Source organism: Cibotium barometz, chromosome 14 (genome assembly GCF_041138505.1).
Source record: "Cibotium barometz isolate CiBa-2024 chromosome 14, ASM4113850v1, whole genome shotgun sequence".
NCBI lineage: Eukaryota > Viridiplantae > Streptophyta > Polypodiopsida > Cyatheales > Cibotiaceae > Cibotium > Cibotium barometz.
Window position 1 is genome coordinate 1,543,291 of NC_141059.1, and position 72,089 is coordinate 1,615,379.

General features: G+C 44.5%; 2 protein-coding genes across 2 annotated transcripts; one reads left to right on the forward strand and one right to left on the reverse strand.

The window, feature by feature from the left end:
- Window positions 1–8,998: 8,998 nt before the first annotated feature.
- APX6 (ascorbate peroxidase 6) lies at window positions 8,999–50,025 on the reverse strand. Its single transcript, XM_086808053.1, has 10 exons — window positions 49,789–50,025; window positions 32,627–32,759; window positions 31,671–31,798; window positions 31,515–31,585; window positions 10,456–10,497; window positions 10,267–10,367; window positions 10,091–10,174; window positions 9,862–9,983; window positions 9,703–9,772; window positions 8,999–9,452 (listed from the first exon to the last, which is right to left on the reverse strand). Exons 1-10 carry the CDS (start codon window positions 49,922–49,924, stop codon window positions 9,344–9,346), a joined length of 996 nt encoding a protein of 331 aa, XP_086664179.1. The 5' UTR covers window positions 49,925–50,025; the 3' UTR covers window positions 8,999–9,343.
- Window positions 10,572–13,590, forward strand: LOC147631541 (uncharacterized). The gene has a single exon (XM_086808054.1). The coding sequence runs from the start codon at window positions 12,503–12,505 to the stop codon at window positions 13,295–13,297; it is 795 nt and encodes a 264-aa protein (XP_086664180.1). The 5' UTR covers window positions 10,572–12,502; the 3' UTR covers window positions 13,298–13,590.
- Window positions 50,026–72,089: the final 22,064 nt, after the last annotated feature.

The window sequence follows — 72,089 nt, forward strand, 5'->3', positions numbered from 1 at the left end:
TCAGTAGTAGTCATTAAGGTACTAGGGTGTGCAGTACCTAAGACTCTCACTTGCTTGGACTTTGATTCCAGCTACTCTTGTGTTTCGTTTTTTGTCTAAATCACTAAATTCTTGGACTTTCTCCTGAAGGTCAAGATAAGAGCCAAGTTTCATCATGTGTAATTTAATTTCAAGAATTACTTGTTCCCGTGGGGTCTCCTTTCTCGTGCTCTTGGTTCTAAGTGGTATCTCCCTACCAAATTTAGAATCAGTCCTTGTATCCAAGGATTCTAATTCCTCCTCCAAGTCCCTAATGATTACTGGCTCTTGAGGTGTTCCTAGATTTGTCTTTTTGGTCTCCTTCATTTTCCTATTCTTAATCAACTTTTTTCTCCTATGACTCTTCTTCTCAGACTCTGCTATCGAGGCCATAGATCGTTGTTCGAGAACATGTTGATTCTGAGCTTGTAGCCAAGTGATAGCATTCAAAGGTGTGGGATCTAGATTCTTTCAGATCTGCCTTTGGGTTTGATTACTTACCCAATCATGTTTAGGGGTGTGATGATGGGTCCCAGCTATATACTTGTCACCACAATCTTGTTAGGGCACTCCTTAATCCAATGGTCTATGCCACAACGATTACAAGTAGCTGGTGGCATGTTTGAGGGCACAACTTGGTTGAGTTGAGAAAACTTTATACCACATTTAGAAACTCGATGGTGGGGACCTTGACAGTGGTAACATTGAAGAGGCATCCTCCTTCCCAATGCATTAATGTCCTAGCCCCTTCCCATCGACAAGTTGGTAAACTGACTTGACTCTCCCTCTCCGATCCACTACATAATAGTCAAGATGAAGCTCTGTGGGGTCCTCAAAGAGGTTTGGAATGTGTTTGATTATCCACCTCATATTCATGGTAGTAAGTAGGCTCCTCGAAGCTTACTTGATTAAGAGGTGTCACCCTTGGTGAAGGTGGTTGCGGTCCTAAGACTGGTGGAGGTAATGGCACATTGGGTGCATTGTGCATGCCCTTTCATATAGGAGTTGTTGCGTGGGATGCTCAACCATTGCTTGATTTGTTACAAGGCCTAGGGCTAGTGTTTTTTGCGATGCTGGCAAGGTTAGTTGTGGTCTCGTTATGTTGGCAATAGCTTGTAGGCATGTTCGGCAATCTTGGGCTTATAGCACCTACAAAAGCTATAGTTACCCTTGTAACATGCTCTTAAAATTGGACATTTGCGTGGTACGTCCTTGACGAAAAATGGAACACCAATGAAGCTCTCTCCTTGAGTACATGTGTCTGGAGGTTTGCTAGTCTTCATTTCCTCTTGGAGAGCTTTTGAGGAGTCAGTCCAAGTTAGTTCCACTAAGGTATTGTTGGAAGGTTGGCGATTTTGAGCGTGTGATCTATGGCTAGAAGGTACCTTGGATTATTCCTTAAGTGGAAGCATGGGAAGTTGAAGAGCCATATATAGGCTAGAGTGGCACCTTGTCATAATCATCGCCTCCGACCGGTGTTTTGGGAGGCAGCTCACCGGAGATGGGAGCCCGGTGGAGGGATGCTGCAGTGCCCGTTGGGGGTGTTCGTGGTGCTCGATGGTGATGCGACTCCTATGTGCGTTAGTCTTCCGCTGCGCATTCTGACATGGTATTAAGAGCCCGAGCGTGCGTGGTCCTGGGCGGCTCAGGCGTGTGTGGTCCTGGGCGGGCGACCCCCTCACGCCTCGGTGGCTTGCAGAGCCTCGAATTGAGGGAGGGTGTTGGAAGGTTGGCGATTTCGAGCGTGTGATCTATGTCTAGAAGGTGCCTTGGATTATCCCATAAGTGGAAGCATGGGAAGTTGAAGAGCCATATATAGGCTAGAGTGGCACCTTGTCATAATCATCTCCTCCGGCCGGTGTTTTGGGAGGCAGCTCACCGAGAGATGGGAGCCCGGTGGAGGGATGCTGCAATGCCTGTTGGAGGTGTTCGTGGTGCTCGATGGTGATGCATCTCCTACGTGCGTTAGTCTTCCGCTGTGCATTCTGACAGGTATTACCTTTAGCTATAGGTTTCGCACTGGTGGTGCTATGATCACTAGTTGCTAATGCAATAGACTTAGAATCTGAAGCTCTGACTCCCCTTATCATCAAGTTATCCTAAAGTTGGATAGCATTAGCTATGACGTCCTCCCATGTGGTGATAACTCTAATGACCAAACCATTATGGGTATCTTTATGTTGAAGCTTGTCGATAAATCGATCAAGCAATTGATTGTTAGAGAAGCACTCATGTAGAGCACAACAAGAGTTCAAATGCTTGAGATAACTAATAAAATATCATAATATGTGCTATGATTTACACATAATACATATAGCATGAATATTTGCTTCATTGCATGTAACCTTTATGGTGTAGATGTGCCTAGTGTCATCATGGAAGAGACGGATGCCTCCACCACTTGTAGTTTGGTCCCTCATTAGTTTAGGAGACAAGTATCATTTGGAAACCTTGAGCCCATCTCAGAGATGAATTTTCCACTCTCACCGATGTCTTTTTATGAAAAGGACTCATGCGTTTGCTACCACTAAACATCCCCAAATTGATGGACTTTATGGCCTCACAAACAAGTACAATGATAATCCCCCGATTGAGTGGAGATCCTGAATTGTTTGAAGTGATAAGAGCTCTCCTTAATGGAGAACCCAATGTAGGATTACTACCATTTGCTTAGACATGCATAAGGCGTGTCCCCACTATACAATGGAGACACCTCGAGTTGTGCCTCAATCAACAATCCTAGTGGAATAAGAAAATACCAAATCTATGGATCACAGTAATGGGAGTCTTAGATGGTGGTGCGGGAGTGAGCGCATAATCACCAAGAAACGATGGTGAAAGATGGCCAAGCCACATCTGGAAGTCTCAAACATCACTGTCAAGATGGCTAACAGGACCATCACCAAAAACCTTTGCGATGTTACGAGATTTAAAGATCAAGGTTCTTAAACATACCTTCATTGTTATGGACATTTCTAAACAACTTGAATCACATGAAATGATCTTAGGATGCCCCTACATGAGAGAGGCAAAGATAGTGCATGACTGGTCTAAGAACCATGTCTACCTCCAATTTGATGATTTCATCATCAAATTAAAGTTGATCTTGTGACTGGCCGTGTATATCCTATGGGTAGTGGAGGAGTCATTCAGACACCACCACTCATTTAGCCCCGTTGCAATACTTCTATACTTGTAGAGAAGAGACCGATGTAGGGAAGGACCCACCCTACAAGGATGCGAACAAACAAGCTATTGATCCTGAAGATGATTTAAACTGGATACATATGCTAGCTACAATCGATAGTTGGGAAACCAGAGGATCTACATAGGTTACACCTTATGGTAAGGAGCTCCCCAAGGTTGTGCCATTACAAATGATTTGTGTTCTACCTTCTCATACCGGATTGGTTATAGTGAACTTGAGTCCACATGGGATGACTCTGACACAAGTAGTATGACACAAGTAGTAATAGTGGTGAGGAGTTTGAAACAGAGACCGAAAGTGACACCAACTCCTCAGTTACTACTCTGAGAAAAACAAAACTGACAACATCAAGAGAAACAATGGGAAGTGAAATAAAAACAGCAAGGAGTAGCTCTAAATCTGATACTCAGTCCCAATTTGAAGAAATGGATGAAGCCTCTTAAAACAACAAGGAGCATCTAAGGCAGCTACAATATGTTGGTGCATTTGATGCGCGTCCCAAGTTTCTTGACAACTGGGCAGAGGAATTACAAAAAGTTATGTATTCAACCCTCCCACTCAATTGATAGCCAAAATCAATGTCGGGATAGATGAACCAAAGCTTAATCATTCCGCAAGGCTAAGGAAGAACAAAGACTTGGCCCAAAAAGAGAAAGAAGTGGAAGCTGCAGCTAAGGCAGCTGAAAAAAATTAGGATCTAACACCTAACTTGCACCCTACTCCATAGCACTATAAATCTTTTACAATTGGGGACCAAAAGCTAGTGTTTGATAATGTCTCATGAAAACCAACAAATGAGGTAAAAGGAGTCTATGATGGTCACGCCGAAGTAAAAGCAGAAAACTTGGCTAAACCTGGAAAAGACCCTAAGCCAATCTTCACAGCAAAAGACCTCACTCCGAATTAGGAAGCTGAACTCATTGATCTCCTAAAGGAATACAAGGATTACTTCGCATGGACTTACCATGATATAAAGATAGTACCTGCTAAGGTTATGCAGCACACAATTCCCATGGTATCAAATGCTAAACGTGTCCATCAGCAACCTTATCCAATGAATCCAAAGTATGCTAAAATTGTTAAAGAAGAGATAGACAAGATCATCGAATGTGGATTCATCTATGAGATTGAACATTCGCAATGGGTGAAAGAATGAAAAATTGTGAGTATGTGTCGATCTAAAAGGTTAACATAGTAATAACCAGACGAGATCATTAACCCTTGCCGTATTCAGAACATATACTCGGACGAGTGGTTGGCAAGGAAGCATACAGCTTCTTAGATGCGTATTCGAGATATAACCAAATTTCCATTGCTTTAGAGGATTAAGTTAAAACTTCTTTTGTTAACACAACACGGAGGTTACGCTTAGAGAGTTATACCATAGCAAATGTACCAGCCACATTCCAACGACTTATGAACACGGCCTTTAGAGATTTTCTAAGGAATTTTCTTGAAGCTTTCTTATATGATTTGTGCATTCATTCGTCATGGAAGGAGCATTTATCCTGCTTATGAAAGGTATTTGAACGATGCAAACTTTATTGCCTATCTCTAAACCCATTCAAATGCCAATTATAGGTTAAACATGAAGTTATCTTAGGATATATAGTGTCCAAAAATGAGATTTCCACATATGAGAGTAAACTCAAAATTATCTTGGAATTACTCCCACAAACAAACTACAAGGGATTCCAAAGGTTTATAGGACATGTAGGCTCATGTGAGTCATCCTCTTCTATGCCGAGATTGCACATCCCTTGTACAAGCTTCTCATCATATTTGAGTGGACAGAAGAATGCCAACACGACTATGATACGTTAAAGCAGGCTTTGGCTAGCGCTCCCATATTATGAGTGCCAAACTGGGATGTTATCTTCCATGTACATATTGATGCTTCTAACCTTGCAATTGGATGCGTCCTAGCCCAGCCAGGTGAACATAAACTTGACTATCCCATAAGTTTTGCCAGTTGGCAGTTAAGCGAGGATAAGATATATTATACCACTATGGAGCATGAAGGTTTAGAAATGGTATTGGTATATGCCGTGAAGAAATTCTGGCATTACCTTTTAGCTAATAAATTTATTTTCTATGTTGATCATCAAGCCTTGTTGTACCTTATCAATAAACCTTGTTCCACATGGAGAATCACTAGTAGGTAGTTGTTAATTCTTCTCGAGTTTGATTTTACAGTGGTTGTAAGACCTAGCAAGAAACATGTCATGGCTAATCATCTATCTCATGTACCTAATCTTGTGTGATGCACCACTCCTAACTTGACATAAGCAACATTCTAGATGGCATATAACAATGCCCCATATCTCTATGCATAAGGCTATGCATACCCTTATGCATAGCCTATGCATATCTTATGCATAAGCCCTATGCATAGCCTATGCATTGCTATTGATAGTGTATGCATAGCCTTATGCATACCCTATGAATGGCCTATGCATGGCCTACGCATGACGTATGCATGGCCTATGCATAGGGGCCATAGGCTCTTGACCTAAACCTAATCCCTGACACCCAAGGGTGCAAAAACACAAAGAGAAGAAGCATAAACAAAGAGGTCTTACCTCTTCTAGCCGAATCCGTATGAATCGCTACGTGGCTCTGCTGGAACCCTTGATGGTTGTTCACTTGAATAGACCTACAAAAAATGATCATAATAAATCAAGATGAACATTATAGCTTTAACATGTGGAATGGACATTAACTCTTTGACTAGAAGAGCCCCATTCCATTGTCTTGCTATGTGTGATAGAGCTCATATTAAGACCGAGTGTCCTAATACAATTTATAATTGGATGCCCATGTGGCTACAAACCCTGTTCCTATGGACACATGGTGCAGTAGATGTGGTTTCAAGCATTTGCTCAAAGATTGTCCCTACCATTCTACTCCATCGGTAAGCAGTGGTTTGGGACCAACAATGTCTTTGAACATGTTGAGTGTCTTGTAAGGATAAAAGATTGATTCTATTCTTATACTTGTCAACGTGGTGTTGACATGAACACAAGCTAAGTTGGCTAAAGGGAAGAGGGATAAAACCATTGATGATTTGAAAGTTAAGTTGACACACACACAAGCTAAGTTGGCTAAAGGGAAGAGGGGTAAAACCACTGATGACCTAGAAGCTAGCACTTCCAAAAGTGCAAAAAGAAGAAGAGTGCAAAAAGAAGGGCCAAGCAGAAGAGTATCCAAATAGGGAAAGGGGATGACAAAGTCAAAATCTTGGATGGAATGGATTCCTCTTTTTGGTTTTCTTCCCGATGATGAAACTTTGCGCTACACAAAGAAAGCAATTGAAGGAAGCCTTGAGGTAAACTCTCAAACTCTTCACAAAAAGTAAGCACAATATCCCAACCCTATTGAGGAAAACAAGCACCTTTTGGCAGCTCAAGAGTTGGTTAGGCAAACACAACATGACATTGAGGGGGTGCTAGAACCATTAAAGATCCCTCAACCCTATCCGTGCCAGCAACTCTATCTACCATACCAAAGTCCGACAACGAAGCATTGATTCTACCTGACTCTTAGACTGGATATGTTAGTAAGAGAGAAGATAAAAATAGAAGCTTTGTTGGAAAGGAAGCGTTTCTTGATAATCTGTCTCATAAAACCAAAGAAACATCTCCTCCTACGAAGCGTGAATCTCTTTCCTCTGATTTCTTATCCAAACTCGAAAAACCTTTGGCAACATAATACTCCTCGATCTCCACCGAGGTCTAAACTTCCATCAATCATCGACGCTACTTCACTTTCAGGATCTTTTACAAATGGATTTGACCTAGATTCCTTGATGGGGTCTCTGAAACTCTTCCTCGATATCTTGAAAGTGAAGGTGAGAAAATCAACAGACTCGAAAACCTTGGACCTTTTATAACAAGATCTATACGGTTCTCCAATGAAGCCTTAGCACAAGGAAGAGGTGAGTCACCTAGGGATGTAGAGGAGTTGTAGACGATCTTGTCTACTCCAATCACCATTCCCTTGGGAAAACTTGCTATGTGGAACGGTGTACGAGATTGGTTAAGAGGAAGGATAAAAGCCAAATGTGAAGAGTTGGATGATGGAGGAGGAGATTTTGAAATTGATAGTGATGAGTGTATTCAAGAAGTTCTAATTAACAAGCTTGGAGACTACCAATATTATGAAGGTAGAGGATATGAATGCAACCATTCCCATTTCTTAAAAGGGATATCAAATTTCAGCCATCCTTGATGATGGAGTGGGAGTGACTATTGCAAATAAAGTTTGTTGGTTGAAGTGGAGAAAACCTGCCCTTGAACCCACACGAGTATCTGTCAAGATGGCTGATGGAACACTAGAAAGACCATTTGAAAAAGTCAACAAAATACGCATGGAAATATGTGGAATTACCTTTGAACACACCTTTGTTATTATGGATTTCCATATGCCTACAAACTATGATGTTATCCTAGGTAAGCCATTCATTCATGAGACAGTTGATGATCCGTGATTGCGGAACCAACAACATTTACTTGAGAAAGAATGAGCAAATGATGAAGGTCAGAGATGACTCACATGCAGAAAATAAAGAAGAGCAAACAGCAAAGATGATGAGGAACAGGAAACAGTAGAAGCAAACCTCACGAACAGCAAACTTTTATCCTCAATACCTCCTTCACGAACTTGTTGGCAAACAAGAAGCGTCTTACAAAGAACTTGAATTTCTCCAAAAAAAGAGAGAAAAAAAGGAGTTTTGAGTTTCTTGTATATTGTTTATTCTTGCGCTATGATGAGGTTTTACTAGGGATCTTCTCAAACAATGGACGTGATGAATATGATGCAGAGGCGGTCAACCCCCCCACATCCCCCATGGAAGCGAACCACAAACTAAAAAAATGAAACAAGGCTTCTTACAAGTCAGATTCCATGGGATCTTTTCAGTGATGAACTTTAAGGCTTTCACAGATCAGCCTGCCAATACAATCAAGAACTCTTATACTAAGGAAATTTGATGTAAAAGCAAGCCCAAAACCCCAGCTACTAAGTGCATAGTTGTTTCTCGTATCGATACGAATGGGTTCGTCCCGTACGATTCGTACGGTACGATACTGTACGATATATTGTACAGTACTAGGTTTTTTTTTTTTTGGGTCCCCCCCCCCAATTTTTTTTTCCTTGAAAAAAAAAATTCCAAATGCTTAAAAAAAATATAGAAACCCTGCTTATTAACGAAGATCCCAAATGCTCGCAATACTTCGCAACTTTCGTGTCCACTCAATATTCCATATGGGGTTGTTGAGAGACCTAAAAAATCTGGCGAGGTAGACTGGTAGTGTACACTTGATTGGTAGGATGAGAGAATCTTGCTACGTCACTTGGAGATCCCTCGTATAGGTAGGCTAGACAATTAGATTCTCAAGTTATGTACGAGGGAGAAGATTTGGACATGGCCATTTTGATCTAGAGGGGAGTCCCTAAACTTATCACCCTAGATGCACTGCTCATATTTGTGCAAGGACGGTCCCTTAGTCATAAACGCTACAGTGGGAGACCTTTGGTATTGCATTATCCATCCAGGTTCTTTTTTGGAGACAATCGGGAGATCCAACTGGGAGAGACACATATCCATGTTATGGTTCCTCAAGCACTGTAGACTCCTCCCCCCTCAACCTTCCCTCACATTCAAGCATGAAGCTCCATAGGTTGTAAGTGTAAAAAATAAACACCGTATTTTATCGTACGGTATCCGAAAATTTCCCATACGATATCGTATCGTACGGTATTGTATTTTCGTACCGTGACAACCATGACTAAGTGCAACCAAATTTTATCTAATACGCTCAAGTAAACATGCTGATGGAGAGAGTCCGAAGCACAAGCCCACTCACATGCTTATACATGGGCGAGCACATGTGTATCATTTTTTGTATAGATACTTATGCTGTATGCCACCCGATAAGGAAGGCAAAGTAGAAGCACACAATGCATGCTTGAGAATGAGTTCTAATCAACTCTATAATTCCGTGAACTTTGTTAAAAATGCATGGCGACAACTAGTCAGACAAATCAATAATAATTCAGCTATTGAGCATGAGATATGGTGAAGTACATGGGGCTTTACACATGTAGTATCTTGCTTCAAACAGCTTCTGCTCTCCACTTGGCACCAGAATTTACGAGCTTTACATAGGCTGCACTAAAGTCTTCAAAGAACTTTGATTGATCATTGGCATAATAATTTACCCACCTGTAAACAAAACAAAGGCAATAAGTCAAACAAGAAAGTTGGGCAGCACTGAGCTACACAGTCAGATAATGAGGAGGCACAAGGACATCAACCACGGCATGCCTTGGATGCTCTATGAATCTCCTATCAATGGTTTTATACATCCTTATTGTTGGTCTGCTAGGCCATTTCCGCCTCTTGCAGATGCACATTATAAATTAAAGTGCCTAAAAAGCCAAGGCAGTTGAACATAACGGCAGGAAAATCAAACCTCAAGCATTCCTCGTCATCCACTAATGTCCGGTCAGAGGGAAGTCCAGTCATTGAGCCCACTTCATTACCTGCAAAAAAGCAGCAGCAGGTTTAACTCATGACATGGTTGAGAGTTTTCTCCAAAACACCTGCCCACTTTACAATACAAGTTACGCACCCATCTGAGTCCACGGCTTCTGTAAGAGAACTTTAAAATACGAGTTGTCAAAGACCAAGGGGTTTCCAAAACCCTTGCTCCCAAGAGTGTGAGCTCCAGACAACACAACCAACTCGCTAGTCCTGTCAATTTTCCCGATTCCACTTTTTCATTCTTGAACGCATCATAATGAGAACAAAATAAACTCATTACTTTTCACACTTCATACACCAAAGTCCTCTTGTATTACGTGAATCCTTTTCTCAAGAAGCTGCTCTTCAGGCTGGAAGCATTCAAAGTCTCTGCAGGGAGCTCTCCCTCAGGATCAGGAGTGCTGTCAGACAAAAAGAGCCACAACATCAAAAAAACAGCTCAAATTGATATCACAATGGGTTTGGCACATTGCGAAAACATCTCCGATCTTACACAGCATCCAACCGGCCCAACTTGATAGGAATATTCGGCCCACCACATATTGCTACAGCTTCAACCCCAGCCACTGCTATAAGATCTGCCCACGAAACTGCCTAGACCAACAAATCAACACCATTACAGATTAAATTTTGAGTTGTAGAAACATTTCTTTGAAACACATTGTTGGTTGCTAGTGCAGACCTGCAGTGACGAATCCAATGAAGTCTTCACTGTATCCAGAATCTGTAGACAAACTATACAATAAATTACAATGTAGGGCACGCCAGGCAACACAAACCTCTCTCTCTCTCTCTCTCTCTCTCTCTCTCTCTCTCTCTCTCTCTCTACCACTTACTAGAGTTGGGAGCTAGGCATCGTCTCGTTATTTATAACGGGATGCTACAGTGGCCGGGATCAGGAGGGCTGACATGCTTCCCACATGGGGGTCATACACGGACCGGAGGCACGGTGGTGGACTACATTATGGGATCTTTGGAGGCATCACAGCTTGTCACCTCATTCTCCATCCCACCTCGTCCTATTGGGGCAGATCATACATACTTGGCATTTTCACTAGCCGGATCACCAGTATCACCAGCCCCCCACATACCGACGCCACACACTACCATCTACTTCACACATGACATGGCAAACATATACACTGGCAGAGTAGAGGATGGGCTCCTACTCATGGATCCCCTGGCACCTATGGATACTATTACAGCCCAGCTGGCATCACTCCTACACACGGCTGCATTACAGAGCTTCCCACATCGTGTCCACTCAGGAGAGCCTGCGAGATCTAGGACTATGCCACCCAGAATAGATGGTATGATGACGAGTGCAGAGCCCTATACTCACGGCTCCGCATACAGCGAGCCTTGGGAGCCATCACAGAGCAGGAGTCGAGGAGAGAGATGAGGAGACTTACTCGCCGCAAAAGGCGGGCCTTTGCAGAGATACAGGAGCTAGAGATCTTTCATTTCTTCATGAGTAGAGATAGCCCTATCTCATGGCGGCACTTCAGAGAGCCCCGGACACCGACACCCATTGCAGACCCACAGACATGGCACACATATGCAGAGGGCCTATACCACGCCCCATAGCAGCCATCTATACCTCAGCCACAGGAGCCTCGACCTACCACAGCTAGCTTCTTTACCCACTCGATGGTAAAGGAAGCTATCCGCCGCCTACAGCATGGACGGGCCGCCGACCATATGGGCCTACAGGGTGAGCATCTCATATATGCACTTGCACACCTGTTTAACAGGGCACTAGCAGAGGGTTTGCCTGCGGAGTGGACAATGCACACCATTGTGCCGATCCACAAAATAGGGGATATGCTCGATCCGAGCAACTACAGGATGGTTATGGTTGGCCACGTGTTGGCCAAACTCTATGGTGCAGTGTTGGAGCAAGAGCTTAGCTTATACGCTGAGCGAGCAGGTTTACGCTCATCAGGGCAGGCAGGCTTCAGGAGAGCTTTCTCTACCACTGACCATGTATTCACTTTGAGATGTATGATTGATCAGGCCAGAGTGAGGAAGAGAAAGCTCTATTGCTGCTTTGTGGATTTCCGCAAGGCATTTGACACAGTACTACGAGAGAGGCTCTTTCAGCGCTTGCAGTCTCTTGGCATACCAGCAGATATGACATGGGGCATCTATGCATTATATGAGTAGGTTTTTGGGCGAGTCAGATGCCCAGGAGGTATGTCCGAGACTATTGCTAGCACCATTGGTGTGAAGCAAGGATACCCACTTTCCCCCACGCTATTTGGGTTATACATTGATGAGGTGGCTGACTTCATTACACGGGGAGGCGGAGATGGAGTTGATCTAGCAGGTACCTCAGTACATATTATGCTTTATGCTGATGATATTGTATTAGTGTCTGAGTCTCCAGGAGGTCTACAGCAGCATCTACATGCACTCGATGATTTCTCCACACAGAGGGGTCTTACTGTGAATCTTGGGAAAACCAAGGTTATGATCTTTCATACATCGAGACAGGGCAGGAGTCAACTGACATTCACTCTCGCAGGACGCCAGGTGGAGGTGGTGACATCATACGTGTACCTAGGGGTTACCTTCTCTGCAGCAGCCAGAGCCAAATTGACACGGGGATATGCAGCATTGGCTATGCTAGAGAGACAGTGCCACCAGGCACATTTTCAGGAACCCCGGACGAAAGGGTGGCTTTTTTACACATTAGTCACACTGGCACTGATGTATGGAGCAGCGGTATGGGCGCTAGGACTTGCTACCCATTGGTGGACACAGATAGAGTTTTTGACAAAGTCAAGAAGCTTGAAGCGCGGATAGCAGCCCAAGATGCAGAGATCGCAAATCTCAAGAAGGAGATAGAAGAAGCACGTGCTCAACATAAGCTCGAGGAAGGTGAAATTCAGCCCGTCATGATGGAGGAGCTGAACACCATCAAGGCCCAAGTGAGAACACTTCAAGAGGGGGAAGAAAAGAAGGCCCGGGAGACCTCCTCGTGGGTGGAGGTGCTCACGAAGACGCAAAAGCAAGTAGATGAAGCGGAGAAATGGATAGAAGTGGTCAAGAAAGGTAAGAACAAGGAGGCCGAAAGCACATCTACCTCGAAGATTATCAACCTAACCATTGAGGAGGAACAAAGAAGAAAGACAAGGGAACTTCATGTGCGGATCACGGCGGGTCTTAAGGACGGTGACAATGTAGAGGAGGAAGCCAAAGATTTATACACACGCATGGGCATTTCGAGGCCTACACACCCGGGGGCTTGGAGAGTGGGCAAGAAAGACAAGAATGGAGGAGAGAGCTCGAAGGAGAGAGCTCTCATTTTACGCTTTCCCACCTTGGAGGCCAAGAAGGATTTCTTGGCCAAGCGCTCCGCCCTTAAGAAAACGGGCATCTTTTTAGGAGATGACCTCACCTTGGCACAGCTAGCACATATGAGGGAGTGCATGCCGGAGATTAGGGCAGCCAGAGAAAAAGGGAAGCTAGCATTTTACAGAGGAGGCAGAGTGGTGATACTAGAGAGACGCACCACTTGACGGTGTGAGACCTATGGGACCAGTCTGAGACTTGCAGTATGGAACTGCAACGGAGCATTGAGACTCGAATGTGGGGGCCTTTGAGGACAGCTTCAGAGATAGGGACATCATCTTCTACTCGGAGACACATCAGGCCCCAGGCAGCACATTACCGAGAGTGTCGGGATACAGATGGGAGACGACTTGTAGACAGGAGGCCCGTTCGAAGCATGGTGGTCGCGGATCTGGAGGAGTTGCAGTTCTTTTTAGAGAGGAGCTTCAGCCACTCATCCATGTTATGTGCCGTGATGAGAGTGCGAGGTACATGTGGGTCAGAGTGAGGGCAGATGAGGGTAGACCCCTATACATTGTTATATGTTACTTTCCACCCTGCACATCTCATTATGCAATGCCCAAGGGGCAATCTCCATATATGATTCTAGATGAGGACATATGGGAGTTCTCCAGGGAGGGAGATGTTATCATACTTGGGGACTTTAATGCTCGAACGGCTCAGTAAAACAGACCTCCTTCTTTGACACTTCCGAGGAGATGTTGAGAGAGATAGATGTGGAGGAGATGTGTTTGACCCGGAGATCACAGGATGAGGTGGAGTGTACTGAGTATGGGAGATACCTCTTGGAGATGGGGACTGCACATGGGCTGGCCATTTTAAATGGCCTAGAGAGGTATCCACTTGCCAGTGGCTTTACTTGCTTTCCACACAGACATGGGGCCAGCACAGTGGATTATGTTTTAGCCTCGCCAACCTTCATCCCGAGTATCCAGGATTTTGCGATTGGCCCCAAGCCCATCGGAGTTACGGTGGATCATGCACTTCTCTCCTTTACGGTGGATTTCCACCACAGTACATGCCAGGTTGGGCAGTCCTCCTATCACCCGAGATATACCTTTTGTAGAGAGACTGACGGAGTATACACTGCAGAGATCTACAGCTTGTTGAGTGCAAAGGATCCACAGAGGCCATTAGCAGAGCTCACACAGATCCTGACTGAGAATTTACATTCAACTGCAGCGACGGCCTTCCCACACACGCAGCCCACAGTACGACCACATCTTGGGAGCATGCCCCAGAATAGTTGGTATGATGATGACTGTAGGGGGCTCAGAGCCCGGCTACAGAGAGAGGTGGCCACAGGTGTTACTACATATAGACAGTCACGCATCATCTTCCTATGCCTCATTCAACGGAAGAAGAAAGCATTCTTAGCTCGGCTGGAGAGAGACATGTATCAGCTGTTTTTGAGTCAGGATTCTGGGGAGGCCTGGAGATTGCTTAGAGAGCACCCCCCGCCTCCGGCCATTATGCCTCCAGATACATGGGGCGAGTATGCACCCTCCCTCTACACAGTACCAGAGCAGCCACCACTACCGAACCCTCTAGAGCCTTGTCCACCCACTTCTACCTTCTTCACAGCAGAGATGGTGAGGAGGGCCATCAACAGATTGCATACAGGGAGGACACAGGATCATGAGGGCCTTGTAGCCGAGCATTTCATACATGCTAGAGATATGACTGCAGACTTGCTAGCTCTCATGTTTAATAGAGCCATGTAAGAGGGGTTTCCTGAGACTTGGAGTACTTCCATGATTGTGCCGATACTCAACAAGTCAGGAGATCCGAGCCTGCCGACTAACTACCGCACCATTATGATTGGTCACTCAAGCTATATGCCTCTATTCTTGAGCAGGAGTTGAGCAGATGGGCAGAGAGACAAGGGGTCCGAGCTCAAGGACAGGCCGGTTTCAGGAGGAGATTCTCTACTTTGGATCATATCTTTACCCTCAGGGCTATCATTGAGGAGGGCAGAGCACATGGGAGGAGGATCTATTGTGGCTTTGTGGATTTCCGCAAGGCCTTTGACACAGTGCCCAGAGCTAGACTGATGCGCAGGCTGCAAGACTTGGGGATTCCATGTGAGCTCATTTGGGGTATTATGGCACTTTATGAGACAGTAGTTGGTGTCACAAACCCCTATATTCTAGGGACATGCGGATGCGTGTCAGGCCTAGAAACATGCGGATGCATGTATGTATTATACCTGGGCATGTGTATGGATCATATGAGTGGATGCATATGAGTCCAAGGACATGGCAGGACATTTGTGGACTTTCGGGCGGTGCCCGTGTGGATTCCGGCCATGCACACATGGTGTGTTATGATGGCAGGCGGAATATTTTTAAGTACAAGAATGATGATAGGTGGTTCTCCAAGTTTACATGTGCACAATGCATAAATGATGCATGCCATAATTTTATTTTACTTTGTGTGACATTGTCTTGCTGCCTAGACAATGCTTGTTATTTTGGCTTGTGAAGCCCGAGGGACCGGGGACGCCCGGGCACCTTGTGGACACGTGTGTGCACTCCTGTTTGGGCCTAAAACTGTGGGCTTATGGGTTTTGCAGGTGGTAAGTGCGTCCACACTCAATTTACAGCTTATTTCATTTACTACTAAAGTTTATTGGTTTGCAGGTCCACACTCATTAATAAGTGGCCGGACAACTTATAATGCGTTCGCATTTGGTTGGACCAAAATTAATGAAGTCCGGACAGCTTATGGCCATTTCCCATTTGGTTGGACCTAAACTTATACAAATAGGACAAATGGAGCAATATGGGCTGGACACCTACCTGGACACCTGGGGACACATGTCAGCCAGTATGTGTACCCACCAGGCCCCTTTGGTGGCACTGGAAAAAGGCGCCTCCCTCAAGAGGCCTTTTGGGCTGTTTTATTTATTATTCAACACATTGGAGAGCTGGTTGGAGCTTTGGGAGTTGCTACAGGGCTGGTTGCTTGCTTCCCGGATTCACACAAGCTTGGACAACGATCCCCACACTCTTCTAAAGGGCTGGTTGGTAAATTTCAGACCTGCAATTTCTGGTTATTGCGAGTTTTGGGCTGGTTACAGGTGTCCAAAGTCAACTTGGACAGTACAGGACAGCTCTAGGGACCTCCACAGGGCTATAGGACCCCTTACAGGTGGATTTCTCGCGATAGAAAGTTGCTGTTTTGGACTGGTTATTGCACAAAACAGGCCGGACAGCAATGGAATATGTGAGCATGGATGTGTCTCAAGGATTCCTGGTATAACAGGTGCTTAGGGCAAGCATTGGGGACACTTGCTCGCAGAGAACACAGGTTTCTGGATCAGTTTCTCGCGTGGAAACAGGGCCTAAAGATCCATTTACATCTTGTGCAGGGCGGAGTACCTGTGAGGATTGTGATACTCTTGTGCAGGGCGGATGTACCTGTGAAGAGGCTTGTGCAGGGCGGATGTACCTGTGTGTAGGGCGGATGTACCTACAGATTCTCTTGTTTGAAATGTATTCATTCATGATGTATTTGGAAGAATCAGGTGCAGGCTGGTGGTGAATCCCCAGGCACCCGTAAACTTGTACTTTGCAGACTCTTTTGGTAATATAACCTAAAGGGGGGGGGTCAGCCTATCATCGGCCCCTTTATGTGGTGTACTGTCATTTTCAGCTTTGTGGTTGTAATGCTCAAGTGTTAAGTGCTCGAAATCTTGTTCACATCTATATGATTCCAATACACGCGTCCGCCTCCCGTTACAGTTGGGTAGGTGCGGACTTAAGAGGGTCTCTCCCATCCAGTACACTATAGGGGTGAAACAGGGCTGCCCGCTCTCTCCGACTCTATTTGGACTATGCATTGATGAGATCTCTGATTATATTGGGACACGAGGGGACAGAGGAGGCCAGTTGGCTGGCACTTGGATACCTCTGCTCTTATATGCTGATGATATTGTACTCATAGCAGACTCACCAGAGGGTATGCAGAGGCACTTGGATACTTTACATGCTTATGCACAGGACAGTGGGCTCTCAGTTTACCTTGGTAAGACCAAGGTTATGGTGTTTAATACTACAGCTCAGTGGGTCTGGAGATCAGCGCCTATTTTCACATATGGACAGGAGACAGTGGAGTATGTTGACTCATACACATATCTTGGAGTGGTGTTCACTGGGCCCACATTTTCCATGAGGGGGGCAGCAGAGGCCAGATTGACTAGAGAATATGCAGCACTAGGAGGTCTAGAGAGAATGTGCTCACAGGTACAGTTTCAGGAGCCATGCACTAAGCTGTGGCTTTTTGACACGCTGGTCACATCGGCTATGCTATATGGAGTACAGATCTAGGGGCCTAGCCTAGATCGTCACAGTCGATCAGGACGCACATACGATGGATGGAGATTGATGGAGAGACCACTTGTGTCCATGATCTTCAGGATGATTTGGGCCAAGGCCTCGATACCCCATGAGATTATCAGAGCCGAGATGGGAGCACCACCGATCGTAGTTGAGGCTCTTGCCAGATCAGTGTCCTTCGTTCATAACACCTGGGAGCTTCCCCGACACCGGTATGCACGACTTGCTTTAGAGTCCTCTCATCAGCTAGTCATGGAGGGAGACACTTCATGTTGGTATGCGCAGATAGCATCCTGGTTTGAGCTCCATGGGTTCAGTTTAGACAGACTTCCACCCTTCCAGTACTCTTTGGAGGCACCCTCTCTCACCTTGACACATTCTGAGATTAGTAGTCATCAGACAGGACCTCATTCAGTTGGACACTAGGAGGACATGGCTAGAGCCCTCACAGGAGTTGGGGACAAACATGGATTTCTATAGAGACCATCTTCTCCGCACCACTGAGGATGGCTTTATACTTAGACCGAGCTACATGGATACCCATCTGTCTCATGGATTGAGGTGCGCCATTGGGTGGGCAGATCCGCACCTCTTCACATCAGCTAGAGATAGAGACAGGCAGATTTAGAGGCATACCTCCAGGGGACAAGATTTGTCAGATTTGTTGGATAGAGCCACAGACGAAGGAGCACTACATCTGTCGCTGCACAGCATATTATGAGATTCGAGGGCGCTACCATTGCCTTTTTAGAGAGGGATTTGGACCACTGGCTAGAGTCATGGACTATTGTGATCAGCGATGCTTGGGTTTTTATCTCCTGGAGATCCGCATGCTCAAAGAGTCCATTATCAAGAGCAGACGCCCGACGTGCACGAAGTCCACACAGAGACAGATTACTGACTTCTTTAGAGGGACTACCCGGGAGGACATAGCCGACAGCCCAGCAGTGGGCACCCCGTGGGACTCTAGTTGAGAGAGCTATCCAGTTGGGCAGATCCAGACGCCCCAGGGTTTGCGGTTCCTCACATTGGAGACGGTGCCTACACCGGAGGATTCAGAGCATCATTGCGAGGCATCGGGCTCGTCCGACCAGGCATCTCACTATGGCAGATATCCAGGCCATCCGGCAAAGACCCATGCTAGAGCTCCTAGGATGATTACCACTCCAGCCATATACTGTTGTACTCACTGTCACTTTTGTACTCCCCCATATTCATGTATCCATGTACTCATGTACCCCATTTTGACTAGTAGCATTAGCTTCCCACTCTCCCTAGTTGCTGCTTCCGGATGCTCCCTACTGATGTAATGTAGGGCTAGTCACTTACCTTCAGTTCTTTTTTTTCTTTTCCAGACAGTGTATCAGATGTCACATGGTTGTAACTTTGGTCTCATAGGTCACTTTGGCCTTTTGAAGACGTTAATATAACATTTCATTTCATTTCATCTCTCTCTCTCTCTATGAATGTAATACCTGCTGAGCACATATCAAATGATGCTAACACCACATTTGAAAATGATTTTTGTATCATGAATCAATACGTAGGACTAATGGCCACCTTCAACACTGAAGGTGTTTTGGTCCACTAGGTGCCTTCTTCTGTCCAGGGATCCATGCCCAAACAACCCAATGTGTCCGGCCAAACTTTAATGATGTCTGAACATAGACTTATAAACCTTATAAGTCACATAAATGACTTGAATCCCATGACACACATGCTTTGTGACCATCTTTCAGGCCAATCCTTGCATGTGAATGCTTCAGCTTCCTTCTCTGGAAAATCCCCGTTCTCGCCTTGGTTCCGTTCTGAGTGTGGGCTTACCCAAAACACTGATCAAGGCTAGTGAGGGGACCAAATGGTGACAATCTCTCTCTTCTCTCTACGGTCTATATATTACTATTGCATTACTGTTCCTCATCAATAGGCTTCGGGCTGGATCAAGTACATCAAGGCTTCCGCACATACAACATTGGTATTAGAGCATTCAAGCTCCGCCATCTAAGCACTAAGCTGTCCCAAGAAAGGTGCGCAAATCTGTGGAAGAATGCAACCATGATAGAATTTATGAGGTGGTTAGGAGTAGGCAAAGCCAAAGGAAAGCATTCTCTGGGAGTTATGTGCTCAAAGGAGCATACCTTTGGCTCTCAGAAGTGGAACAAAGGCAGACTCGGAGTGGAATTAGAGGAATGACAAGGTTTTCAGTCAAAGTGTCCGTCAAACCATCATCAAGTTTAGCAAGACTGGCCATGTCCACGTGCACACAAGTGGACATGGCCAGTCCTAGCTAATCCCTGAATACGCAGCAGTTTTAGGGTAGATTTAGGGCACAAGCAGGCTCAGGCAAGGAAGAAGCAGCAAGTCCACAAGCATCAGGCTTCAAGAAGCTGGCCAGCAGGTGCTCAGATATGGGTATCATTAGGGCTGGCCGACATGAGCATTCAGGGTCTTTTAGCATTTTATACTAGTCATGGACAAAGTGGAACTGGCCAACAGCAATCGGCCAGGTTACAGGGCATTAGTGGAGCCTATATAAGGCTAGGCCAGCATAAGACATAAATAATCCATCTGCTCCCCACCATGGGGCAGGTCAAAGTCAGTCCTAGATAGTCTTTTGTTCTAGAATTCGGTCCTCTTTTGGAAGGCCAAAGGCCATGGAAGTTGTACAGCAGTACACATCTTTTTGTATCATAGTAATATACTGAAAATACAGTTCATCTCTCTCCTCTCTCTGCGGTCTATTCGTTACTATTGCATTAGTGTTCCTAATCAGTAGGCTTAGGGTTGGATTAAGCACAACAAGGCTTCCATCATGCATGCAACATGTCATATATCTACCTCACAGTTACCTTCATTGGTCCCATCTTTTCTATGCCACCAACAGCCCAAGCCCGCTTGATGAGAGGTTATGCAGCCTTGGCTGTCCAAAGGTGCTTCCAAGCTCACTTCCAAGAATCCAATACTAAACGCTGGCTCTTTGACACATTGGTTCGCCATGTATAACTCTGTCCACACTGGGCTGCTCATGGGGTGCCTAACCAATATTACAAATATCTGGCACAATAGCCCTTAGTCATAGCAAGCAACAAGTCATGCGAAAATAGTTCTAGGCATGCAAACATGCGTGCCCGTGCAATTTGTCACAGCCAAACTTCTTGTTCACATAATATGCACAACATAGGTGTTCCTGGGAACGGAGGTGTTCCCTCGCATCTGGAGAGAGGGTATCCACAGGTTGCAAGGCCCGGATGGATCCATTGTTATAGACCCCCCTCATGCCAGAGCCATCGCCCCACAGATTCCTTCAGAGTCTTCTCACTGGTGCCCCCATTTCCTCAAAGGTGCTGTATGCGCGTGAGCGGGTGTTGCAGTATATGAAATAGGTGGTCCCTCACGCTCTCAGGACTTTCCTCCTGACCCCCTACACACTTGACGAGTTGGCAGAAGTTCGCAGAGGCTATGACCGCATTACCTAGGGGCAAATGCCCGGGAGAGGATGGACATCCAACGTCCCTATTTCTTCGTCACTGGGATCTCATGGAAAGCGGCCTCAGGGCTTCCTTCAATGAGATAATACTTATAGCCTACAGGAGCCACGTCGGAGAGGTTGTCTAACGGTTTGATCCACTTGATTCCTAAGGAGGGTGGTGATAGACTAGAGATTCGGCATTGGAGACCCATCACCCTCCTAGGGAGGGCCTACAAAATTATGGCCAAGGCCATCAACAACAGACTACAAACCTTTCTCCCTGACTTGATTCATGGTACACAGACCGATTTCGTTCAGGATCAAAGTATTTTGGACAACATCTTCACCTTTGGGAGGCGACTACATCGACTAGGATGTGTTAGCAGGATCGGATTGTGCTCCTTGATTTCAAGAAAGCCTATGATAGAGTAGCTTGCGGATTTTTGGAGGGGACAATGTGTAGGATGGGTTTCCCGGAGGAGTGGGTCTGAGGTGTATCAGGACTCTACTCGGCTTCACACAGCCACATTCTTATTCAGGGAGCTAGAGGTGACAAATATCAGTCAAAGTTAAGTCAGTTAAAGTAGCAAGTCAATGTCAGTAGTCCAGGGAGGAAGGATGAGAGAGTGTCCACACAGTCATCAAGTTTGGCAGAAGGGAATGTCACATGCACGCCCGTGCCATGGTTAATCTTCGGCATGAACACCATTAATCCCTGGTTAAGTCAACATCTAGCATCAGAATCATCATCAGTAGCATCAGTAGCGGCAGTAAATTCAGCAGTAGCAGCAGTCCATAATCATCACCATCATCATTAGGAGGGCTTGGAACCTTGTCGGCAGCCAGCAGGAGTTCCAACAGCAGGCAGCCAAGAGCCAGAAGGAAAATGCACATTGTGTGGGCAACATGGCAGTAAGTGCATAATTTTAAGGGGATTTTTCCTATTATTCAGGTCCATAGCAGGCCGACAGCCTCTATAGTTGGCCGACCTGGTCCTCAACATCATATATAAGCATCAGTCATTATTCAATTCATTCAAGTCATTTTTCATCATTCATCTAGCATATAAGTTAGTAGATATTATGTGAAGGGGTCAGAGGTCAACCCCTTTGGTCAGCAAGGGCCTGACCAAGGGCCTGATCATGTACATTCATTAAGCCACCCTTTTGTACCATATGAAATACAAGAAAAAACCCTAACACCAATCTCTCTCCTTGTTTAATCATGTTTATTCAGCATCTTGTTCTTAAGCAGGCTTAGGGTTGTGGATCAATACAGCAAGGCTTCCACACATGCCTTCCACGCATGCAACACCATTGCTAGGACTTCTTGTGCTGGTATTTCCCCTTCCTCCGTAAGGAGTTCTATGTCTTCTTTGCATTTAGTCATGCATTCCTCTTTGAAGCATTCCATTTCTTGACACATTTGGGCATGTAATTCTGCCTTGAATGCCTCTAGGTCCTGCATTTCCTCCTTCCACAGGGCGCCTTGATTCTTGAGGTTTGTTAGCTGCTTCTCGTGCTAGTTAAGGATTCTGTCCATGTTCTTGTTCTGGTCAGCCAGGAGGCTCTTCGAGCTCGTGTCCACCTTGTTTATCTCATCCGACATCTGTCCGCCATGTTTGAGGCACGTGTGTGGGACCTGCAACCTGGGCCAACAATAGTATCCATGTAATCGCATCATGGTACAAAAGAGAACAAAGACTAGAGCTGCACGGTAGGAATGTCAAATCCAAGCCATATGATACAAAAGGAGAGAGAAAGAGAGAGAAAGAAAAATGGATATATTGCGCGTCTACTAAAGACCCAATGGGCGTAAAATGGATATATTGCGCGTCTACTAAAGACCCAATGGGCGTATGAGACCAAAGTGATATAAAACTGTCCATCAAATCTCATCATGGAATACCAAGAGCATGGAACATGAGAGGAGCATCAGCCCCCAATAGATGGTATACCACTCTCCAAAATATCAAGCATGGAGCTAATGAGTATGGCCGAGAGGTCTCCCTCAGCTACGTCACGTGGAAAGGTAGCTCGATGGCGGTGGAGCATGTCTTGCATCTAGAGCTGATGAGGGGATCATAGCATGTCGGGGGGCGGTGCAAGGACGTCGGGCTGCTGGAATGCGGAGGCCCGGTCCAGGTAACTCCTCTCACGCGAGGTGGGTCTGGAGCAGCCCGATGTGTATCCACAAGATCCACTATATTCGTGTCCTCTAGCTCCTGGGTTTGGAAGAAGCTGGTGATGGTTGGCTCGCAACTTGCAAGGGAGGGGTCGGGTGGCTGGGGCGTCAAGAAAGTGTCCCTATGTCTGCGGAGCTCAAGCACGAAAAGCCCTAGGCAACGCTTGTCTGAGAAGTCAATGATCCTTAATTATTAATAGGTGTGGGAGGGCACTCTAGATGCCCAGTGAATATGAGATACAAGGAATGTTTCATTTCCTCTCCAAGGAGAAATTTGGCCCTCTGTGGCTCATTGATTTCCAAGCCCAGCAATGCCTCGGGTTTTGGACTGCCCGGTGTTTTCTTCTTCCGTCGCTTTTTCTTTGCTGCCCGTCGCCTTCGCGCTTAGCTGCTGCCCATCGCCTCTTTCTCTTGCGCTGAGTGCGTGTGCCTGCTTACATGGCAACGCTTGCCTGCATCAGCTGACTCACCTGCAACCAGCCACACGTGCGCCTGTGCCTGCCACGTCAGCGCTTGTGTCTGCAGCCAGCCATACGTCAGCTCCAGCAGCCACATCAGCTGCAGTCCAACCTGTGCAGCCAGCCGTACCACGTGTCGGCTGCCACGTCACCTGTGCCACGTCACTTGTTGGCTGCTGCTGACTGGTTGTGCTTGCAGGGGTGACCCACAAGTAGCCTTGAGAGAGAAGGAAACTGCTACACCTGCAACAAGGTAAGAGAAAATCACATATACATGCACATGAGCATGCACACACATGTACACACACACACACACCAAAGATATATTTGCATCCACACACGTGTACAATCTTACACATGCTCATACAGAATAAAACATGATCAGTGAATGTTAGACATGCTTACACATAATCACAGTGCTTAAGAAAAGAGGTAAAATACTTAGTCCTGTAACATACCCCCCCTCTTAAAACAAAGCAATCGTCCTTGATTGTTCATTCAAAGGATCTGCCAACTGAAACAGAACCTAAGAGACCAACGAGAAAGCTATGTCCTGCCAACTGAAACAGAACATCTGAATAACATAAATCAAGAGCATCCACCTCGTGAATAGTCATGCCCCCTAGATGCTTTACCTGCTCTGCTCATGGCCATCCCATAGGACCCACTATCAGCAGTACATCATGAACATGAGCAAACACTGATGCATATCAAACGAAAGTCTAGAATAGGGGTCCCCATTCTCTGAAGAGATTCGTATATCCATGAATCAAACCATGTGACTAGTACACATATATCATAGAAATCCCATAGGCAGATATACTGTTAGTTCAGTATCTCGGATGTGCTGATAAGAACACCAAGCGACTTCCAGATCTCATCCAAGTCAACTCTGTGACAAAGCGGAGTCACCCCCTCTTGAGTAACAGGTAGTACCCAGAATCCACAGTTGAACCTGTTGAAGCACTTTCTAAGGTAGGTTGCTGCCCGGCGCCCATTGAGCTTCGCTGCTGCCCGGCGCCCACACTTGCTGCACGGCTTCGCTTCTTTCTCTTGCGCTTGGCTGCACTGCAGCGCTTGCTACGTGGCAGCCGGCTGCCTGCCCTGTCATCGCCTGCAGCCAACCACACGACAGCCCCACGTGTCAGCGCATGTGCCATGTCAGTTGCACCTGCATCAAGGTAAGAGAAAGACCAAAAACATGCACATGTACATACAAATGGGCATGCACAAACATGTACTCACACACACACTAAACATGTATCTGTATCCTCACACATGTGTACAAACTTACATATGCATATACAGATCAAAACATGATTAGTGAATGTTAAACATGCTTAAAACATGATTACAATGCTTTAAGAACAAGAGGTAAAATACTCAGTCTTGTAACATACCCCCTCTTAAAACAAAGCAATCATCCTCGATTGTTCATTCAAAGGATCTGCCAACTGAAACAGAACCTAAGAGACCAACGAGAAAGCTATGTCCTGCCAACTGAAACAGAACATCTGAATAACATAAATCAAGAGCATCCACCTCGTGAATAGTCATGTCCCCCTAGATGCTTTACCTGCTCTACTCATGGCCATCCCATAGGACCCACTATCAGCAGTACATCATGAACATGAGCAAACATTGATGCATATCAAACGAAAGTCTAGAATAGGCGTCCCCATTCTCTGAAGAGATTCGTATATCCATGAATCAAACCATGTGACTAGTACACATATATCATAGAAATCCCATAGGTAGATATACTGTCAGTTCAGTATCTCGGGTGTGCTGATAAGAACACCAAGCGACTTCCAGATCTTCTTGAGCTTTAAAGCCCTAAGGAGTTGTTTCTTCTTCGCTGGTGTCGAACTTGAATTCTTCGAAGGTTGGTCCGAAGACTTTGCTTCAGTCGAGTTAGCCATAGGTGCACAGAACTTTCTTTTATGCTTGTTCTCCTGCTCGGTAACGGGTTTCGACTTGGAAGAGACCATTGTATCATCATAGATACAAGCTGAATGAATGGCTTCGTCCAATGTTTTGCATTTGTTATTTTTAACTTGTAAACGGTATGAGTCTGGTAAACCAGCTACGAAGAACCCCAAAAGAGTAGTGGGATATATACCTGTAACAATGCCGCAAGTACCACCAGGCCTCCTTGGCTTCTCCCTAGACAGAGCGATCGGGTGGAGCGAGTTAGATGCCTGAGACCCAGTAGTCTGAGGAGATGCTCCACCCAACAGCTTCAGATCTGAGAGATCCTCCAGAGTTACAAGAGTGCCCCTCCACACGCAGTGAATGTGGAGAGCCTCTATGCAGTCATAGCTACTGAGGACCCACTTTGATCCCCTCACATTGTATCATTGCATTGTATCAATGGCACTTACAGGGCTGTTGTTTTTTCTCTCAGCTCTATTTTATTTTCCATTCGATGATGAGAATCAAGATATGCCATGGACATTATTGTATCACTTTGGTCTCATAGGCCCATTGGGTCTTTAGTAGACGCTTAATATATATTTCTTTCTTTCTCTCTCTCTCTCTCTCTCTCTCTCTCTCTCTCTCTCTCTCTCTCTCTCTCTCTCGATAGTCATTGTAGTCCAAGTCCTACAGGCCCGAAAAGAGGGCAAGAGAGCATTCTATCGCAATGGCTGTGTCATCATCAATGGCAAGGCCACCGATTAGCGCCAAGCGGCCTATGGGACATCAGCTATGGAGGATCCAGATTCACAGATACACAGCAGTTTGGAACTGCAATGGAGCACTTTGGACACATCCTGGGAGGATGGAGGTCATGGAGGGACGGGACATCATACTACTTACAGAGACGCAGAGAGGGGGCTACCCAAAGTAGAGGGCTATCAGTGGGAGTTTACATACAGGGGGACCACACGGCAGAGCACATCGAGAGGATCTGGAGGTATAGCGGTACTCTTCAAGCGAGAGCTACAGGAGCGCCTACAAGTGGTAGCATGTGACCAGGAGGCTAGATACATGTGGATCAGACTGCAGCTCTCGGCAGACAGGGTGTTATACGTTGCTCTATGCTACTTCTCTCCTAGAGGATCGAGATATGCCATGACAGCAGAGAAGGAGAGTAGAGGGGAGGAGGAGGACCCAGGGCCATTGGGAGAGTCATCATATGCAGCCCTTTCAAATGAGATCATACACTACTCCAACCTGGGGGAAGTCCTTATGGGGGACTTCAATGCACGGACACAGAGCCGACAGTGCGACATTTATGATTTCGAGCACCCCGAAGTGATGCACACACTAGAGGTGGAGGACACGGGAGTTTGCAGGGTGCCATAGGACATGGGGCCAGATAACACCAGGTATGGTCATCACTTACTTGAGCTGGGAGCCCGACACCATCTCGTTATTTATAACGGGATGAGACAGTGGTAGGATTCAGGAGCACTGACATGCTTTCCACGATCAGGGGGGGTAGCACAGTGGACTACATCATGGGGTCCATGGAGACCACATAGGCAGTGACATCTTTCACCATCCCCCCTGTCCTATTGGTGCGGATCACACGTACCTCTTACTGTCACTGGCGAGCTCCACACCAGCACCCACACAGCCCACACACGCATCGCATACAACTTTCTACTTCACCCATGACTTGGAAGACATATATGAGCATCATGTATATGACGGGCTACTCCAGATGGATCCCTTGTCACCTCTAGACACACTCACCACCGAGCTGTCATCTCTACTACATACGGCTGCCACCCGCAGCTTCCCCCATCATACACACATTGCACACACAGATAGATCTGGGAGCATGCCCCAGAATTGGTGGTATGATGATGAGTGCAGAGAGCTATATAGACACCTCCGTGCCCAAAGAGCACTGGGGACCATTACACAGAGACAGGCGAGCCGACAGATGAGGACCCTCACACGCCGTAAGAGGCGTGCATATGAGGAGGCACAGTACTGGGATATATACCACCTACTCATGCTATCCGCCGGTTACAGCATGGGAGATCGGCTGACCACACAGGTATACAGAGTGAGCATCTTATTTATGCAGCTGACACACTGGGACCCTTTGTTGCTCACCTCTTTAATAGGGCACTAGTGGAGGGCCTACCAGCTAAGTAGACTATGCACACCATCGTGCCTCTCCACAAAGCGGGAGACATGCTAGACCCCAGCAACTACAGGACTGACATGATTGGTCATACATTGGCCAAACTTTATGGCGCAATGCTCGAGGCAGAGTTGCACTCATATGCAGAGAAGGAGGGACTGCGAGAACCAAGGCAGGCTGGATTCCGACGTGCTTTCTCCACTATTGACCATATATTCACTCTGTGATGTCTGATTGACCAGGCTAGGGCGCGGGAGAAGAGATTATTATGCTGCTTTGTGGATTCCGCAAAGCATTTGACACGGTGCCATGATGGAGACTCTTCCAGCGCCTATAGTCATTGGGGATCCCATCAAAGATCGTTTGGGGCATCTATGCTTTATATGAGCAGGTCCTCGGGCGCATACGATGCCCCGGGGGGCTATCTGATGTTATTGCTAGCACCATAGGTGTGAAGCAAGGATGCCCACTCTCTCCTACACTAATTGGGCTATACATCGATGAGGTGGCTGACTTCATTGGTCATGGTGGTGGGGACGGGGTAGACATCTCAGGTACCACAGTCCACATTATGTTATATGCAAATGATATTATTCTGGTCTCTGAGTCGCGGATGGGACTACAGCACCATCTCCATGCACTCGACGACTTTTGCACATAGAGGGGGATTACAGTGAACCTTGGGAAAACCAAGGCCATGATTTTCCACACCTCAGGGCCGGTTCGACGACATGCCATCTTCACACTAGCAGGAGGACAGGTAGAGGTGGTAGACTCATATGCGTACCTGGGAATTGCATTTACGACTCTGCCAGGAAGATTTACTATGGCACGGGCAGCCAGGGATAGACTCACACGAGGGTATGCAGCTCTGGCCATGCTAGAGAGACAGTGTCACCAGGCACATTTCCAGGAGCCCCGTACGAAGGGGTGGTTGTTTGACACACTAGTCACCCCTGCTTTGATGTATGCTGCAGCAGTATGGGCACCTGGCTCATGGTCTCAGATAGAGAGGCCTCATATTCTCATGCTCTCACGGATGATCCGCAGCAAACCCTCCATCCCACATGACATTGTCCGGACGGAGTTTGTTGCACCTCCTATGCTAGTAGAGAGGGCCCCTCTTCCAGACAATCTGCTTCATACACAGGATCAGAGATATGCCATCATATCGACTCTCACATAGAGCTTTTGAGGCGTCCAGGCAACTCGCGGAGAGTGGAGATAGGAGATCATGGTATTCACAGATGATACAGTGGCTCACTCAGCATGGTCTCGACATAGATCACCTGCCACCTTTCCAGTATGATATACATGCACCACACATCCAGCTCTCTCACAATGAGAGGAACAGAGTCCTTCGGCAGGATTTATGGCAGTGATACACTCAAGAGACTTGGATTACATCCAGTCAACCTCTACCGCCGAAGATGCTATACTACAGAGATCAGTTTATGCATATCTCAGCGGATGGATTCATACAGAGACCTGGATACATGGATGTGTACATGCCTCACAGTGCCCGAGTTGCGATTGGCCAGCTCAGAGTGTCATCACACCAGCTTGAGATTGAGGCAGGTAGGGTAGCACGGATCCCCATAGCAGAGAGGATATGCAGACTATGCCAGGAGGAGGTTGAGAGTGAGGAGCATTATGTATGCAGATGCAGAGCATATAGTGTCATTAGAGAGAGATACACCACCATCTTCAGTGGACATCCCTCACTCCGCCAGATCATGGAGTCCGTAGACCAGCGCAGATTTGGCCAGTTCTTGCTAGACACACAACGCCACAGAGAGACACTGCTACGGACTCATACCACAGGGAGAGGTGTGCGACAGCTCCAGCTCACTGATTTCTTCCAGAGATCTATCCCAATGCCTACCCTGACACAGGAGGGTGTTACACTTCAGCACGCTGCGGACCTCCGAGCCAGACGGAGACCGAGAGCACCAAGCTACCAGACTCCCAGACTACATCAGAGGGAGATCACAGAGATACGGGCTCGACATCAGCACCATATCCAGGAGCAGCTAGCTCACTTACACTCACACCCGGAGATCATGCTCCGAGGTATTTTTGCCTCGCCATCGCCTATGTATCACATATTACACCCCCATTATGGTACTGGTTGGAGCTAGACAGATCTGCATTGCATTCTTGTATACCCTACGCATATAGGTTGCATACTGAGCCTCTAGTAGTAGTGCTCCATCCATCACACCCCCCCCCTAGCTCAGTACTTTCATAGTTTATTTCATGTTCATTTTGTCCTTTTTTTTCTGGACATCCAGAAGACATTGACTTGTCTCATAGGTCGAGTTCGGCCTCTAGTAGACGTCAATACAGCTTTCTTTCTTTCTTTCTTTCTCTCTCTCTCTGCTCTGTCCCCTCCCCCTCACTTGCGCGTTCTCCTGTCACGCGTGCCTACTTGCCTATGCTCTCTCCCTCACACGCGTGAGCCCCGCCTGAGCCTCACCTAACTGCCGCTTTCTGCTGCTCGCGTGCCTGAGCCCCGCCACGCTGGGCCTGGTGTAGGGTACCATCAGGCCATAGCGGTCACCTCCATGCTGTGTCCCGCCCTGTAACAAGACTGCGGTACGTTGGGAGAGCCAGGCCAACAAACGTTGGCCATTACCACAATGCCGAAGAAACTCACCTACGCAAGTGCCCTCACCACACCCACCAAGCCATTGACCGGTCACAGCTCGAGCTCGTGGGAGGTGTTTCTCTTAGCAGAGATCGACAAGCTACGAGAAAAAAATGAAGCCTTGAAGAAGCAGCTCAGCAAAGTTGAGGCCAGAGTGGCCACTCTCGAGGGCAGGCCAGACCCAGTTCAAGAAGTTCACGAGCAGATCCAAGAAGCCAAGGAGTTCATTGACGCCACCAAAGGTATGCAACAACATGTGAAATTAGATGTTATTTCCACTATCAAGGAAGAAAAACTTCAAGTGTGGTTGCCCGAGACATTCGGGTAGGGGGACTCCCACAGGGTTGGGACAAGCAAGAGGTAAGGGAGCAAACCGAGATTGATGCAGATGACTACATCCCCGATATGGACATCTGGAAGAGGAGAATCAGCAGGGTTCTCCCCTCCATCGACATAGGCAATCCATATCTCATTACCCCAAAAGGGGGACAGGCCATCCTATGCTATGAAACCAAGAAGGACAAGATCAAGGTTTTGCGACAATCCAAGGCACTCCAAGGCACCAAGCTGTGGCTAGCAGACGAGCTTACACCTATGCAGCTCAAAAACAAAAGTGCAGAACTTGCTAAAGTTCGAGAAGCCCGCCAAGCTGGAAAGTGGGCTGTCTACCATGAAGGAAGAGCAATAATTGAAGACTTCTGGAAGCCTAAACCCCACTAACTAGCTCTCTCTTATGTACCACAAGCATTCATATTACACATGGTAGTTGACCCTTAGCTTTTTATTTTTATTTTCAATGTTCGCGCTTATGTGCACTTGCGCCTAAGTGCACCCCGAAGTGGATTGTAATGATTGTGATATCATGTCTTTTGGTCCCATATGCCTTCAAGGCATTCCACGGACGTTAATATGACTTTCTTTCTTTCTTTTTCTACTGATGCAAAGTTGGCACTCTATGAAGCTTTCTACTGTGCACACATCCTTGCTCTGAGCTCTAACATGACTTTAAATTGCATACACTTACTCACTGCAAAATCTTTTACTATTCATCACAATAATTTGTGATTTCAGTTGAACAGCGAGCCTTTTGTACTACAAGTGAAAGAGACTAGCCTTATAAATCATGATTTGTTTTTTCCCAAAGCATAGCATACTGAGCATTTTACAGCAAAAGACACTACCTTCATAGATCGATCCAAACCAGAATTCTCAGGTCTGCCCAGCTCATAAAGTATAGAGCCATTCATTCCCCCTGTATAGCCAAGCACCATTACATTATTTTGGCATTTAAAAGTATCTAACTATAGCTATAGTAAAAAGCAAACAGTTTCATCTACCTGTGCTTTTTGTGATATTGTAAGTCCCAGCATCATGAAAGACCAGACGAAGTATCCCAGCTGCTTTAGGCCTCTTTAGCACCTTTCTCAACTCCAGCTGGATAGTCTCCAGTTCCTCTTCACCAATCCTTTGATTCCTCATGCAAAACACAACATTGCATTCATTCCAGAGAAAAACGGCTAAACACAGGCTCAAACCTCATAAAGAAAACTTACAATGCAACTCCCTTCTCTAAACAACATAATGAAACAAAAGAAAGCTTGTCTTTGGGTGTTTCCTGCTATTGCTGCTGTGTGGATGTTCCCCCCGGATTCCCAGTCAAAATGGGCGGGCACCCACCCAAGCTTCAAGGGCAGTGTGTTTCAATAAGGTGGCCTGGATGTACCAAATAAGGCCCGCCCCTCTCCATTATAGATTAAACCCTTGAAGAAGGCAAGCACAAAGCAGCAAAGCCTTCTAGTCTCCTTGTTAGATTCATATGTCAACTCTAAGGCAACATTTAGACCTCAAGTAGAAGGTCCTTGAGCCTGGTGAAAGCTTCCTATATTCACATATCAGACAGTTGATTTTGTGGTAAATTCAATTCATGAAACAATAATGAGCTGCAAGTATAAGGAGATTTTGTTTGTAACCAAGCTGCAAGTATAAGGAGATTTTGTTTGTAACCAAGCTGCAAACATGATCTCAGCATATATAACTTGCATAACTCAAGACACTCTAAAATTCTTTCCAAAATCCATTACATGTGAGACAATATTAGAGATTAAGTTGCAACTTGCTTCATTAGTGGAGAACCTATACGCTAAGCAGTACCATATTTTCCAGCTTTTGTCTGTATAAAACATAATCAAATTTTCAAAACACAAAAATGCACCATCTTTGACAAAACCTTGGCGCCTTGCATCATGTCATACCAATGAAGAACTTAGGATTCAAGCCATCGTAGAAAACCAACCCCAATCCCTCTTCACTTGCATGTGAGCTTGTGCTTGCTAGATCTTGTCCCAAAGCCAGTAAGATGAGAGAGAGAAGCCTTTCCGTAAATCCTCTCCTGCTCACCATCCGGGATATTGATTTCTGAAATTCACCTGCAAGTGATTGAAAATTTAGTGAAATCATATCATAATCTGCATAATCCTTAAACTGCTCGCCATGCAATCATCGTCCTCTCTTCTCTTGTTAATACAATCTTTCTTTCTTTCTTTCTTTCTTTTTTTCTCTCTCTTATTCCATGATGAGATATGCCATGGACATTATTGTATCACTTTGGTCTCATAGGCCCATTGGGTCTTTAGTAGACACTTAATCTCTCTCTCCCTCGTCACACCAGCCTTGATGTATGGAGCAGCCTTCTGGGGGGGCAGATTTATCCGATAAGGATTGGCAGCGAGTTGAGAGGCCCCAGGTCATGATGTTCTCCCGTATGATCCGCAGCAAACCATCAGTCCCACACCAGATTATCCAGGCAGAGTTTGCTGCAGCCCCGATGGTAGTGGATGCACTCTTCCAAACAGTCACATACCTCCATCGCATCAGTCACATGGATCCCCATAGGTACCCGAGGCTTGCCCTGGAGTCCTCCAGACAGCTAGCACTTGAGGGCCACTTTGGAGTATGGTATGCACTAGTTTCCACTTGGTTCTCAGTATATGGGCTCCGCATGGACTGCCTACCCCCCCTTCAGTACAGTTTGGACTCCCCTTTTCTCCAGAGCTCTCACGAGGATACCAACCGGGTTATCTGGTTAGATCTTCTCAGCCTCTACACACATTGCACATGGATCACACCTCCAGAGCTCCCCACGAAGATGCACTTCTACAGAGATCACTTCCTCACACTCACTGAGGATGGCTTCATCCAGCAGCCGGGCTACTTGAGTGTTCACATGTCCCATGCCATGCAGATTGCGATTGGCCAGATACGGGTTTCATCCCACCGCCTTAGAGTGGAGATAGGTAGAGCTAAGTGCATCTTCAGAGCCAGGAAGGTCATACGGAGACCCAGAGAGGGGAGGATATGCCGACTATGCCACACAGAGGTTGAGACAGAGGAGCATTACATATGCTGCTGCCCAATATACTATGACATCCGCGGGAGGTTTTACTATCTATTTCGTGAGGGATTTGGTCCACTCTCCAGGTTTATTGACTTCCAAGACCAGTGTTGCCTAGGCCTCTTCCGGATAGATTCTTTGAGATACTGGGATGCATACAGATACACATGTCACATGCTATGCGTATCACGATCGGCCAGCTCAGGGTACCCTCCCACCGCCTCAGAGTAGAGACTGGTAGAGCTGAGGATATCCCACATGAGGAGAGGACATGCACAATATGCATCACAAGAGCGGTAGAGGATGAGGCTCATTATATGTTCAGTTGCCCGGCTTACTATGAGATACGGGGGAGATTCCACTGCCTCTTCCAAGAGGGATTCGGACCACTCACACAAGTGATACAGTTTGAGGATCAGAGGTGCTTGGGCATGTACTTGATGGAGCTCAGACAACACAGGGATGCAGTGTTGAGGCAGCATGCTGAGAGACAGCCCCAGCTCCGATAGGACACCTCACAGAGAGCCATCACAGATTTCTTTGTGGTACACACATCCACATCGGAATCCATTGCCCACAACAGTTCCTATACTACGACATTAGAGCCCACCACCCGTACCCACGCTCCAGCTCCACGCCCCAAAGGAGTTCTTAGCGAGAGAGCTCGATCCTTTGTGCAAGCTAGACATCCCCGACCCAAAGCGTCAGGTCCCTCCACCACACAGAGACGGATTCGTGAGGTTCTCCGCCGACATGACATGCTCCCATCACAAAGGCCTGACATTCACTCCACCATCATATCGGTTTTTGCCGAGGCGGGTATTGTCATTAGTTGAACACAGCATATCTCACTCTACACACGGTCATCTGTTGATCACATGTATTGTCAGATGTTTTCATTTTACTTTTTCTTTCAGTTTTCCATGGCTCAGTATATCCATGGTACCATTGTATTACTTTTGGTCTCATAGACCCTTGGGGTCTTCCGTAGACATTAATATAACCCTCTCTCTCTCTCTCTCTCTCTCTCTCTTTCGACCAGAGATTGAGCAATCAGGCCAGCAGGCATTGCAGCTAGCCCCAGAGTATAGCCGCACTAGAGGTACAGTGATTGATCGGGCTATAGAGCTGGGGCGGTCCAGGCGCCCCAAGATGAGAGGCCCATCTCGACACCGGCGGAGACTACAACAGAGGATCAGGACCATACTAGCACGGCATGGGAGACGTCCAGTCAGAGTACTCACCATGGAGGACATTGAGGATATCCGCCATCGACCGATGAGAGACATCTTTGGATAGTGATGTGTATGATGCTTACCTTTGTTGCTGGAGTTTTCCTCCAGATGTTATCCATTAGGAGCTCCTAGTACCGTACTTTTCCTCATAGTTGTTTCAGTTTCAATTAGTTGTTTAGTTGTTTTTAGCTTTTCTTACACAGACATTGTATCAGATCCACCAATTGTTGTAACCTTTTTGGTCTCATAGGTCATTTTGGCCTTCTGAAGACGTTAATATATCATTTCATTTCATTTTCATTTCTCTCTCTCTCTCTCTCTCTCTCTCTCTCTCTCTCTCTTCAGGACTGAGATCCAAGGCAAAGACAACCGGGTAGAGGAAATGTACAAACAGCTACAAGATGAGATGCGACAAGAGATGGAAGCTTGGAAGGACGCATGCTTGGCTGCATGCATGGAGAAATGTATGGAATTATGCAAGGAAAAGATGCACAGGTATGGCAAAGAGGAAGGAGAGCTAGCCACACAAGAAGCTCTTGCTCTAGAGATTGCCCAGTTGCGAGACGCCAATGCCAAACTTGAGACAGAACTAGAGAAGGCTAAGAAGGCAATCACATCAGAGATTCAAGAGGCCAAATCAAGATTCTGGGAGGAGCATGCATGCCTCTGAAAAGACATGGAAGCAACCAAAGAGGAGGTTGGAGAAACCTCCAAATGGGTTGAGGTTGTGAAAAAGCAAAAAACAGTCCACACCCCAAATGCCACATCCATCATGACGGCCATGCTTGAGAAAGAGAGGCGTCGCCAATCTAGGGCTCTACATGTGCAAGTGACAAGCTTGCAAGCGGGCAACTCACCAAAAGAGGACGTTGAGACTTTATGCAAATAGATGGGCCTCACTAACACCCCTTTTGTAGATGCTTGGCAAGCCAGGAAGGACTTGACGCGGGAGAGGCCTCTCCTCCTCAAGTTCAAAGATACGGAGTCCCGTTTGGCATTCTTGAAGAAGAGGACCACCCTCCGAACCACCAAAATCTACCTTGGAGATGACCTCACCCCCCTACAGGTGGAACATAGGAAAGTCGGGATGGTTCAGGTTATGGAAGCGCGCAAGGCAAGAAAATGCGCCGTTTATCGTGATGACCGAGTCATCATCTCACAGATGATAAACGCCCCACATGACAGTGCGGGGTCTATGAGACCACAGATACATTAAGGATGGGAGTATGGAATTGCAATGGAACTCTATGATCAGACACAGAAGGCTTCACAAAGACTTACATAGATAGGGATATTATCTTCTACACAAAAACGCATCAAAGCCCTGAGAGAGGGCTACCCAAAGCGGAGGGTTACACATGGGAGTCAGCTTTCAGAGGACAAACACGCACCACCGGGGGGGGGGGGGGGGGGGTGGGGGGGAGTGGCATGCTTGTTTCGCCCTCATTTGAGAGCCATGCTCAATGGTTAGACACAATGAGGAGGCTCGCTTTATGTGGATGCGATTAGCCAGGCCTGGCTTGAGAGTGATACATATTGCAATATGCTACTTCCCACCACAGAAATCTGAATATGCATGCAGGTTGACAGAGAAAGGGGAGATTCCATATGCACCATTATTTGCAGACATTGCAGAATCCTCCCAACATGGAGAGGTCCTCCTATTAGGAGACTTTAATGCACGTACAAAAGGGGAACAAGTGCAGACATGACTTCTAGGAAGATGCCATCGTGTTGTTAGAAATTGACTTGGCTGAGATGGGCCTCCACCAAGATATGGGGAATGCAACACCATATGGTAGACACTTCTTGGAGATGGGGGCTATGCATGAGCTGGTTATATATAATGGGCTGTCCAGATGGCCGCAGTCAGACAGCCTTACATCTTTTCCCCATGGGGGAGGCACTAGTACGGTGGATTACCTCATGGGGTCTCCCGCTCTTATACCACACATCCCAGACTTCACCATCGCTCCTCCCCCCATACTAGCTGACCACGCATTACTTTCTTTCACGATCTCATGCCCCACCTTACCACCCACACCCACACCCCCTACCACCACCTTCACTTGGATTCATTTCCATCATAATCTTGACCACATCTATGAGAACCACTTCTCCCGCCACATTTCAGCTCTCGACTTATCCCTCCCTATCTCCACCATTACATCCCAGCTTTCCTCCATCATCCATGACTCCGCACACGCTAGCTTCCCCTACACCACATGCTCCACAGCAAGTTTGCGAGTGGGATCCCAACCCCAGAATGGATGGTATGATGAGGAGTGCAAAACCACCAAGCTTCACCTCTTACGCCAGAGGGAACATGGGCTGATTTCAACACATAAGATGCAACGCGTTGCATCTTCTATACATTCACTCACCAAAAGAAACAGGCATTTCTCGCCAGATGAGAACAAGAGTTATACCGGCTCTTTTTGAGTGAGGACAACTCAGAAGCTTGGCGCATTCTTGAAGAAAAAAGAGCACCTACGCCTATCACAGATCCTAGCCTTTGGGAAGCCTATGCACGATAGCAGTATGATGTGCCAAACCAACCTATACCACAAATGTCAAACATCCCTTGACCTACATCATCTTATCTCTTTGATTCCCCCAACTCAGAAGCTTGGCGCATTCTTGAAGAAAAAAGAGCACCTACACCTATCACAGATCCTAGCCTTTGGGAAGCCTGTGCATGACAGCTGTATGATGTGCAAAACCAACCTATACCACAAATGTCAAACATCCCTCGACCTACATCATCTTATCTCTTTGATTCCCCCAATGTCACTAGGGCTCTTAAAACGCTACATAATGGGAGAGCAAAAGATCATGAGGATCTACGTGCGGAACATTTTGCCCACGGGCACCACAAACTGGCTCCCATTCTTGCTAGTTTTTTTAATAGAGCACTCTGTGAAGGCTTCCCACCCTCCTAGACTACCAACACCATTGTCCCCATCCACAAAGAAGGAGACCCCACGGACCCAGGTAACTACAGGACTATCATGATTGGTCCCACAATGGCCAAAATCTATGGGGCAGTACTAGAGGACATGATGAGCTCTATGGCAAAGAGGATGGGAAACAGAGCATCAGGCCAGGTAGGCTTCAAAAGAAACTTCTCCACACTGGACCATATCTTTACTTTACGGGCTATCATAGAGGAGGCGAGGTCTTCAAAGAGACATGTGTATTGCTGCTTTGTGGATTTCCGCAAAGCCTTTGACATCATCCCTCGATCCCGTCTCATAGGACGCTTGTAGGAGCTCCAGTTCTCACATGAGATGATATGGGGTGTGATGGCACTATATGAGGCAGTACTTGGTCAAGTACGTGCACCCGGTGGAACCTCGGGAGATATATGTAGCACTATTGGGGTTAAGCAAGGCTGCCCACTCTCACCTACACTCTTTGGCCTATACAATGATGAGATCGCAGTATTTGTGGATAGTTTCGGAGGGAGAGGTTCACCATTGGCTCAAACAGTAATGCCCATATTGCTATATGCTGACGACATTGTCTTGATCTCAGATTCAGCCGAGGGTTTACAGAAACACAGGGAGAGAGACCTCAAGGTCAATTTGGGCAAAACCAAGGCTATGGTCTTCAACACATCTTATGCAGTCACCTCACGATTTTCTTTCATATACAAAGATGCCCCAGTGGAGATTGTGCAGAAGTACTCGCACTAAGTGCTGGCTCTTCGATGCTCTCGTACGACCAATGGCTATGTACGGTGCAGCCTTTCGCCTAGGGAAGGATCACTAGAGGAGCATACAGAGGCTACAGGTGATGATGTTGTCACGCACGATCAAGAGTAAGCCATCTGTACCACATGACATTCTACATGCAGAGTTTGGGGTGGCCCCACTAGTTACAGATGCCCTTTTTTAGACTGTCTGAAACCGGCCTGAACGGGCGGTGAAACAAACACTCGCACATAAAACACTTCAACGCCATTGAGGACCTAGAAAAGGAAAACAAACAGGGGGAGCTAGAATGCTCCTGCAAAACAGTACACGGACACCGATTGGCCCCAAAACGCAGTGGCGCCCCTTGCGGTATTTCTTTAATTGATTAAAAGAGCTTTGATTACAATAAGGCTAGAAACTCAGCCGTCTCAGTAGAACCCCTGAAGCCTGCAAAGAACCTACATCATGGCTTCTTGTCCACTCGGCATCCACAAACAAGTCCAACCATTGTTCGCATCGAAAGACTCTCCCACATTGAGTCTGCATACAGAAACTTTCTCCTATGATCAAGACTGCCACAACCATCCATAGCCTCTCACACTATGAACAGCATCACACCCTGACACTTCCAGTGCTTCTGCATCACAACACAGACTCCCAAACTGTCTCTCAAAAGAGAACTCGTATCACAGCACAGCATACCATACAGTCGACACACCTGTACCAACCCTCTCTACCTTCCAAGGGTACTATCCATCTCTGTCATGGATTCCCTGTCCCCTACCCAATCAGTAGCAAGGCTGTACCAAACATGTGTCCATTCCTATACCCTCTGCCTGCATGTGACCTATGTCCTGGAGAAACCCAAAAATATGTTTCCTCGTCGAGAAACTTACGACCTGTTTCCCCATGAAACATCTGGCAACATAAAGATGCCCATAACTGTAGGTCCCACTGTTCCTTTCTAGCAGGAAGAAAACAATCTGCTCCATGAGCACGCAGCCATGCGAGCTTGCATCACTCCCATGCCAAGAAACATAACCAAATGACCTGTACTTGCAGCCAAAAACCCAAGCACATAGCTGAATTTGCAGCCAAACAAAAACAGCCCATAAACTGTCCCAAAGCAGTCCCGAACCCAAAGCAAAGAGAAGCTGAAAGTTCCATCAGTTGAACGCCATCGACATGATGTCTATGTTCATGAAAAACCAGCCCCTGTCCACCTTTGTGTCCAAAGAAACCAGCCCTTGTCTACTTTTCAGCAGAGGGAGAGAGAGAGAGGGAGAAAGAGAGAGAAAGCAGTACTGGCTGTCCCCACATGTACGCCCCTGTTTCTCCTGCAGTCCCCTCTTTCCAAGAGAGAGCCTCTCATGCCCTGTTCAGTCCAGCACCTCTGCAGTCTGTCCACGTGGAGTCCATGCAGATAGTCTCTTTGCACCAGCTTTTCACTAGGAAGGGGGAGAGACCCACGCTCTGTTCAGTCCCTGCCCGACTGTCTTCTCCTCCACGCAGCCGACTTGTACCTGCAGTCCAGCCCCTTGCGCGTAGAGAAAAACATGCGCTGCTCTGTCCAGCGCTGCCTGTACACGCCTGTACCTGCGCAGCCAGATCTGTCCAACGCCGCCTGCAGCAAAACTGTCCAGCGCCTGTTTCTGTCCTATCCGTACAGTCGTACAGATCTGCATGAATTCTCCTGTGCGCAGCCAACATGCAGTCCACTTCTCCCAAAAAGCACCTGCTTCCTCAAGAGATAGGCGCCCCTTTTGCCTGCCAGCCCCTCTTTTTCCCAAAAAGCACACGTGGCCCCAAAATAGCATAAGGGCCACGTTTTCTTTCATGAAGGGCATTATAAAGATTTTTAAAGGTTTTTTTGAAACCTTTTAAGTTAAAATCTTTTTGCCCCCTTCACACTTGGGGTTGTCCACACATGGGCTTACTTTTTGACTCCAACATGATGCCATTCACACTGTCCACCATGTCCCCGTGCACACCCGCATACTGTCCAGAGAGGAAAACACAGGGTCGTGACACTGTCACTTATATTCAGCATGTATACACGCTTGATAGAGATCGCCTCCCACGCCTAGCACTAGAGTCCTCTATGCAATTATACTGCGAGAGGGAGAGGGAGCGATTGAGACGAGCTGGACTGCCCTCCTCCTCAACGACATAGTCACCACCATTACCAACACATGCATGGTACTTTGAGGTAGTCGAGTGGTTTCATGCACATGGCATATAGATGGACCGTCGCCCCCCGTTTCAGTATAGCCTGGATTCCCCCTACCTTGATCTCTTGTGAAGAGATCAACCGGATCATCCGGTTAGATCTACTCAGGCTACACGTACACCAGACATGGGTGTCTCCGTCAGAGATTGGTAAGAAGTGTGAGTTCTACAGTGATCACTTCTTGAGACTCTCCGAGGATGGATTCTTTGAGATACCGGGATACATACAGATACACGTCACATGCTATGCGTATCACGATCGGCCAGTTCAGGGTATCCTCCCACCGCCTCAGAGTAGAGACTGGCAGAGCTGAGGATATCCCACATGATGAGTATCACAAGAGTAGTAGAGGATGAGGCCCATTATATGTTCAATTGCCCGGCTTACTATGAGATACGAGGGAGATTCCATTGCCTCTTCCGAGAGGGATTCGGACCACTCACACGGGTGATACAGCTTGAGAATCAGAGGTGCTTGGGCATGTACTTGATGGATGGAGCTCAGACGACACAGGGATGTAGTGTTGAGGCAGCAAACTGAGAGACAGCCCCGTCTCCAACAGGACACCTCATAGAGAGCTATCACAGATTTCTTTGTGGTACACACATTTACATCAGAATCCACTGCCCACAACAGTTCCTCTACTACGACATCAGAGTCCACCACCCGTACCCACACTCCAGCTCCACGCCCAGAGGAGTTCTTAGCGAGAGAGCTCGATCCATTCTACGAGCCAGACATCCCCGACCCAAAGCATTAGGACCCTCCACTGCACAGAGATGGCTTCGTGAGGTTCTCCACCAACATGACACGCTCCCATCACAAAGGCCTGACATTCAGTCCACCATCAGATCGGTTTTGGCTGAGGCGGGTATCGTCATTAGCTGATCACAGCATATCTCACTCTACACAGGATCATCTGTTGATCACATGTATTGTCAGATGTTTTCATTTTACTATTTCTTTCGGTTTTCCATGGCTCAATATATCCATGGTACCATTGTATTACTTTTGGTCTCGTAGACCCTTGGGGTCTTCCGTAGACGTAAATGTAACTTTCTTTCTTTCTCTCTCCATGGTGTGAGCAACCCCCCCCCCTCCCTCCCCTTTCTCTGTTCGCGCTGCGCACTGGTGGCTGCCCTGCTGCTCACACTCAATGTACCTATTGTTCACGCTCCTTCCCTCTCACGTGATGGTGCCTACTGTTCGCCCTGCCCTGTTGCTGTGTGTTGCGCACCCCCTGTGCCTCGCTTTTCGCTGTGCTACCTGCTGTTGTGCGCTGCTCAGGCCCCCAAGGCAGCAACTAGGAGGGGAATAGCCAGAATGGACCTACAAGAGTTGAAGGCATACATCAAGACTATGGACGACAACACCAAGAAGACCTCCGTCAAGCAGAAGGTGTTGGACAGCATCCTGAACCAACATGAAAAACATTTGGAAGGCCTTCACAAGGAGATACAGGGCAAGAATAACAAGATTGAAGAACTAGAGGCAAAGGTGAACCACCAGGAGGAGGAGGAGATTCGGACACTAAAAGAGACCCAAATGCAACAACAGGCAATGCCAAAGGCTGCCCCATTGATAGGGGAACTCCGGGCACAAATGGAAACCCTAAAGGCTCATGTCAAGGACCATACAATGGAGGAAGGGGAACTGAATATACAGGAGGGTCTAAAGACGGACTTGGAGCAGCTGAACTCAGCGAGTGATAAATTGCGGGACACAGTGAAGAAGCACAAACCCCCATACAGCATCATACATGAGACAATCGAGGTGGAGAAACACAGGAAGGATAGGCCCTCCATGTGTGAGTGCGGGGGTTGTAGGTGGGGGCTTCCTGTCACCATTTGGCCACCCAATTGGTCCACCCATGCTTTCTCATCATGTATGTACATTTACATTGGACTAGTGTCCATGGCAGTTGTATATGCCAGGGATTGACGCCACTCATGTGATATTGTAGACTTGGCTTTCCGTTGGGACTTGTGCCTTTCTGTACATGCCCAAAAATGCCTGGTGGATTGGTGTTCCATTGGGTTTGGTACCCCGTGTACTTGCCTAGAGCACGTCTATTTTGGTATAGTCTCATGAACGGGGATTGTCCATACCAGTGCTGTGCTGCATTGCATAGCATCTTTATGTGCTTGCTTGCAATGCTGTTTTCATGCTTGCTTAACCAATGTGTAGTTCCGGGTAAGGGGACCCCCACCCGCGAACCATGCATCTGAAACTGTCTGATGACATGGTTATGTGGCATGTGATAGGTGGTAAGTATTGGTCATAAACCTAGCCTTAGGAGTTAACACTAATTTATAAGTGAGTGTGTACACACTTCATTAAGTTTTGGGCGACCAAAACTCACTTATAAATTATGACCGGCCCGCTGTTCACGCAGACTGATGTCCCGAGGTGGACAAAACCCAATGTCCACCGCCTAGACCTTATCGCCTTTGTACAAAGGGAGTATCACCTTTGTACAAAGGGAGTAACCAGCCATGTGTCCTCTCTAGCTTGCTCCACAAAGCACCTACCTGCCACCTACACTGGACAACTCACCACCTCACTCCTCCTCCTTGGTAACTCCCCGTCTTCCAACTCCGGCCGAGGAACACCAACTACAATGAAATCAGCCAAGTCATAAGACTCCAAAACGGACTCCATCATTACCTTCCATATGCCGTAGTTGTTCCCATCCAACTATCGGTCCACCGGGAACGTGAGGAGTGTAGGGATCTTCACGTGCTTCTTAGCCATCTCAAGCAAGTTCGCCATCTCAAGGGTTCACAAGGTCCTGTGAAGGGAGGGTGCGTGGGAAAAAAGAAGAAGAGGCTGTAAATAATATGCAAGGTGGCTGTCCAACGGTGATGGCCGCCTTCTACGTGATCTCCAAGTCTCGAATGGCCCAAGTAATATCCAAACAGCAAACCCTCGAGGTACCACTGTCTGCAAGCTTCAAGCCACCTAAGGCTCTGATGCCATGTCAGAATGCACAGCAGAAATGAAGACAACTGTTGTAGAGAGCAAAACGCAAATGAGAGAGAGAAATGAAATGAAATGTTATATTAACGTCTTCAAAAGACCAAAGTGACCAATGAGACCAAAGTTACAACCATGTGACATCTGATACACTGTCTGGAAAAGAAAAGAAAGAACTGAAGGTAAGTATCTAGCCCTACAATACATCAGTAGGGAGCATCCGGAAGCAGCAACTAGGGAGAGTGGGAAGCTAATGCAACTAGTCAAAATGGGGTACATGGGTACATGGATACATGAATACATGAATATGGGGGAGTACAAAAGTGACAGTGAGTACAACAATATATGGCTGGAGTGGTAATCATCCTAGGAGCTCTAGCATGGGTCTCTGCCGGATGGCCTGGATATCTGTCATAGTGAGATGCCTGGTCGGACGAGCCCGATGCCTCGCAATGATGCTCTCAATCCTTCGGTGTAGGCACCATCTCCGATGTGAGGATCCGCGAACCCTCGGGCGTCTGGATCTGCCCAACTGGATAGCTCTCTCAACTAGAGTCCCACCGGGTGCCTGTTGCTCGGTTGTCGGCTGTGTGTCCTCCCGAGTAGTCCCTCTAAAGAAGTCAGTAATCTGTCTGGACTCCCTGCCAGTCGGACGTCTGCTCCTGATAATGGACTCTTTGAGCCTGCGGATCTCCAAGAGACAAAAACCCAAGCAACCATCTCTGATCACAATAGTCCATGACTCTAGCTAGTGGTCCAAATCCCTCTCTGAAAAGGCAATGGTAGCGCCCTCGAATCTCATAATATGCTGTGCAGCAACAGATGTAGTGCTCCTCCGTCTCTGGCTCTATCCAACAAATCTGACAAATCCTGTCTCCTGGAGGTATGCCTCTAAATCTATCTCTAACTGATGTGAAGAGGTGCGGATCTGCCCAATGGCGCACCTCAATCCATGAGACAGATGGGTATCCATGTAGCTCGGTCTAAGTATAAAGCCATCCTCACTGGTGCCGAGAAGATGGTCTCTATAGAAATCCATCTTCGTCCCCAACTCCTGTGAGGGCTCTAGCCATGTCCTCCTAGCGTCCAACTGAATGAGGTCCTGTCTGATGACTCTACTAATCTCAGAATGTGTCAAGGTGAGAGAGGGTGCCTCCAGAGAGTACTGGAAGGGTGGAAGTCTGTCTAAACTGAACCCATGAAGCTCAAACCAGGATGCTATCTGCGCATACCAACATGAAGTGTCTCCCTCCATGGCTAGCTGATGAGAGGACTCTAAAGCAAGTCGTGCATACCAGTGTCGGGGAAGCTCCCAGGTGCTATGAATGAAGGACACTGATCTGGCAAGAGCCCGGACTACGATCAATGGTGCTCCCATCTCGGCTCTGATAATCTCATGGGGTATCGAGGCCTTAGCCCGAATCATCCTAGAGATCATGGACACAAGTGGTCTCTCCATCGATCTCCATCCATCGTGTGTGCATCCTGATCGACTGTGACGATCTAGGCTAGGCCCCCAGATCTGTACTCCATATAGCATCGCCGATGTGACCAGCGTGTCAAAAAGCCACAGCTTAGTGTGTGGCTCCTTAACTGTACCTGTGAGCACATCCTCTCTAGACCTCCTAGTGCTGCATATCCTCTAGTCAGTCTGGCCTCTGCTGCCCCCCTCATGGAAAATGTGGGCCCAGTGAACACCACTCCAGATATGTGTATGAGTCAACATACTCCACTGTCTCTTGCCCATATGTGAAAATAGGTGCTGATCTCCAAACCCACTGAGCTGTAGTATTAAACACCATAACCTTGGTCTTACCAAGGTTAACTGAGAGCCCACTGTCCTGTGCATAAGCATGTAAAGTATCCAAGTGCCTCTGCATACCCTCTGGTGAGTCTGCTATAAGCACAATATCATCAGCATATAAGAGCAAAGGTATCCAAGTGCCAGCCAATTGGGCTCCTCTGTCCCCTCGTGTCCCAATATAATCAAAGATCTCATCAATGTATAGTCCAAATAGAGTCAGAGAGAGCGGGCAGCCCTGTTTCACCCCTATAGTGGAGTGTACTGGCTGGGAGAGACCCTCTGAAGTCCGCACCTGCCCAACTACTGTCTCATAAAGTGCCATAATACCCTCTGAGAGAGAGAGAGAGAGAGAGAGAGAGAGAGAAAGAAAGATATATTAACGTCTACGAGAGGCCAAAGTCGGCCTATGAGACAAAAAATAATACAACTGTGTTCTTCCGGTCATCGGAAGAAAAGAAAGAAAAGAAAAAGTGTGCATGTGTCTGGATACAACTGTGAATCATCATGGAGCGGTGGAGCCCATATACAAACAATATAAAGGGGGGTGGGGATGTGGATGGAGTGCTAAGGCAAGATGCATCTCTATTTGCTGAAGGGGTAGTACAAGCATGCTATGCAGATCTATGTCTAACTCCATCCAGTGCCATAAGAGGGATATAAGATATCATACATCGCCGATGCTGAGGCTGTGAATGGCGTGAACATGTACCCTGAGTCTGAATGAAAGCGAGCTAGCCTCTCCTGTGTCTCCATCTGGTGTCTCATTCGGATAGCTGCTATCTCTCGGTGACGGAGTCGGGGTGCTCTATGTCCAGTCTGTCTAGGTCTTCTCCTGGCTCTCAATTCCTCTGCTCTCTGTGCGGTCACCCCACGTGGTACATCAACTAGCACTGGCATAGCTCTCTGGAAGAAATCTGTGAGCTGAGACTGTCTCCCACCCCTAGTGGGAGCGGGTGTCTGGAGGAGTCTCTCTCGAGAACTATGAAGCTCTAGTAGTAGTCTGCCGAGCTGTCGCTGGTCCGAGGCCTCCATCAACTGATGTAGTGAAGAGTGCTCCTCAAACAATCCTGCATATCTATCTCTGACCCCCTGGTGGGCTCTACATCTACATACAAAGTGATCCTCAGTCTCCACCTCCTCGCGGCACAATCTGCATATCCGCTCAACTCTGGGAACCCGTTTCAACCTCTTCCATAGAAGGGGGCTGATTTGATGGCTGTTTCAAATGTCTCACATCCTGTTCAACTTGAGGCATATCCTGAACAAGGGATGGCTGAACTGAATCTCCTCTTATGGCTATGGGTAAAAGCCCATCAAGCATGACTTTTCTGACTTTTATGCAAGTTGAGCATGGGCTGAACTGAATTTTCAGCAAATACCACATCTCTACTCAACGAAAATTTTGTGTGTCACTAGATTATAGAGACGGTACCCCTTTCTCTCATTACTGTAGCCTACAAATATGCATTTAATTGCTTTGTCATTCAGCTTTCTTCTAAGTTGCTCTAGCACATGAGCATAAAATGTATGCATATAATGCACTGTTAGTTTTCTGTTATACCAAGCCACAAATGGTGTTATGCTCTTCAAATCTTTTGTTGGGCACCTGTTCAACACATGAGTTGTTGCACACAGGATGGCTTCCATCCAAAAAGTATGAGGCTGCTTCTATGCTTTCACCATACATCTAGCCATCTCCATGAGAGATTATTCTCTCAGCTACACCATTTTGCTGTGGTGTATAAGGCATAGTGCACTGGTGCTTAATGCCCTTCCCAACCAAATAGTTCTTGAATGTGTTAGACATGTATTCCCCCCTCTATGTGAGCGGAGGGTCTGTACCTTACATCCAAACATATTTTCAGCCAATGCTATGAAGTGTTGAAAGCATGTAAATACATTTGCTTTTGCTTTCACAGGATACACCCAGGCAAACCTTGAGTAGTCATCTATGAATGTGACAAAATAAAAATGCCCCCCCTGATGATGTTTCGATTGGACCACATACATAACTATGTACGAGCTGTAATTTATTTTCAGCTCTAACAGCTCCATCCTTGGGAAAGGGTTTGCGGTGCATCTTTTCCAAAATACACCCCTCACATACATGTCCTGTTGGAGACTAAAGAGGCGGCATATTGTCAATCATATGATGCTTCTGCAAAAGCATCAAACTGTTACATGCCCAAAACGAGCATGCCATAGCTCTCCTTCATTCATAGCACGAGTGTGGGCAGCCATTGTATGTGCATCATATGGACACTTGTTATAGTTGTCCAGCTTATACAAGACGTTGCATTGTGTTCCAGAAGTGACTATAGCATAACCCATTGAAGGGTCCTTGACTAAACACTTGTTATCTGCAAATTCAAACACCAAGAGAAGATTTTTCTTTATCCCTGGAGTATACAATACTTTTGTCATGCATACATTTGCACCATTGACTGCACCAAGCATGACCTTGCCTATTCCTTTTAGGGGATAAGTAGAATGATCTGCACATGATATAGTGCGCCCATCAGAAGCATAAACCAAGTGCTGAAATACATCTTTGCAAGAAGTGATATAGAAGTGATATGGCTCGAAGCACCACTATCAAAATACCAAATTACATCCTTACTGTGGGATGCAATCAAAGACCTATCCTATTCTATAGCACTTGGATGTGTCACTAATGCATGTGACCAAAAATGTCCACTCTTCATGGACTACATTAGCAGACTCCTCTGCTTTGTCATTAGAAGGTCAGCTATTGCATTACCTGCATCTTTCTTCTTCAATTTTGCCATCCGCTTTCTACGTTCATTTATGTAGTGGCCCGGCTTATGACCCTAGTGACATTTGTCCTCCTTTTTGGGCTTGTTGGCATCCCCTTTTTCACACGAATCACCCCAGAAGAGGGCTATCCATGACCAGCCTTATTGGACTGGTGTCCTCCATGCTTAAAGCTCTTTGCTTTCCCCTTGTCCTTGGCTGAAAATGCCATGTCACCACCACGGTTGCTTGATATATTTGCTCTTGTTTGTTCTTCCTGCAGGAGTAAACCCACAACTGTTCAAAAGTGACTGGATCAGCACCTCCTCTCATAAGCCCTCCTCATGAATGACTCGACCCTGCCTTATATACGAGTCTAGATTGCTAGTCGGCCTATGGGACATTGCTAGTCGGCCTATAGGACTACTACATAACTGTCGATCTATCATCGTCCTAGTTGTTTATGACTGCTCAAGGGGCATGGCTATGAACAAAGCTTTAATAAAAATAAAAATAAAATAAAATAAATCCTTCTTTAATCCCTCGGGAAAAAAAAAACTCGGGAAAAAAAAATCCTTCTTTAATCCTCTCCTCTCCCAATTGCTCAAAACTAGAAGCCTTTGGTCAATCTGCCTTGATTGCTGCTGTTTGAGCTGAGTCCGCTGCTCTTTGGGCTGAAAATGGGGAGACCAACTGGCCAACTTTTGTTCATTGATCGAATTCACAATTCAATGATGGGCAGCTTATTGTTGCCCATTCTGGGCACCCATTTTCACACTCGCATCTTCTTTTGGCCCTTTATAGATTAAGGCCCACAACATGAGATGATCCCTCTACTAAACCGTAACCCTAACTAGTGACCTGGCATGACACGAGTGTATTGGTGGATGGGGATGATGCATGTCACAAAGGAATTTGACTGGTAAATTCAGGTTAAATTTCAGACCTTTCCAGCATGGATAATGGGGAATGCCTGTTTTTTATACCAAAGACGTGAGAATTTTACATGCTTGTGAAGGCAGTTTGGCTGAGGCCAACGGTTTAGATGCAACAGTGGGGTGTGAAGGGACGTGACTGGATGGGGTATGAAGGGCCATGACTCGGAGCCTGTACATAATAAAGTGTTGTACAGAGCTATGAAGTGTACGTGTAAATTTGATATTCACTTTGCAAATGGGACTCTTAAAGAGAAACCAGAACATGGAGGAGCTTTGTTCTTCACAGACAACAGCATGCAATGCACACAGAAGTAGCTTGTGAGCTCTTCTCAAAAAACATCGTTTCCTTGCAGCCCACTAGTAATAAAAAAATGCACGTCTGCAATCAAGGAACATCTTGTTAGAATTGGGGAGAGGGAAAGGATTGACCTGGTGCTGCACGGTGGTGAGAGCAGACTGCAAAAGAGGCCTTCTTTCCTGTCCTGCAAGATGACATGCGATGGGATTGAAACGGGAGAGCAAGTGGCATGGAAACGCGCAAACTTGTGTGCAGAAAAGCTTCCATCTTTCACTCTTGCGATGATGCCTCTTGCATGTGATTTCAAGCTTTAATACCGTCTTAGCTTAGAGTCACGACCAGTATCGTAGTAGGTTCGGATAAACAAACCTTAGATGAAAGTACGCTTCCTAATGACAATTCTAAAAAATAAATTCCAACAAAGGTAATGACAATTCTAAAAAATAAATTCCAACAAAGGGTGCATCGTCATTTTTGCCACATATATGCACACAATGTTGGATAAATGTAATTCCAACTCTTTAGTCCAGTTTAATATGTGGTTGTTAGGCTAGTGGTCTGTGGTTGGTGTGTAAAGCCTACAAATGGTTGGTGCATGTTGTTCATGCAACTCATGCGACTAAAAATAGGGTAGAGAAGTCTCTAAATAAGGTACAAGTCGTGATCAAGTGATTATGTAAGTTTGGTTCATGTCTAATCACAATTAGTGTCTTCTTGTGTTAATCTCATATCAATTTTCTGCATATACTAGTTTTTGTCCCTCATATTCATGATGTTTTGTACAATCTTTGATCCACCTTGAGTATGTTTTGATCAATCTTCATAGCTTAGTTATCATATCCAACATTTGGTATCAGAGCTTGATCCAATTAGGTTTAGTTTATTAGCAAAAATCCTAATCAATTTCTTAATCACCATAGCCAGTTTTTCTCTGTTTGAACCACATGCTGTAGATTGCTTCCGTGCTTGCACTTGAGGGGATGAAACCTTAATATTATGATATAGCCTTCTTGCCTTGGTCCCACGCATGCTCCAATTCAAAGCTCTCATGCCAATTTTGACGTAGCTCAACGAATTCGTCATCGCCATCAGCGCAGCCTGTTTTCTGTTAATTCAAACAATCTGAATGCAAAGTATGATCTCCAGAACAACCCGATGTCGATATGTCTTCGAATGTGACATGCATATAGGCTGCTAGACACCTTAGGCGATGATAATACAACATCATGCCTCTATCACATGGTCCTTGATTCATGTTGAACTGCAGCTGATCACCATATCCATCATACCTTTCCTTGGGTTGATCTATCAGGGCCACGAGCAATTTTAGGAATCGAACGCTGGCCATTATCGCGTCGGGTCCGGGATACGGCGCCATGCCTGTATCCAATTCAGCATCTGCTTCCTGTTGAAATATACAAGTGAATAGGGTGTGTGCGGGAACAAGCCCTTGGTTAGAGGCTGTAAAAGAGAATGTGTAATTATGAAAGAACCTGTGAAAAGGTGAGAAGAATCTACTGGGAGAGAATAAAGGGTAGCATGAGAAGATTTAGGAAAGGTGGAGATATTCTGGGAAAAGTGAAGAGGTGGAGAGAATCAAGCAAAAGAGGTGGAGATATTCTGGGAGAGGTGGAGTGAATCAAGGAGAAATCAGTGGGATTTGATGCTTGGATGTAAACTCTATAAATTGAGGCATTGGCCTAATGAGAATTTGCTGGTTTTTGATTATCCATGTCTACATTAAGCTATTTGTTAATTGCTCACTAATTACATCTTAATTATTTACTAATCACTTTGTTAATGATGTTGATTCTAGTATTTGATCCACCATAGCTCTTCACATTGCTCTAATTTCAACATGGTATCAGAGCCATGCCTAGAATCCATTAGGTTTATGAGCCCATTATCTAATTAATTAGGATTAGTAGATAATTAGAAATTAATTAAATTTTTAGTTATTTTTCAACTCACCTCTTTACTTCCAGCCAATGGAGGAGCTCTAGCTCCTTGCACACTCAAAATTAGGCCTATTTCTTCTAACCCTAGCTAGCCAACTCATTGCTACTCCAGCCAGTCGAAACAACGCAGCAAACCGCCGTCGGACGAGGGAGAAATCGCGAATTTAGCAGGCGCCTATTTCTGGGAGAAATTTACAGATTTCTTCTTCATCAGTTCAAATGGGTCTAATTCCTCTTAGCCCTAAGTGTTTTCAAGCATGCTCTACAAGCTGGTGAAGTCAGAATTCAATTTGATCAAGTCTACAATGAGACCCAAGCTCTTCATCAAATCTGCAGGTGACTTTGGTAAAACAGAGATTAAGCATTCAATATTTGGTCAAATCTTGTGTTTCTTGGCTTTAATCCTCTACTAGACTCGTTGCTATTGATGTCTTTGAAAGCATTTGAGCTCATTTGAAGTCTAAGGCCCCAGATCTTGACTCCCCCGTATACTCTGTTTTTTACACACAAAATAGAGGATTAATTTGCTAATCAATGATTAATCAGTGCTAATCACTATATTTTGGTACAATTGAGGGTTCAAATTAACCATTAGGTATCTGATACAGATCCCTATAACTTCATATTTTAATTCAGAGTTGGTTTGATACTCCAACCATTCTGTACAAATTGGCTACCCTTGATTTAATGTAATTTCTGGTGATTTTATGCTGATAAATTTGTGATAATCATCATTTTACATTTAACCCTTGGTTAATGCCTGTAAATCTCACTCAAATTCAAGATTATTCACAGCCAGAGTTGCATTTGGGAATGTACATAAGAATGAATGATGTACACATTATGTATTGGGCACATTGCATCAATGTAAAAATGGGATCAGACACTGCCCTTGTCTCCAGAATAAGGCAAGAGGTAAGACCTCCCGCATAGATTTGGGTTTGCATTGCATAATGACACAAGATAAATAGAAAAAGCCTGTCAACAAAATGTTTAAACATGTTGCTCACATGGAGCAAGAAGACCTGACGGACAAGCTCATGGGCCTAGCCATGAAAGAAGAAGATCATCTCCTTCCAAGAGGAAGATCCACACCAAGAAGATCTAAAGGAAGCATTGAAGGAAGACATGGACACGAGAAGAGAAGCTGTCCCACAAGAAGATTGAAAGAAGAGGAAGACATGGACGCGTGGAGAGAAGCTCACACGACAATAAGACTGAAGACAAGAGAAGATGTGAGGCTCCAAAGAGTGAGGAGCCATGTGAAAATCTCTGAGAGAGAGAGAGAGAGAGAGACCCCACAACCCAATGTAACCTGCCCCAACAAAGTAAAACCACCTCTAAGCCATCGATGATGTAGGCCACGTGGTAGATAGATGTATGTGTGAGCACTTTAGTCAAGGTCGCGGGCACGTGTAGTAGCCTTGGACACATAGAGAGAGAGAGTGTCAAGGACTATGAGTTTAGGGACTTGAGGCACTGGTCGCGGGCTATCAAGTAAGAGAGAAACTTGGTACAGGGTCCAGGTGTGCTAAGTTAACTTGAGGGGAGGTGTGCTAGGCACTGGTCGCTCGCGGACTTGAGGCACTGGTCACGGGCTATCAAGTAAGAGAGAAACTTGGTACAGGGTCCAGGTGTCCTAAGTTAACTTGAGGGGAGGTGTGCTAGGCACTGGTCGCTCGTGGACTATCAAGTAAGAGGGAAACTTGGTATAGGTTCTAGGTGTTCTAGGAGTATTCACTTGAGGGGAGGTGTTGAAATATACAAGTGAATAGGGTGTGTGCGGGAACAAGCCCTTGGTTAGAGGCTGTAAAAGAGAATGTGTAAATGTGAAAGAGCCTGTGAAAAGGTGAGAAGAATCTACTGGGAGAGAATAAAGGGTAGCATGAGAAGATTTAGGAAGTGTGGAGATATTTTGGGAAAAGTGAAGAGGTGGAGAGAATCAAGCAAAAGAGGTGGAGATATTCTGGGAGAGGTGGAGTGAATCAAGGAGAAATCAGTGGGATTTGATGCTTGGATGTAAACTCTATAAATTAAGGCATTGGCCTAATGAGAATTTGCTAGTTTTTGATTATCCATGCCTACATTAAGCTATTTGTTAATTGCTCCACTAATTACATCTTAATTATTTGCTAATCACTTTGTTAATGATATTGATTCTAGTATTTGATCCACCATAGCTCATCACATTGCTCTAATTTCAACACTTCCTTTGCTCTCCTATATCTGTAAAAGTGGCTGGCATGAAGATGGGGAAGTTATAACATACATGTGAATCCCATTGCTTTGCCTCTTGAAACTCCAAAGGTATCCATCTTCTCTTCACTGGCATGTACTACTCTTTGAGTTGGTGACGCACACATATATTCATGGCTATATTCTGGGATTGTGAGGTATTCTTTTCTCCAATCTAGTTGTATTCCAAAATCCTCCAGCTTGGGCTTTGCATCATCTGTCATAATTATTGTATACCCCCCTCGTGTGGACTGGATGAGCCTTCCTCCGCCTACAGAAGTAGTAACCAATTATAAATGTCACAATTCTTATTTCTAACAAATCAGCCAATTGTGGATTTGCTAGCTTGGTATGCCGTGCCATGTTAGACCATAAAGTGCCCTCTCCAAACAAAGGCTTCTAATTCCTGTTGAGGTGCTCGAAGAGGGTACAGTACATAGGGTTTCTTTGTCGATGTGACATTTGAGTATACTTCTGGTAAAATCCGCCGAGTTGGTTCAAAGTGTGTTATTTGCATTAAGACCTAGAATATGAGTTTTTATTTTAGCAGCACATTCCCAGCTCTTATGAATCCTTCGTACTCTGCAGCAGCAGCAGCAAACAAGGACTCGAGTATCATCGGTAAAAGATTCAATGGTGTGTTGTGGGAGAGTGTGACGTACCTCCTGTGCCATGGGGGGGAGATGGGTCAAGTGCTGGTACCTCCTTGGGGGCGAGAGTGTTAGTGGGAAATTCTAATGGTTAAGAAGGGAGAGTAGAAAATACAGTCCGCTGCATTTGGATATATGGATTAAGTAATTTACTAGTGACATTAGAATATATGGGGTGAGTAGGGTTAAATGATGAACTGGAAGTTTCTTCTTGACCATAGCCTGAACTTGGGGGTGGGTTGCTAGGTTTGTGGAGTTTCATAAAATCTTGTAACTCAGTTAATTATTTATGCATAAATACTAAAAATTAGTTTCTCATGAATATGATGAAAATCATTCTTTTAGCATAGGATGTCTCATCCAAAAATATGGTAGGAAGTTTACTTTTAGCATTATATATTAAAATAAGATATGATTTAATTTCTAAACATTTTGCCATAGCTTCGTTGCTATTACATATAATTTTTAATTTTTCTACAAAAGAATAAGACTTTGTAATACAATTGTGATAGAAGAACTATCCTTAAACTTAAATCCAAATTATGGAAATAAATCATAATTTACCATAATTTTATTAACATAAAAGTATAAAAAAACTATTTTCTTAACCTCTAGCTTAACAAGCTTAGAGTTTGGTTTTGAATTAAGAATTTATCAATGAGAAGCATTCTTTTTCTTAAGAATTAGCGGTAGGAATGACTATTCTTTTGGGAGAGAGAGATATACATAAAAGCATTCAAAATAAGCATAAAGATTAACTTTTTTGTGATTAATCATTAAAGTTCTTAGAGAAAGCTTGATTTGCATTAAAAACAACTCATTAGAAACTTCTCAAGCTTGAGAAGTGGAATCATTTGAGAATATTAATAAAAACCATGAAATTCCTTCTTACCTCTTGCTTCTTTATCTAGAAGTGAAGCCCCCAACCAATCAATTGATTTAGTGAGTTGAGAAGAAAGCTCCAAGAGTTGTTGAAGAGAGAGAGAAGCTCCAATCTCTCCAAAAGTAGAGGATTAAGGGATAATAGAAAATATGATTATTTTAATGTAGTAATACTGGCATGGTATAGTTCACAGATGAGAATACAAAAGAATGAGGGTCTATTTATAGGTGAGGGGGGCCACTAACTGAGTCCAACTAAGTTCTAAAATTTTCCAACTTCAGTTTGGCTGAATTTGGATAAGATTTGGACCAGTTTAGCTCCCCATTTTGATCCAGTTTAGCTCCCAGTTTGATCCAGGAGAGAGGAGAGATAAAAATATCTCAATGTTTTTGAATTAAAAACCCTCCCACACATGTGAAGGAGGAGCCTACCTCAAAGGTCTCCCCTTCCTTACCAAGGTGTCAAAAATTTATCATTTCTCCAAAATATCTCATTTTTTTTAGTAATATCTCTTAATTTTTAACTAATAAACCTTGTACTCAATCAACTCTTCATCTTATGTGAACATTTACTCATTTTTGGGTATTTTCTTTTATTCATTAGATTTATCTCATCCCAATACTTAGATTAATCTTATTGGTCCATAGGAACCTTAATTGGACCATAATCCAATTTTTTTTGAAAATCTTGACCCTTAGGCTAAGGTCACTTACATCAATTTTAATTGATTTTTAATGCACCTTGGAGAATTTATTTTGAACTTCTATTTTAAGAAAATATATTTTTGATATTAGGAGAATTTTTATATCAAAAAATATTTCAATATTGAATTACCTCTCTCTAGAAATTTTCTTCTCTCTAGGTAAAACCAAGGAAAAATAATATTTTCTTGTATTCAAAAATAGGGAATGATTACAGGGGATTGAGGTAAAAGCTTATTCATTATTCAGACTGAGGAGGAATCTTACACCCCACACAGGATGAGTCTAGGTTGGGTTACTTTCACTTTGCCCCCCATCTCCGTTTCTATGGTCTAGAGGCAGCATGGGCTCTCTTTCGGGTTGGTTTTCCATGCCACTATCCCTAGGATGCGGATTGTTTGATTGTGCATTTTATACAAGGTAGTATGTTTTGGTTAACATCTTTGGCGCCGTTGCCAGGGAATAGCATCTAGCTTAGGGTCCTCCATACATTTTCACTTGCTAGAGCAATCACATTGCCCGATTGGAGTGTAAATCCACCTGTGGTTGCATGTTAGATGTGTTTGTTTGCTTGTTTGATATTTTTAACTCTTGCCATGGAGATTAATGGAGCATGAGGAGCATCGAAGTCTTCATCAGCGCGAATGCGGGAGACACAAGTAGGTACTTAAACCTTGATCTTGAGATTCATGCAATTTTTTGGTTTTGTTCAACATTTGTCAAGTTTTGTATAATTAGCTTAATCCTCTAATTAATCTTAGCCAATTAGGTTTTTTTAGGCATTCTAGGCATCATTGGCTAGCTAGAGACTAGCTCTAGCCTCCTGCAAAAATAAAAACTCAAAAAATCATAAAGGAAGAGCTCAAATCATCATAAATCAGAGGAGGATAAGAGTTGAATTTTTCACTCTGGATTGTTTTTGAGAAGCATACGGCCATACCCTTCTCAGTGCCATGGCCATGTCTTCTTCACCCACACACGTGTCTTTCCCCAGAGCAAATCTTCTAGAATCTATTATATTAAATTAAGCAGAGGGAAGTTAAAAGGAATAAACTGCAATTAACTAGGCATAAAGAGCATTAAATAAAGGGTTCAAACTAGGTACAACTATACTATCAAGGAATATCAATGGGTAGCATGTCAGCACCTACACAATTAAAGATCTCCCTGACTTGATGAGTGTACGATTGTAGCTTCATAAGCGAACACCCATTCCTTTCCTGAAGCCACGCATGTTCCTTTTGTCTTCCTTTTTGACAAGCGCACGCATGTTCTTTCTCTCAAGAAAAATTTGGTTCTTCATCCTTGAAACATATGCCTGTTCCTTCATTTTCCACAAGCGCCCATCCGTACCCTTCCAGTAGCCACACACATGTCTTCCTAGGAGCGTATGCCCATGTCTTTGGTCCTACCACACTCGTTTCAATCCCTTACTTAGAAGCATATGTTGGTGTCCTCATCTAAGTGTACAATCGTACCTTGTTAAAAGCGTATAGCCGTACCTTCCCACAACCAAAAAAAATAGAGTGTCCATAGGGGGTGTCCAACACTATTATTTCTCACATTCATGCACCTATGCTCGAGAAAATTGGTGTGAAACAACCCTCTATTTGATTATATAAATTCTCCTGACACAGATTAGACCCTTTGGCCAACACAGCTTGGAACCAAACGGTGTTGGTCTTTGACAGCACAGTGAGAGTGAGGAGCACCCAGCACGGGACGCGCTACTCCTGACCTAGAGACACAAGGACTAGAGGCTCAGTGTATGGATAGGCCACCTGCCCTAGAGCAAGACCCAACATCCCCTACACATTCACAAAGAAGCCTTTCTTCAAGACTCCAGAGCTTTATCCTTGAAGAGAGGGAGAGAAGAAGAGAATGATGCCATGCAAGGTTCGATTCAGAGACTTGCACTTAGCCAACCCTAATGAGGGTTAACTCCCCGATGTGAGGCCCGCTCTAGGGGCTCACTCCACCTCCACTTGTATCACTCAAATGGAGATCCACAAGCTAGGCAGTGAGCAAGGAAAAAGGAAGCTATGGAAATCTCTACCTCCACTCAATGCCAATGTGCATGCAAGAGCAATCTTGAGAGAGAGACAAGAGAAGGGAGAAGAGAATATTAGACTAGAACCATCCACTCCATGCATACACCACAATCAAGCAAGCAAGAATTTACAAACACAAGCTTACAACCATAAACACAAGAGAGAGAGAGAGAGAGAGAGAGAGAGAGAGAGAGAGAAGGCAAGAATCAATTGTGACAAATGGGATTGTCCCTTTTTATATTTCATAAATCACTTATATACATGAGCTCACTTTTTACAATGGCCGGCTGCCCATTTACAATTAGGGGCCCAAAATTGGCTTCCTAGCTCTATGTATATCTAGGCTCATTCCTACGACTGGCATTACACAAGTCGTAAGCTTGGTCATCCCATATATATTTTCTCATTAAACGCTTAGAGCGGTTACATAAGAATGGATTACAAGAAGCGTAACTACGCTTGAAAAATGATGTTAACTAGTGTGGTTAACAGAGGATTTTTGAGTTTGTTTGGTGAATGAAGAGGTTATATTGGAGGGTTTTTTAGTAAAACCACCTTTTCTCTTCTTCTTATGACAATTAGGTTGAATGTGACCTTTGAGACCACAATAATGACAAGTAAGCTCCTTATGAGTAGGATTGTTGGTGGCAGGATTGTGGTCACCTTTGTTGCTCGTGGAAACATTGGACTGCTATTTGCTTTTGCCCTTAGTCTGAAGAAGGGCCCCCAAAGAGACCAATTTCTTCTGAATGGTTATGAACTCCGTAATAGAATCCACAATATTAGCAATATTGAAAATCTTTAGGTTGGAGAGCTGATTCTCCAAGGCTACCTTTTGAGTAAAGTTCTAATGGTGATACCTCTTCTGGATGGTATCCCACAATTATTTTGAAATTTCCTCATCATTGTCATCAAATTGACGAGCAATAGAGGGTTTTATGTTGAAGAAGATAAAGGCATGAGACCTTGCATCTTTGTCAGCCTAGGCATCAATCTCAGCCCGAGGAGAAGAAGCATCGAGAGAGGCATCAGTATCTGAAAAAATACCCCATATCTAATGATACCTGTTAGGGAAAACATACTACCTTGCACACACAGGGGAAAGAAGAGAGAAAATATGCATGAAAGAGTTGAATCTGGAGTATAGCACTTGGCCAACCCTATGAGGGTTAACTCCTCGATGTGTGAAGCCACTAGGGGCTCACTCCACACTCTCCTTGTGTCACCCAAGAAGAGATCCAATGCTAGGTAGAGAGCAAGAGGGAAGGAGCTATGGAAAGCTCAACCTCTACCTCATGCCACTAGTATGCAAAAGGACATGGTAGATAGCAAATAGAAGGTAGAGAAGGAGAGCATTACCATTCCTACTCACATACACTGACAATAAAACATGCAAGCAAGCAAGAACACAAGCAAGCATGCAACCACAAGCTCATAATGAGAAAAAGAGAGAGAAGGAAAACTTAAGTGAGACAAATGGGATTGTCCTTTTTCATATTCCATAAAATGTCTCATATACATGAGCTCATATTTACAATGTCTGGCTACCCATTTACAAGTGGGGGCCCAAAACTAGTCTTCCTAGTTCTCTAGCTCTATGTATATCAATTCCTCATGACCAGTGTTACACAAGCTGTAAACTTGGTCATCCCATGTCTCATATATAATCAACGCATTACGCGGTTACAAAAAGATAAAGTACAAGGGGTGTAGCCATGCGACAGTTCATGTTAATCGGAGTGGTTAACATACCCTCCTCCCTAATGCAAGTTCATCCTTTGGAACTAGCTATATCTAGCAGTGATAGATCGAGTAGGTGAGGATTAAATCTCGGTGTGAGGTAGGAGCAGGAGGGGCTTAATGGAAGACCTTGTAGCTCATCCAAAAAGTGGTCTCCATCATATCTTCGAAGGTTTGAAGGCGCCAAAGCAGGCATCCACATAATATGCTCATATAATAACCGAAGATTTGCTTGAGGGTGTGCCCTTTGTTGATGTTGAAAGAAAGACCTTGTGCACGTTCAAAGTAAGGGTACCAGTCAGCAAATGACTCGAGCAGCATGATGATGAGATTGAAGAAGCAAATGGTGATGATCACAGTGGGTCGTCGAGGACTGGGTCGTAGTAGCGAATGAAGTTGTGCAAGCATCGGACCATGCTTTCTTCGGTGAAAGGATACTGCGCAGACGAGGGAGCGAGCCAAGAAGGGAAGTTGAACTTCAACTTGGGGTTCTTCTATTTCTCCTCATGGAAGGTTTTCCATGGGGTTCTTCTATTTCTCCTCATGGAAGGCTTTCCATGTTGTTGAGATGTCAAGCTCAACATGAGCTGACACTCACGAGGTGCCTGCATGACCGTTTGACATTTATATCACTGGTGGGTTTGGTAGCTGGCACCCACATATCTTCGCTAGAGATTCAACTTTACAGACATGTAGGTCTTGATGAAGCCTGGATATCCTGCTATAAGGCTATCATGGGCTTCATTCAGAATTTGACCCTTAGTTCCCTCATCATTAGGAGTGCATAGCCTGCTATTATAATACATAATTCCTTCATCCAAGCTGTACCCTTGAACTCGGTTCAACTCTTGAGGAGTTTTGCTTTCCTGCATAAGTAGGGTAGCAATAGGGCCAAAGAATCTATCCTACATGTTCTTCTCTCTTGCTTCATTAATCAATGGATTTGACACCACTGAGATTGCAAGCAAGAGGCTTTTCTGCTGAGGGCATCTGCTATCACATTTTCTTTGCCTGGGCGGTACTTGATTTCAAAATCAAATTCTTGTAGGGTCTGCATCCACCTTCTTTGGCACATGTGTAGATCCTTCTGAGTGAAGATCCACTTTAAGCTCTAATGATCTGTCATCAAAGTGAATCCACAACTTCAGGGCATAGAATACTAAAAGTAGCTCCAGGTCATGGACAACATAATTTCTCTCATGCGTTCTGAGTTTTCAGGATTCATAGGCCACTGCATGACCATCTTGTATGAGCCGCACCTCCCAAGACAAAACCACTGCATCAGTTACTACCTCAAAGGGTAGAGAGAGATTTTCAAAAGTGCTCTAACACCTAGCAGACCATTGAATCAGGGTATTCTTCTTGAGAAGATTAGTCAGGGGGGAAGCTATGAGAGCGTACCTAGGTATAAAAATTCTATACCAGCCAGTTAATCCCAAGAATATCTTAACTTCTTTCACTGTCTTTGGTTCACGCCAATCTATGAGACTGCTTGGACTTTTGCGGAGTCTGGAGAAATTCCATCTTTGGATACCAGAAAGCCCAAGTATTCAACATGGTTGACAGAGAAACTGCATTTGCTCTTTTTTGTAAAGGGTTTGTGCTTCCTTAGAGTCTCAAGAACTTTACAGACGTGAGCTTCATGGGGTCAGCTGCATTCTTTGAGTAAATCGGAATATCATCAAAGAAAACAAGAACAAAATCATCCAAGTATTCTCTGAGAATGTCCTGCATTAGGCGATTGAATATAGCTAGGACATTTGTCAATCCAAACAGCATGACAATAAATTCATAGTGCCCATAGTGAGTATTAATGGCTGTCTTCGAGATATCTTGATCATTAATCCTAACTTATTAATACCCTGATTTGAGATCTATCTTTGTGAAGATCTGGGCTCTATGTAGCTTGTCCAGAAGCTCATCAATTCTGGGGATAGGATACTTATTCTTAACTGTCAGCTGATTGAGACCTTTGTAATCCACACAGAGTCTTAACGTTCCATCCTTCTTTTTCTGAAAGAGAACTCGCGCTCCCCAAGGTGAAACACTGGGTCTTACAAACCCTTGTTCTAACAGTTGCCTAAGCTGTTCCTTGAGTTCAATGGCTTCAGGGAACTCGCACTTTGTACGTGCGCTGGGCTACTGGCTAAGATCCGGGGGTCAATTCTATCTCATGATCTACTTCCCGAATCGAAGGCATCTCAGTTAGCTCTGCTAGGAATAAATCATCATACTCACTTAACCATTCTGGTTCTTTAGCCTTTAACTTTGTGTCTATCAGATTCATTTTGACAACATAAATGAGCTGCTTCTTTCTAAGTCCTTTCAGTAACCTAGAAGCTTTTACTAATTACAGATCTGGGGATCCGAAAATTCTAGTTCCTTGAACTTTATTCCCCTGAAGGTCACGGAAGGAAATGGTTGCATTGTGACAGTGAATGTCAGCTTGATTTTTGTGGAGCCAATCCATTCCAAGGATTCCGTCGAAAACTCCGAAAGGTAAGACTTTGAACTGGCACAGTCAGTTACATTCCCATCTAGATTAAACTGAATACGATCTGTCTCATGGTGAGTGAAAAGAATCTTCCCACTGGCCAATTCAACTTGCATAGGTTTCCTTGATTTCTGTTCTAAGACTAGCTTACGCAAGCATCCTGGGGAAATAAATGAATGAGTACTACCTGAATCAATGAAAAGCTTGAATGGTTTACCCTTATACTCAGCTGGAGCATGGATGACAGAGAATTGAAGATTTGGCCCTTGGTTTTCAACTGCGGCATAAATCTGACCTCTTTTCTCTTCCACTACTTCTGCTCTGGCTGCTACAGATTGGGGCGGAACTCTTTCTCTTTGGTTATCCCAGTTCTGGGAGGGAGTTCTGAGACTACTCTGAATAGAGGCAGATGGTTGAGCTGGAGTCCTCCTGTTGAATGCAAGAAAACATTGTTTCCCTTTGTTTTTGGTCTAGAGAGAGAAAATATTCTAGATAGAGATAATACAGTTTTGAGATATTTTTAGATATAAAGTTATCCTTTTTATTTAAGATGAATTCCCTTGAAACAGAAAATTAAAAAGAGTTTTCTAATATGCATTAGAAATTAATTGAATATGTGCATTAGACACCTTAGCCTAAGGGTCCACATTTTCAGAAAATTATGGATTAAGGTCCAAAGAGTGTTCTAAAAGGCCAATGGGATTAATCCAAGTGTTGGAATAAGAAAAATGCAAGTATAAAAGAAAATCCACCAAAAATGAGTAAATTCTCACATAAGATGAAGAGTTGACTAGTATAGGTACTTAATAGTAAAAAAATGAGGATTTATTAGTAAAAACTTGGAATTTGGACACCTCAGGAGCTCATGAAGGAGGCACCTAGAATCTCATCATTACCCCCAATTTTTAATTCAAAAAAATAAGATATTTCATCTCTCCTCTCTCCTCTTTCAAACTAGATCAGAAAAGTGAGCCTAACTGGTCCAAATCCAAATTGGATCAAAGCCTCTAGATCCCAGTTGGACCTGGTTGGTGGCCTCCCTCATATAAATAGAACCCCATTCCTTTGTATTTTTATCTTAGTGTGTATTTACATACTAATGTAATTTTTAATTTAGTGTAATTCCATTATCCCTCTACCTTGCCTCTCCATTTTGAAGCTTGGGAGCTTCATTAATCCTCTTCTTCTCTTGGATATTACCCTCTTCTACTTGGTGGCCAAGCTTCTTCTTTGAGGGCTTCACATCTCCCTAAAGAATCAAGCCAAAAACCAAGGGTATGCCAAAAACAATGGTGTTTTACTCTCTTCTTGAATGGTAATCTTCTTCCCAACCTCTCTAATGCTTGGAGCTTTTAATCCATGGTTTCTTCTTAAAACCATACTTTTATTGATTTATGTTGTTTAAATGCATTAATGTTAATCTCTTATGCTTATTTAAAAGTAATGTTTTTGATTTGTAAATCTCATTTTTTGAAAGAATACTAACTTATATGGTTAAATCCTTCTTGGAAGAATAGATCTTAGTCCTAATCTCATTTTCTTACCCAAAACTCTAAGCCTAACAAGCTAGAGATGAAGATTAAGCATTTGTATGATTTTTAATCTAATTAAAATGAGTATTAATTCATTTAAACTTATTTTATGTTAAAAAAATTCATATTTATTCATTTTAAGTTGAAAGAGAGTTTATGCTAACATTCTTGTAATTATTTTCATATGGGAAGTAATAATTGGATATTTTTTAAAAATAAACAAGATGCTTAAATTATGCTTAGGTTTATGCATAAGAATTTTTATATTAAAAGAGGAAGTCTCACCATATTTTTATGTAATTATGATTATGCATAAATTTGATAATGCAAAAAGAGAAATTTTCATCCTATTCTATGCATAAACATTTTAATGCTAAAAGAAGGATTTTTGTTACATTTTTTCATAGTATGTGCATGCATGAAAATCTAGATGCAAAAAGAGGAATTTTCACGATATTCTATGCACAAACATTTTAAATATTAAAAGAGGAATTTTTGTCATATTTTAAAATAGGTATATTCATGGTATGTATATACATGGGTATGATTATTTATCAAAAGAGGAATTTTCATCGTATCTCTAAAGAGGAAAATGCATAAATGAATTTTGTATTAAAAAGAGAATGTTTCATCATATTTCTATGTTGATAATTATGGCATGTTGATGCCTAGGTCCAAATCGAGAAAAGAATATTTTAGTATAATTCTATGTGAATATTTTAATAAAATAATGTATGCATATTCATTAAAGGATCATTGGAAAAAGAAATATCCTTGTTAAATTCCATTATTCACAAATACAATTATTTATAGTTCTATTATGTCCAAGGAAGAATGAATTTTCATAATTTTGGATATTTACACTTTACGATTAGAAATCACAGTTATTTTATCAGATAAATGGAGAATTATCTTTAGGAAATATCTTTAAGAATAAATTCAAGTAATTTGGTGCTAGACCATGACCATGTGAGAAAGGTGCGTTAGTAAGATGCCTGCCCATCTCTTGAATCAGAAATTAAGCCAAGTCTTGTGACCATTCCCATTTCTTCCAGTATGAAGAATGGATAACTGTCTGATTTAGAGAATTTCCCCTAAGACCTGCAATCGTCTAGAAATAAGTTAGAAAATTGCTTGTCCTTGATGGATGGATCACCGAGATACGAGATTCGTGATTTTCATTGAGAAAGTCTAGGTTTGAAAAAAGGGTCTTGTGCTTTTATAGAGCAAAATGCAATCATCATGACGTCGATAGCATCATCCCTACACGTGGCAATTCGTGAATGAATGGACGATGACGTAAGCCCTACCACATGTGGCGTTCGATCCTAAATCATGTGACATCAGCCCTATTATTTGACCTATATAAAGATGTCATCTTTTGATAATTTCCATATCGTCCACGGCAGCCACGGTGCGAGTCTTTTTTTTCTCTGCTTTTCTCTACGCTCAAAAATTTGCTTTTCTCTGTGCTCAAAATTTCTCGCCTTCCATACTGTCCACGGTGTGAGTCCACAGCCCAGAGTCCATGGCCCATACCGTCCCACGGTGTGATAGTTGCATTCACTCTCCTTTGCTTTCCCCCTATCGCACAGTGAACGGTTTCCAGCCAGATCACAGCAGGGATGGAGGTTAAGAGTTCTCACTTGTACAATGCTGCAGATGACATGGATGATTTATTGCTGGAGGAGGTTAAGGACGAGCCTAGCGCTACGGAGCATCTCTTTGATCTGCTAAAGGAGAGATGGGCAAGAGAAATTCCTTTCCCATGTAGAGCCTATGTTCAATGTTCCTTTCAGTTTGGAGGATATTATCAAGGACATGGCAAGGACATTGCTGGAGGGAGAGTGGACAGAGTATTGCAGGTTGGTCGATGGAGGAACCATCTTGGAAGGGTCAATTACATATGTCCACATGTCAAGCTTTACAATCACCTCATCTCAAAATGCAAGCATGTCGATGTTAAGGCTCACCCTAACCCTCCTTGAAACACATCCAAAAAGAGCTTACCTGGTGAACCACAACTATCATGAGAGGATCTTTCCAATGGCCAAGCTCGTAACCCTCGAGGTCTCCAAGCTCTACAACTCCTTGAGAAGCAATTCCACTACGTCTCCCGTGAGCGTTGTCACACCGCCGCATTGCACTATGGGTCCTCATTCCTCCTCTTACCTCACTTCACTCACACACTCACTAGCATGCATTAGGGAGAGAGATTAGCAAGAGGATTAGCAAGAGCAAGACTCAATTGCACAATGGGAGAGTATATTGTATTGTGAGAGAAATTCACTTAAATACATGGCCATAAGTGTTCACACTCACTTAAACTTTGTCGGCCGGGCACTTTAGGCTCATAAGAGGCCTAATGATATTACAATGACTACTCTCAAAATATAACCATGAAGTACATCGGGGTATCCATCCAAAAATCCAGTTTAATTTATGAGTTTTCAATTTATGAATTCATTTCAAACATAATCTTAGCCTAGACCTTGTGTTCGAGAAGGAAGAGAAACTCCTCAACACAAATTTTGATGTGGCAGAGTTTAAGGCCTCCACCGTCATTGATGATGAAGGAACGTCATCCATCCATGGGTAGCGATTGACGTCCAATTTTGTCATCCTTGGGCTACCGTCCTTCCTAATTAATGGGAAGTATTACCTCCTCCTCCTCTCCCACATTAAAAAACTCTACAATTTTAGGTAGGATTATTGTCTTACTATAATAGCATACGATTGTGAAGCTACAGCCGGTGTTCTCAATGTAGAGAATGAGCATAAGGATGAATTTCTTGCATTGGACACGGAAGTGACAGAAGACTTCATAGAGGCCCCAGAAGCAATGTCCTTATGCTTTAAAAAAGCCAAGGAGAATGAAGCTTCTCTTCCTCTTCAGAGGAAGAATTTCAAGACCTTTAGCAAGATATGGGCATTTCCGAGTTTGGCAGGGAACCTTTTCCCGAACTTGACCAAGAAAATGAAGAGGGCTCCATCAACCTTTGGGATGCAGCCAAGTTGGAGGAGGATGAGAACCAAAAGGTAAATTATTGCTTAAGTTTGCCTGAATTAATTATTTCTTTAGTTTGCCAAGCTCTAATGGTCAAAGCACATCATTGACACAATAGTACTCTCCAATCTTATGTTGCACATCTTCATTGCATGTCCTCTTTGCTAATCTTAATCTTCTTGGGGTAGGAAAAATATTTCGTGTGATTACTTGTTGCGAAGTGTATCTTGCAGTAATTGATGGAGATCATGGTATCCTTTTGTGCTTATGCCCACTTCATCGCATGCATTATGAACTTCCTCAATGCCTAAAATATTAGTTATATCTTTCATTATCTCATTTGCAAGTATCTTTTGTACCTTCTTGTAGGGTGGATCTCGAACTATGGAAAGAATGTCATGTTTTCTCACGCAACTATGTAACATATATCCAATATCTTGAGGACCATTATCACCACATGCATCTTTAAGAAAGGTCCTGTAATGAACTAACAAAGATTACTTTAGCAACAATATTATATAATGAATTAACAGTTAATGAAAAAATTCAAATAATAGATACACTTAAGAATAACTTATAACCAAAAAGATGAATAGAAAACAAACCTTGTTGATGTGAATTCTTCGCTTGAGTGCACCACCACCAATTGCAAGTGTCTGAATGTTATTCATTGTCCTCTTTCGCTCTCTGACTCCCATGGGTGTGCTCTTCATATGTGAGATTATATCCTGTAACTTCAGGATGTGGTCCTCTTTCTCTTTGCCCTCTCTCTGTAGCTGTAAAATATTATTCTGTGCAATTTCGAGAGCTTGTTGCACACTACTCAAAGTGACTTGTAAGCTTGAATTTGTGAGTTTAGAAATTGAACCTTCCATGCATCACATATACTTAAGCGTTTGCAATACCCAAGGAGCCCATTCTCACCCTCTACAACAAAATGAATGAATGAGGGTAGGTTTGTGAAAGGTGGAGAGAAATTTGAAGAAGGATCATTAGGATATAAATACCCATCAACCCAAAGATCCACATTACAATGACCTTGCTATCTTCTTTCTTGCTTCTCCTATGCATTTAGATATTCTTTTCTGATAGGTGCATATTCATTCAAGATGCAAATATGCAAGTCTACCTTCCTCACTCGTGATGAATTTGAGGTGTTTGTTATTTCTGTGAGCGCCATAGTAGACATAATGGAAGATGGTAGGTAGCTTGGATCCCAAAAAGAAGCTTAAAAGAGAGACCTACTGCAATGAGAGAAGGGCTTGGGGGAGAGAGAGAGAGAGAGAGAGAGAGAGAGAGAGAGAGAGAGAGAGAGAATCTTTTAGTTGAGTCTGACAGAGAGGAGATGTGATAGAGTAATCAATGAAGAAAACGGTTTTTAAAGTGGGTTTGCTATAAAATATAAATTTTAAATTGCTAGCCTATTCGAGAATTTAAATTTAAATTTAAATTAAACTTTTTATGTTTTATGTATTTAAAAGTGAAAAATTAAAAAAACGCAAGTTTTCCTTGTCTTTTAATGATTGTTGCTTTAGAATTTGTGGGAACTTCAAAAACGCAATGAAAGTGTATTAAACGAGATTGTCTTTTAATGACTGTTGATATGGAATTTAGAGGGAACTTAAAAAACGCAATGAAAGTGCATTAAATGTGATTGAAAGTTATTTTGAGATAATTATTTTGAATTGTAGAAAAAATATTTTTGGGGCCCCTATACAGATGAGACTGATGATGTTTCGAGAGTTTTAGTGGCTAGAAAGAGAATCCTAGAGGAAAAATCCTAGAGCGGGAAAACTAGAGAGATCATATACTTTTAGGGCCAAAAGTAGGCTTCATTATGACTTTGTCTCCTTAAACCTCAACAAAATTAGTCTTAGTTTCTTAAAATTAGGAATTCTTTCAGGGCCCTTTTTATGTTATGCCCCCTAATGTAGCTAACCCGATCGTCACCTTGGATGATGTGCTTAGAGCGTTGTTTCTTTTGGGATGTGGCCTTATTTAGCTTGGCCTGCAATCATGTGATGACATTTAATGGAATAGTCGAGATTTTCCCATGTTGAATACTCAACACATTGAGGGATGGCATGCCTTTGACTGTGGAGTGAGAACTAATTGCAAAGAGTAATCCTTGTAGTAATGGTCGATTCCACAGCCCATGACATTGTGGTGTCACTGGCAGGCATTTCTTTTGAGGGCATTCAGCCACTCTATTGGGTCCCTGGCAAGCAGAGGAAACATAGAAAAGGTAGTTTCCTTGTGGTGGGTGCACCTATAGTGTGCACAATTGGTTTAGGGTCCATGTGAGGCACCTGCAAAGGGAGATGAGGTGTTACGGGTGCCTCAGGGATGGTGGACCGCATGGGCTCTACAAGTTTAGCAATGGACGTGATTTGAATCTTTCCATGAGCAATAGGGTTTTCTTGGAGAGGCAACAGCTGGAATGGAAAGATTGGCACTAGGAGAAGGTCGTGGTGGCACTTTGTATGAGTAGTTAGTTTGGGGTGGTGCCACCAATTTGCTTAGGGCGGCCTAGGAGGAGAGGAAGGTAATGTTACAAATGAGCTTTGGGTTTGTTGAGATATCGAGCTCATCTAGTGAGGCGGTGGAAATTGATGACCCACCTAGGGGATAGGCCCCACACTTACACCACTGGCATGGTTGGTGAGATCATGGGTGATATGCGGCCAGTGGGATGACAGGCTGTGTGACAGCCTGGCATAGTTATAGCACTAGCTCATTTAGTTGGGCTCACACTATAGAGAACCCTAGTATGTATTTGGTTGAGTACCTTTTCATATTGTGTGTACTCTTATCTTTGTATATGGTGTGTCGAGTATTGTGTGAAGAAGAAGAAGATTTTCAGCCTCTCACCTTGTGTGTTCTTTTTTAGGGTTTTGTGAGTGTGCGTGTGCTTGCAAGAGCTAAGCTCTCTTCTCCCCTGCATCTTTTCATGGTATCAGAGCCTGGTTCATGCTAAGGGCTGAGCTACAAGCAAGAGAAGTATAGGAAGCAGTACGAGGGTAAGAGCTTTATCTACTCTTCCCTATTTGTGTTGGCGCACACCCTTGTCGAGAGCTCTACGGGAGGCACCGACAAACGATCTCTGATTCATGAGCTTTCTTCACAGGAGTAAAGCTATAGGGCAACTATTTTGTCCTATCGGACTAGGTTTTTGGGGCCAAAAACACGTTCCGGGCGCGTTAGGACCTCTGTTTTCGAAAAGCAGGCGATTTCGAGCACTGCGGGTAAGTCATCGATTCTATGCAGAACTCTGTTTTAAGAACTGTAGGAAGATAGATTGGTTGTGCAGACATTGTGTGTGCTGCAACAACAAGGAGGTCAAACAGTTGCCATTGGGTGTATGCACATTGAGGTCACTCAAATGTCACTGGTTTTGTGACATTTGAGTGTAGTACAATACCACTGTAGAAAATATAGCAATTTGTGCAAGACAAACCACAGTGCTGTTTCTGGTAAATTTGTGTGTCTGGCAAGATGTCAAATGATGGCATAAACCAGATTGTTGCTGAGAAGCTTGACAAGAACAACTTCCATGCTTGGAGGTTCAGGTTGACAAATTTCCTGATGGGAAAGTGCTACTGGGACTACATAGAAGGTGAGCATGAAGAGGCACCTGAGATACCGGAGATCAATCCGACTGGTGCAGATGTGAAAGAGTTCAAGGATTGGAACCAAGGAGCTAGAAAAGTTATGTATTGGCTCTCTATCAGTATATAGGACACCATGATTGGACACATACAGGATGCCAAGTCCCCCAAGGAGCCGTGGGACACCTTGGTAAAACTCTATGAAACGAATACCAAGGCATGAAATATACAGTTGAAGAATGAACTTCATACTGTGGAGAAAAAGAGTATGTCTGTGAATGACTATGCATTGAAGATCAACGATATTGTGGAATCCCTTGCATCTATTGGTGTTTCAGTAGATGATGATGATAAGGTGGAAGTTTGTCTACGTGGTCTCATGCCACAATACAAGGCATTCAAGACGTCTATTCAGACTCGGAAAAACATTCCCAATTTCACAGATTTGGTGTCTATGTTGATTATAGAAGAGAAGAGCTTGGGTGAAGACCAACAGTCTTCACAAAACAAAAACAGTTTAGAGCAATAGGCCTTCTACACAAGTTCAGGAAGAGGACGAGGTAGAGGAGGCCGTGGACACGGCCAAGGAGGTGGCCGAACAGGTAATCAGAATTATGGCCAGTAGTAGCAACAACAACAGTCCCATAATTCACAACAACAACAACATGCAAGTGGAAGAGGCCAATTCAGAGGCAAGGGGAGTCAAAGAGGTCATGGAAATTGGCAAAGGCAGTATAATGATACACGTGGATGCTTTTATTGTGGTAAGCCTGGACATGTACAGGCAGATTGTTATAAGAAGCAGGCTGACATGCAAAATGAAAAATTGCAGCAAAATAACTATGCATCCTTGAGCAGAAATAGTGAGGATAATGAAAGGTTGTTTGTTATATATGCAGCATGTCGTTAATGCCATGTCTGAAAATGTTGAAGCAGCACATAAAGATGATGTATGGTACGTTGATTCAGGTGCTTCAAACCACATGACAAGTCATGGGGAGTGGTTCAAGGAGATGAAGAACCTTGAAAGACCAGGTCTTGTGGAAACAGGGGATGACACTGCTCATCCAATTGCCCATGTTGGAGATGTGTCATTGTCTATGCAGGATAGCAAAGTGAAGTACCTTGCAGATGAAGCAAAATGAAGTACCTTGCAGATGTACTTCATGTTCCAAACATAACAAAGAATCTAGTTTCAGTTGGCCAGATGATTGAGCACGGTTTGCAGGTTCGGTTTAACCCTGATGGTTGTTATGTTGAAGACTTTAAAGACAACTGCAGGTTGGTTGCAAAAGGCAACAGAGTGGGCAGAATGTTTACATTGTAAACATGCCTGAAGTGAGTACTGCGATGTTTGCAAATAGTTCAGGAATTGTTGCAGACACAGACATTTGGCATAAAAGAATTGGACATGTGAATGTACAGAGAATGAAGTCTATGCAGACTAAAGGAATTGTGATAGGGCTGCCAAAGTTTAAAGTTGAAGGTATGCAGAAAATATGTGAAGCATGCCAATTTGGAAAGTAAACAAAGCATGTATTTCCACGTGACAGAAATGTGAGCAGAAATGCAC

Excerpts from the sequence above, each read along its gene's own strand:
- LOC147631541 (XM_086808054.1), top strand. The coding sequence starts at position 12,503 with ATGGGCGCTAGGACTTGCTACCCATTGGTGGACACAGATAGAGTTTTT.
- APX6 (XM_086808053.1), bottom strand. The coding sequence starts at position 49,924 with ATGGAAGCTTTTCTGCACACAAGTTTGCGCGTTTCCATGCCACTTGCT. Across the intron at positions 31,799-32,626 it reads GCAAGTGAAGAGGGATTGGG|GATTGGTGAAGAGGAACTGG; the intron begins GTTGGTTTTCTA and ends GAGGAATCAAAG. Across the intron at positions 9,773-9,861 it reads GAAGCCGTGGACTCAGATGG|GTAATGAAGTGGGCTCAATG; the intron begins GTGCGTAACTTG and ends GCTTTTTTGCAG.